This window comes from Rhinolophus hipposideros (genome assembly GCF_964194185.1).
Source record: "Rhinolophus hipposideros genome assembly, chromosome: 21".
Classification (NCBI taxonomy): domain Eukaryota; kingdom Metazoa; phylum Chordata; class Mammalia; order Chiroptera; family Rhinolophidae; genus Rhinolophus; species Rhinolophus hipposideros.
Genome location: NC_138067.1, coordinates 50,131,025 through 50,186,475, shown reverse-complemented (window position 1 = coordinate 50,186,475; position 55,451 = coordinate 50,131,025). Strand labels below are relative to the sequence as shown.

The window sequence follows — 55,451 nt, the reverse complement described above, 5'->3', positions numbered from 1 at the left end:
GTTCGGAGCTCCAGTCCTCTGAGACTGAGAGACCCCTGGCCTCCTGAGAGATTTAACAGCATCAAGTCTCTGTTTGTTTTTTTCTTAAAAACTTAACCCAAACTGCCCCTTCTCGCACCCTCACTGCCCTTGTTATGCAGGACGCGACATGGACAGAAAAAGGACCACATGCTAAACCTGACAAGCTCAGGAGACTGAAAATAACCAGGTTATTTTCAGGATGGTGTGAACATAAAAATTCATAACTAAGGTGGACCATGGTGGGAAGTCACATCCTTGGTCTGTAGCTTCCTTAACAAAGGTCAGTCTTTACCTTAAGTGAGCCTGTCTGTTGTCTTTTTGCATCTAAGATAACATACCCTTTGGAATGTCAGAGTAATCCCTTTTTCCAGACCCCTCAGGGGGCACAACCCACCACACCAGAGCAGTAAACTACAAAACCCATCATTGTTATCTTGTTCCCCAAATATTATCCCTATGTACTGTAAAATGTTATTAACTATCCTGTACCCACCAATGGAAAAAAAGTGTGTTCTTCATTTTACTTTTTAGCCAATCCCAGAGATTTCCCTGCTTTGCTTTCTCCCATCCCCTTAATCTACAACCAATGGATTTCATGTAACCCTCCTCCCTTGATTCTAATGTATAAAATAAGTTGCAAAACGGCCATTTTCTGGAGCATTTTCTCAATCAATTGAGACTTTGCTTCCCAGCAATTGTCGTCAGTTTGTCTCAAATAAACTCTTACACACTTTCGTAGGCTGGATTTTGTTTTGTTGACAGCCTTTTCCAGTTTCTGGTGGTTCCAGGGGTCCCTTGGCTGTGGCTGCACCATGTCAGTCTTTGAGACCAACACCTTCCTATTGCCTTTTCTTCTGTGTGCCCTTGCTGTGGACTGAATTGTGTCTGCTCCAAAATACACATATTGAAGCTCTGACAATGTGACAATATTTGGAGATGAGGACTTGGTGATGTAATTAGTGTTAGGTGGGGGTCAAGAGGGTGGGGCCCTCATGATGGGATTGGTGTCCTATTAAGAAGAGACACCAGAGAGCAAGTTTGCTGTGGTCACCATAAGAGGTCATGTGAGCACACAGCAATATGGCAGCCTCCTACAAGCCCAGAGAAGAGGCCTCAGAATGAAACCTCTCATGGTAGCACCTTGATTGTGGACTTCCCGGCTTCCAGAGCCATGAGAAGTAAATTTTCAGTGGTTTATGTCACCCAGTCTATGGTATTCGGTTATGGCAGCCTGGCAGACTAAGACAGTTGTCAAGTTTCCCTCTGCCTTTCTCCTCCAATAAGGATGTATGTGAATTCAAATAATTCATGGGTAATTTCCCCATTTCCAGACCTTTAAGTACAATTGCTAAGATCCTTTATTCTTATAAGGTAATGCTACCAGGTTTCAGGGATTAGAATGGGTATATCCCTGGGGGCCATTTTCCCCTCCTACTGCAACCACATTTCAGATAGGCAAGCCCATCCCCAAGACCAAAAGGAGTTGTCCAGAGCTCCACAGCCTGTATGAGTCCAACCCACTTATTGGGCTCAGTGGGTGCCCTCACCCTCCCATCGGCTGCCTTCTGGAGGAATCTGTGTCCCCCAGGGAGGGTGGGGAGGGAAAGGACAGGAGCCTTCCAAAACCTGAAGTGTCATTCCTTTCTCTGCAGAGAGGAACCAGAGGAGATGACTGATTCGAGGACTGTACAGAGAAATTCCCGGGTGAGCCTGGAACACCTTGTTGTGTCACAAAGTAACAAGTACCCAAAGAATGACAGGAACACATTAAAAGGGCACAGAAGCCAAACACAATTGTCAACGTAAGAAACATCCAAACCTGTAGAGAATTTTTATGAGTTTATTTGAGTCAAACTGATGATATATGCCAGGGAGCAAAATCTCAAATGCTCTGGAGAAGGACACTTTTGCAGCTTATTTTATGCATTTGACATTAAGGAGAGGACATAAGGAAGATTGGAGAAAGTAAGGCAGGGATGGATTACAGGACAGCTAACCAGATTGTGTTCTCTTGAGGGTTAATGCCCCCTTTGAGGGGTATTATTTCTGGCGTTGTAAAGGTATGATAACCTAAATGCGCAGGAACAATAGACAGGGCTGGCTTACAACCTTTCACTAAAGAAGTTATAGGCCTGGGGCGTGACTACCCACCATGACCTGCCCAGCTAGGAATTTGTGATCTTATCACCCTGTGAGGTTACTTTCCTTAGAACCCCCTTTTTTCATGAGAAAAAGAAAAAGACTGTCATTGACTGACTCACAATGAATCCACCTATCTGTGAGTCCTTAAAGGTTCTCAAAAAAGAGAAAAACAAGCCCATCACTACATGATGCCACTTTCAAGCCAGCCCCTCACTCTGAGAATTCAGCACTGATCCTGCCTTCCCAAGGGAAACTGTATTTCAGAGGAACACATGGTCCCGTTCTTGCTTAGATAATTACATGCTGAAATTCGGGAAACATCATTCCCCAACTCATAATGAGATTCCTGAGCAGGCCAGAATTATCTACTGTACACACTATGAGGTGAATGGAGGGTGTGGTGTCAATGTGGCCATCCGGGGTGGACACATGAGTGGGCAGTAGATAGTCAGGCTGTCACTGCCCCCACATTAGGGTCAGCAGCACTGAGATCCTACATGGAATGCAATGGGACCCACCCAACACGCCCTGTGAGGTGTTCTAGCCAACAATGTTTGGCCTGAAAACCAAGTCTTTAGATCTAACTTCCGGTCTATGGGAACTAAAAGGGATGTCAGAGGGAAAGAGAGCAGGCGCCAGTGTGTCCATCCAGAAGCGGGGTTATGTCCTGCCAGCAGCCAGGGTCCACTGTCCTCCACCAGTCCTCAAAGAGGGGGCTGTAAATCTCTAGCCTGACACCAGATTAGTAGTGGTCCAAAGAATATGTACAAATGGCCTGGACAATAAGCTCATGAAAAGAGTGCACATCATTAGTCAGCAGGGAAATGCAAATCAAACCACCAAGAAAATACCGATTGACAGACACTTAGGATGGCTTTAAAAAAATGGACAATAACAAGAGTTGGCAATGACGTGAAGAAATTGGAATCCTCCTACATGCTGTTGGGAATGTAAAATGGTACAGCCATTGTGGGAAAACATTTGGCACTTTCTCCAACAATTAAACCTAGATTTACTATATGATCCAGAAATTAATTCCCAGGTCCATACCCAGGGAAATAGAAAATAGGTGTTCTAACAAATCCTTGTACAGGAATGTTCATAGTAGCACTAATCACGGTGGTCAGAGGTGGAAAACAACCCAAATGTTTATTAATTGATGAATGAACAAAACAATAAGCTTTTCCATACAACGGAGTCTTATTCAGCCATAAAAAGGAAGGAAGCACAGATATATGCTACAGCATGGATGAACCTTTAGAAACATTACACAGTGAAGGAAATCTGACACAAAAGACCACATATTATATGATTCCATTTATATGAACTATCCAGAATATGCAAATTCATAGACAGAAAGTGGATTAGTGGTTGAGGGGAGCTGGGAGTAAGGGCTGGGAGCGACTGCCAACCGGTACAGGTTTTTATTTTGGAGTAAACTTTTTTGGAGTTAGATGGAGGTGGTGGCTACACAACGTTGTAAGTATACTAAAATCCACTGAATGTTTTACTTTTAAATGGTTAATTGTGTTATGTGAATTTCACTTTAATTTTAAATGGGGGAGTGGGACTTCTGGGTCAACAGGGCCCAGCCCTGAATGGGTCCCAGGCAGAGAGAACCCAGCCATCAGGGAGCATTTGTGGACAGCTTGAGACTTGGCGATGTAGATTAGGCGTGCTAAGGGGTAAGCGCTCTCCAGAAGACAGGCAAGCGGGAAACCATACTTGGTTTTGTTTTTCATACTTGCTTTTAAAAGGAGCACCAGGAGGTTAAAAGAGGAGTTAATCAATGTAAGGCAGAGTGGAGAACAGCCCTTATCCTGGGGGACAGGACCAGGTCAGGGTGTTGTCAGCCACCATGGAGGACAGCCACAAAGGTCAGGGCTGGGTGGCGTTCTGCTTCATCTCAGATGGCAGGAAGTGCTTTTCAGACCGGAAGCCAAGGACACAGCTCCTGAATGGAAAACTCTCTAACTAGACAAAATTCACGACCTACGGATGGCACAGGAGCCGGAGGCACAATCTCCTACACCTCATTGTGTGATGACAAAGATGTGAAATGTCCAGCACAGGCCAATAATTTTTATTGGGGAAGGGGAACAGGACTTTATTGGGGAACAGTGTGTACTTCCAGGACTTTTTTCCAAGTCAAGTTGTTGTCCTTTCAATCTTAGTTGTGGAGGGCGCAGCGCAGCGCCCGCTCCAGTTGCCGTTGCTAGATGCAGGGGGCGCAGCCCACCATCCCTTGTGGGACTCGAGGAATTGAACCAGCAGCCTTGTGGTTGAGAGCCCACTGGCCCATGTGGGATCGAACCAACAGCCTTCGAAGTTAGGAGCATGGAGCTCCAACCGCTTGAGCCACCGGGCCGGCCCCACATTTTGTTTTTAATATACTAAAAACAGCATCAAAAATATTTTTTTTTAGAAAACAAATTTGCTAATTTGGGGATGTGAGTGCTCCAGTGTGTATTATAGTGTTTATCAGGTTTTTTACTTCAAAACTAATGGCCCAGCTGTAGAGGCCCTGCAAAAATGACAGAGGTAGCTGTGTCATTAAAGATTATTTCAGTTTAAGTCTCCTCCTTCCCACTTGGCTTCCCTAGGCCTCTGTCTAGAAAGTTAATAGGATTTTCTTTTACATATGAAAGCAAATTAAACCTTTCTCTGTGTTGCAAACATTCCTCACCGCACCCTCACTCACCTCATCCACAGTCCCTGATCAGCCTGGATGTTTCTTTCTTGGTAAGCTCTTTCTAGGTCCCACCCATTGCTCCTAGCCTCAGTAAATTCCACTGGGCCAGGTCAGCCTTTCTGGTGTCAGAATGGGATCTTGCCACTGCCCCTCCCCCACCCAAAAGGGCTCCTTATTTCCTCTCAGTCCAGTCAGGAGAGTTAAACTGCTGGTTGCTGCCTTGCCAGGGACCTCCCTCAGTCTCCACCTTATCCACCTTGTACCAGGAAGCATTTTTCTAGGGACATGCTGAGCATCTAACCCCTGGGCCATGGGGAAACACCTGGCTAGCAGAGTCTTGGAACCTGCATCACGTACCTGGCACAGCCCAGACCCATTAGGAGAAGGTTGGGCTTATAGACACTAGGGCCTGATTGCTGGGCTTTACTCTGTCAGAGTGGGGGATCCTGCCTGAGGAGCTGGCCTAGTAACCATGGAGGGTGGAAGGAGGTTGGGGACCCTGACTGAGCTTGGGTCAGGCTGAGCCTTCTGACTTCTAATCTGAGCCTTGGTGGTGGAGGTGGGGGGGTTCTGCTTCTGCCAGCTGAGGAGGACTAGCCACTCAGGAGCTCAATTTCTTGTGCTCCCTGTGATCCTTGTGACCTTACATGTTCTTCCCTGGATGGAGAGCCAGTGTGGCCTGTCCCTTGTTGTCCCCCACTACTCTCAAGACTCTCAGACCAAGGAATTTTCAATATTTGCAGGCCACATTGGCCCTCCCTGTCTTATTAAACCTGTGCTGTAAGCTACACTATTCCCCAAAATGCCCTCACAACCACAGCGACAAAGGTCTTTGGACAGGAAAGCAAAACATGTTTCTAGAGGCTTGTGATGCTGGAGGCCGCAGCTTTCACCTCTTTTGCTGCCTGAGAAGAGTCAGTGTTTGAATTTCTCCCTCCTGCTTCCCACACCCTCCCTCCTCAGAGCCCTCACACATGCCTTTCCACCTGCCCTGATGCTGTTCTTAGTCCTGTGTCTGGACAGTTGGTTCCCCCTCTCATGCCCAAGTCCTTCTGCTTATAGGATGAGAGAAAGACCACCAAGGTAAATGGTGGTAAGGCAGACATGAAGCCTTTGTCAAGAGAGAGGCAATGGGAAGGCACTCATCAGATGGGGAAACAGTGGCATTTATCAGACGCTTTCTGTGTGGATGCCCTGGGTCTCTGGCAGCTGTATTGGTTTTCTATTGCTACTTAACAAATTACCATAAACTCAGTAGCATAAAACAACACCTATTTATTAGGTCACCATTCTGTAGGTCAGAAGCCCAGGCAGCATCCTTTGCTCCAGTTTCCACAAAGGCTGCAGTCAGGAAGGGCCGGGCTCTTATCTGGGAGCTCTGGGGAAAAATCAGCTTCCCAGTTCATTCAGGTTGTTGGCAGAATCCACTCCATGTAGTTGTAAGACTGAGAACCCTGTTTTGTTGCTGGCTGTCATCCAGGGCTCTTCTCAGATTCTGGAGCCCACCATCACCCTTATATTCCTTGTCACATGGACCCTCCACCTCCAAAGTCCCTGGTGTCCTACTTTCAAGTCTGTCTGCTTTCCTCTGCTGCCTTTAAGGACCCTTGTGACTACCCTGGGCCTACCCAAACAATTCAGGATTGTCTCCATATTTTGAGGTCAGCTGATCAGGAACCTTAATTAGAGCTACCATGTTCTGGAGATTTGGGCATGGGATCTTGGGCGGGGGCATTTTTAAAAATTTACCCCCCTACATCAGATGATTTATGTCGATGAAAAACATCCAGCCTAAGAGAAAGCTTATAAGAGTTTATTTGAGCCAAACTGATGACAATTGCCGGGAAGCAAAGTCTCAACAGACGGAGAAAATGCTCCACGAAATGGCAGTTTGCAGCTCATTTTATACACAGAATCAAAGGAGGAGGGTTACATGAAATCCATTGGCGGTAGATTAAAGGAGTGGGAAAAAGTAAAGGATGGAGGGAATCTCTGGGATGGGATAAAAGTAAATTGGAGAGACAGGTACTTCTTTCACATAGGTGGGGTGCAGGATAGTTAATAGCTCATTTTTACAGCACATAGAGATGGTAATCAGGAGACAAGCATAATAATGAGGGATTTTGCAGTTTCCAGCTCTGGTCCGGAAAAAGGATTACTGACATTCCAAGGATGTCATCTTAGGTGCAAAAAGACAATAAACAGGCCCACTTAAAGGCACAGATTAACTTTATGAAGGAAGCTCTTGGCCATAGCTGTGACTTCCTGCCATGGCCCACTTAGTTATTAATTTTTTTTTTTTTAATGCTCATGCCATCTTATGTGATTATTTTCAGTCTCCTGAGCTTATCAGGTTTAATATGTGGCCCCTTTTCCGTCCACACTTACAATGCCCCAGAATGCAATGGAATCAGATCCAGGGTAGGATGAAGCAGCTGTTGGCACCTGTGTAAGTTGTAGGGGCAGCAACTGTCTGTCAAGGTGGACACAGATGAAACCCTGTTCTCATAGGCGCTGTGATAGAAGATGGGGGGCTTGAAGTCAAGGAGATTCCCTGGGGAAGGTGGTGGCAGCTGAGCTGTGTGAAAGGGTGCTACAGACATAGGGAACTACAAGGGCAGGCCTTGAAGTGGGAATAGCAAAGTGGCCTGTGAAGCCAGAGAGGAATGATTAGTAATAGGAATTGGGGAGGAGAGGAATCAAGAGGCGTCTTTGAGGTTGGATGGAGCAGACCCAGTGGATGAGGCAGGCCATTGTGAGTGGCCCACATTCTGAACAAGGACAATGAGGCCATTACACTTGGGTTTTCATAAGGTTTCTCAGGTCGTGGCCCACAGGATGGGCTGCCACTGGGGATGGTGATTCCCTGCCTGGTATATCCCCTGGCCTCCTTGACCTTCAACACACTTACAACACATGCCCAGCAGCTGCCAGAGGTGGAGACAGGCACTCTGACCTTGTCCCAGTACTAAAGGCTGAGAAGTCAGCCCCCCTCCCTCCCACTGGAGCCCACACCTGCTGCATAAGGCATGGGGTCCACTAAGGTCCCGGGTGCATCTTCCGACCTTGACGTCCAGGCCCTGCTGCCTCCCCTTAGCCCCCATGAGTAGAGGAAACCAGGCCAGCCCACCACTCCAGCCTCACCATCTAGTGGGCGTGGTTCATGCATGTCCTGGACAGCCAGCCGTATCTCAAGGTCCCTGCAGACTACGGCTGTTCCGACAGATTCTGTCCCTTGCGACTTCCAGTCTTTGGAGTCTGGCTGCTCACCACCTTCCTGGCAGAGGTACCAGCCATTTCACCCCCACACCACCACCACCACTCCCTTTTTCTGAGTTCCGGCCCACAGTGGTGTGCAGAAGGCTTTCAGTTCGATATCACTTCATTTATTTGTCGTTATTCGCCCTGGGGAGAGTGGGCCTGGTTGGGGAGGAGTGGTATGGGGGCATCCAGTCAGACAGCCTCCACCTTCTACCTGGGATCCCAGCTCAGGCGCGGGGCAGAAGGTGGGCACCAAGGCCAGGGTTCCGTCTGCTCCCGCATCCCACTCGCGAACCCTCCTCCTTCTAACCGTTTTATGGGGAGAAAGCCGCCTTCCGAGGTCGCAGTGGTGTTTAAGCCGATCGCGAACTTAGACCGCAGACTGCTTTCCCAGCGTTCATTACTGGGCATCAGCTTCAGCCCGGCGGCGCGCGCACGGGGGCGTGGCCCGCGGATTGACAGCTCAGGCCCCGCCTCCGCCCCGTCTCTAGGGCGACGCCAGAAGCACGCTGTGGCCCAGAGATTCCTCTTCGCCCCGCGGTCCCCGTCTCTGCGACTTTGGTTCCAACTCTGACGAGAGCCGGAAGTGCTGCCTGACGGCGTTGGCTGATCTCCATAGAAACACCGGGAACGTGCTTCCACCTAGTGCTTCCCAGTGCCGCAGCAGCTGCGGACTTCAGTTCCGCTATTGTGGAGGCCCGGAAGTGCGGCCTTGGCGGTGGTAAGCTGGAGGCGGCCACCGCAGCCTGGTGCCTGAGGAGGAGCCGGAGGTGGGATCGAACGGGCATCCCCCCTGCCGCGAGACCGGCAGGGAGGCTGGGGCGTGCCTGGGAGGGGTGCCGGCGCTAGGGGTGGAGCGCACGCTGCGGACGTGAGGGGGCGCTGCAGTATGGGGGCACGGCGCCGGCAAGGTCGCGGACGCTGGAAATCTAGGTTGGTCGGGGCTGCAGCGGGTGCAGCCAGCACGGATCAGAGAGGGGCTCTGGGCTCAGGGTAGGACGCGCGCAGTGGCGCAGAGTGAGGGAGAGGGTGCTGTGAGCGAAGTGTATGGCGTGGGCAAAGGCGTGGCGGCGAGAATGCGTCGCGTGCCCGGGAAGGTGGGCCTTTGTTCTGAGGCGCCAGGAAGGCCCTGCTGCATCTGCACCGAGGAGTCGGAGAGTAGGGCAGTAGTGGATCGGAAAAGGAAGCGCACAGGCCCTGCGGGCTGATGCACTGGTTTCTGCCTCTTCGCCCGGGCACTGATTTGAAGTCCTTTAGATGCTGGGTGAATAAAGACTCTAAGGGTGTTGTGGCAGAGGCAGCGGCACGTGCAAAGACTCGGCTCGTTTGAGGTATCGCCAATTCTTCCCACGGAGGGCTGTGAGCAGAGGGTCTAGATGTGTTAGGTGTTAACAGGCTCCCTCTGGCTGTCGCGTGGGTTAGAGACCCGGAGGTAAGAGAAGGCGAGGCGGTTGCTGCCGTCAGTCTAGCCCCGCGTTCCCCGGGCAGTGGAGGTGTGCGAAGTCGTCGGAGCCGTCAGATGTGGGGCATACCAGAAACGTAGGGGTCTGCTCACAGCAAAGGCGGTTTGGGCATAAAGAGCCGGAGGCGGTGATTCTGAGACCCCATGAGACGCTGAGGGTTAAGAGAGGTCTCCCCCTGGGACTCTATGACCCTGCCTGGGAGGCCTGGTGACGTGTGGGCGGGTCCCAGGGTTTGTCTTATCTCCTGACTCTCCTCCCTCTACACTGGAGGTGTGTATGGCCAGGATGTGGGATAAAGCAGGTATCCCACCCCTGTTGGATAGAGGGGAAATGGGCTGCGGGAGCGCGGTACGTGCTTGACGCAAAGTAGCAGAACTTCTCAGACTCAGAGTCCCCAGGGCGGGGGGTAACCCCTCCTCTTTCTTGTCACAGTCGGACAAGTCTCCGGATTGCTCAGACGTGCTGATCTGAGGCTGTGGCTGCTCCACGGCACCAACCCAATCATACACCCCTGCCCAGTCCGTAGAAGCCCCTTCTCTGTGACCCCCCTCCATACGCCCTAGGCCCCCGCTGGCCCATCCGTATTCCAAGAAGCAGCAGGCTGTGGGAGCCACCTCCCTGGCCACTGCGGAGCACCTGCCAGGCTAGCCTCGCAACCCTTTGTGACTACGCAGACTTCTGATCGCTTAGTCCAAGAGGCAGGTATGTCACCCCACCCTGCGAAGATCTCCGGGCACGCTGGTTAACATGACCGGTTTCAGGCAGCAGACCCGCGTCCGCATAGGGCCTTGGACGTTCTACTGTTGGAGGGTGTGACAGGCAGAACAAAAGACCAGGAGTAGAGGCAATCGCAGCCATGTGTTGGGGAGTCAGCCAGTTCTGGGTGCTGGTCTCTTTTCTACAGGGCTGCCCCCTGAGAGGGGCCTGTGGGGATGGCCTTTGTGGATTTTGGAGTTGGTAGAAGGGTGGGTGACGGCCTAAGTAGGTGAAGTGATCCCTGGACCCTCCCCTGGGTAGTAAGTAAGACTGGGAGCAAGTAGCCCTTTGATATTCCTAACCCTCGGTCGCTGGGCGCTGCGTAGGTGGAGGGAATGCATACGTCCTGGGGTAGAGAAAGTCCTGCTCTGACCCGTGTGCTGGGCAGAGGACTGCGAGAGTCCCTTGCGGAGGGCTGAGGTTTGCTCCGGGGCCCTGTCCTGCAACAAAGGCTTAAGGGACTGGGAAGGCTCGCTCAGGGGCGGGGGTCCCTGGCTTACCCCCCCCTCGTCTGCTGTAGATGGCAGCGGCAGAGGCGGTGCACCACATCCACCTGCAGAACTTCTCCCGGTCTCTGCTTGAGACCCTCAACGGGCAGCGGCTGGGGGGGCACTTCTGTGACGTGACCGTGCGCATCCGCGAGGCTTCGCTGCGCGCACACCGCTGCGTGTTGGCCGCCGGCTCGCCCTTCTTCCAGGATAAATTGCTGCTTGGCCACTCCGAGATCCGCGTGCCGCCGGTGGTGCCTGCGCAAACCGTCCGCCAGCTCGTCGAGTTCCTTTACAGCGGCTCGCTCGTGGTGGCACAAGGAGAAGCGCTGCAGGTGCTCACGGCAGCGTCGGTGCTGCGCATCCAGACCGTCATAGACGAGTGCACGCAGATCATCGCCCGCGCCCGCACCCCCGCCCTGGCCACCCCCGTGCCCCCGCCCCTGCCCACTCCTGTTCCGGCATCACTTGCACCCGCGCAACTGCGCCACCGCTTGCGCCACTTGTTGGCCGCGCGTCCCCTGAGCCATCCTGGTGCCGCACATAGCCGCAAGCAGCGCCAGCCCGCGCGCCTGCAGCTGCCTGCGCCCTCGGCGCCCGCCAAGGCGGAGGGGTCTGACGCCGACCTCACCCTACCCATGGCCCCAGAAGACGGCGGTGGTGACGACGACGACGACGAGACTGATGATGAGACCGACGGTGAGGAAGGCGAAGGCGGCGTCAGGGGTGAGGGCCAGGCACCCCCATCCTTCCCCGACTGCGCCGCCAGCTTCCTCACCACCGCCGCTGACGGCGCGCGAGAGGAGCCGCCTGCGTCTGCTGTCCTTTCTGACTATGGCGGCGCCGGGAGGGACTTCCTTCGGGGGCCTTCTGGTGCAGAGGACGTGTTCCCGGATAGCTACGTATCTCCGTGGCAAGAGGAAGACGGTACAGTAATCGAAAGCTGTCCCGCAGAGGTTCCAGGCCCGCCCGACTGCATTCTGTCCGCATCCCGCCCGCCTGGTGTGAAGACCCCGGGGTCGCCTGTCACGCTTTTCCCCTTTCATCTGGGCGCTCCAGGGCCATCGGCTCAACCTCCTTCAGCACCCTCCGGGCTAGCCGCTGCACCCCCACCTCCCTTCTACACTGCGCTCCAGCCTGATGGGCCCTCCAGTGCGCCTCTGGGAGAGGCTCCCGACCCACCCTCTGCTCCTGCTGCCACCCCTGCACGTGCCTCGGGTGTCGAGCCACCCGCCTATGAATGCAGTCACTGCCGCAAGACGTTCAGCTCGCGGAAAAACTACACAAAGCACATGTTCATCCACTCCGGTGAGCCGTGCTGGGGTCTCGGAGCCCCTGGGTCATTGGAGATTCACACCTGAGGCAGGATTGGGCACTGGGTGGGGCCAGTGATGCAGTTCTGTTGCTCTTTCATGACGCCAGGGGAACCTGGAATTTGAGCCCCAAGTACAATGCCTGTGGGCAGCAGGCACTCCTGCCTGTCCCCTATCTCAATTTACTGGGGTGAGCATGCCAGAGGGGCTGGTGCAGGGATCCTAAAGCTGGGTTGTGGAGCAAGTAACCTGCCCAGGGCCTTTGGAAAGCTGGCAGTGGAGTCTTTAGTCACCATGACAGAGCTTGAGATGGATTGGAGGGAGGGAACATCGCCAGTTTGGGGAGCAGTGATGAAAGGACCCTCCTGGGTCTAGTCGGATGTCAGCAGGTCCAGTGATTGAGACTGGATGCGTGGGAGGGTAGGTTTGCCGGCCTTGGGAGAGCGTGGGAAGCCAGCAGAGAGGCGGCCTGATCAGGGCTGGAAAAGAGAGGTGGGGCTCCCCATGGCCGCAGAGAGGGCTCCTTGGACCTCTGTGTGTCCAGGAAGCAGCTCCTCAGTCGCTGGGGGAGAAGTAGAGCACTGGGGGTTGTGGAGTGAGGGGCCAAGGTGGTAGCTGGCAGGTCATGGGGGTGTTGAAGGAAGGGTGCCAGGGTGCTCCCTGGGGACTGAGGTGTGGAATGCCAAAGGCCTAGCTGGCTGTTAAGAAAAGCAAAGACGTGGCTGGAAGGCCAGTGGGAATAGAGTGAGGAGTACTGCTGGGCCAGTACTAAAATTTGGGATTTTTGGTGCCAGGTCCAGGCCGTCTGGGAGAACCCCTTCCCAGACACTGCCCTGCAGCCACTTGCTGCTCTGAAAGGCTTTTTGTTAATACCTGCTGACTCTAGGAGCCAACACAGCTGGCCTCCCCTGCTCTGCTCCAGAGTGAGCTGGGGTGGCCTGCTCTATAACCTGAGGGACATTACAGCCGCCAGCAGGCAGGGGTTCTGGGCAACGGACTCCCAGAAGAAAGGGGACAGGTGTACCCGGCTCTCTCCCAGTGTAAGGGTGCTGGGCCTTTCCAGACTGTGCGTAGAATGGCCAGAGATCAGAGTTCCAAATGCTTTATGGGCATGGCAGGAATGGGTGAGGGGAGATCCCTCGCCGTTGGGGGAGACCTGAGTGGTCAGTTCCAATGCGCAATGATCTCCCACACTGGTGAGGTTCCCTGCAGGGAGGTTACCTGTTGCAGGTGGGGGACACTGACAGTGGTGTACTGGTATAATGATAAGGGTCTGAAGGGGGATGTCACAGCTGGGCGGAGGTGAGGGGACACACCCGGCCATGTGTGAGGGCCCTTGTTGGGCAGTAAGGTGCGGGAGTGATGGGGTGGTCCCAGAGTGGAGGAGGTGTCCCTGCTGGGCGGGGGATTCCGGGTTGATGGTTGGTCGGGGAGGGGATCCCGGGCAAAGGCATTTGGGGTTCCTTCCCAGCTGACCCTGCATGCGCGGCCCCCCATGTCGCCCGCAGGGGAGAAGCCCCACCAGTGCGCCGTGTGCTGGCGATCTTTCTCGCTGCGTGACTACCTGCTCAAGCATATGGTCACACACACGGGAGTGCGTGCCTTCCAGTGCGCTGTCTGTGCCAAGCGTTTCACGCAGAAGAGCTCGCTCAACGTGCACATGCGCACGCACCGGCCAGAGCGCGCGCCCTGCCCTGCCTGCGGCAAGGTCTTCTCACACCGCGCACTACTGGAGCGCCACCTCGCCACCCACCCTGCGCCCTGATCCAAACCCACACTCATCGTGGGTTTGACCACACTCCGCAGTTGGCCATATCCACCACGGGGTCTGTATATCCTGTGGAGCTAAGTCAGACCCACTGCAGGACTAGTAATATCCCTGCTGAGCCTGGTCACACCATGGGCACTGTGACCACATTCCCACCACCAGACCAGGCTTTCCCCTGAGTGCAGGCCCTCCCCCTGCTCCCACCCTCTTCACCATCAACCAGGGGCCCAACCCGCCTAACTCCTACACTCGGACCCTCCAGGTAGTGGCGGGCTGGGGCTCGGGCTGGTCAGAGAGACCCAACCACCTGAGAACTGGATCATCTCCAGTCTGAACTGGACCCTCAGACTTGGGGCAGGGCCCAGGATTTGTGGCTCCAACTGTCTCGCACCCTACCTCCCATGAGTGGAGTGGGGTGTAGGCCTGTTTCTCTAGCCCAGTGTCAGGCTGGGCACCTCACCCCAAGCTACCCCTCCCTCATCTGGCACTTAAGAGGGCTCAGATGGACCCATCATGGACTGGGGCCAGACCTTGGGATACCTGCTTTGTAATAAAGGACTGTGGCTCATGGGGCCAAAACCGTGCATTTCTCACAGACTGGCTGTGGGCATCAGGGTTCAGCGCCCTCTTTCCTGGGCCACGCCCCTGCTTCCCCCCTTGGGCTTGGTCATCTCATACCTCAGTGGGATGCACATGTGATCAGTGCTTGACTCCTAGAGCCCTTGGTCCTGTGGGGTGGGGTACAGGCTAACTCCATACGAGGTGGGTCTCAGGGAGGGAGGCCACATGTGGGACTCCACCCCCCCACCCCCCCAGTCACATTTACTGCAGTCCAAGTTGAAAATGTCGAGACCTTTGCCCCTAGGTCCTCCAAGTCCTTTGAACTTCCTTTTGAGGGACCCAGGGGCTCTTAGGGGCCAGAGCGCCATGAGAAGACCTCAGCCCCTGGATGCCTGCCCTGGGGGACAAGCTGGAGTGCTGGGTGGGTTGGGGTAGTGGGGAGTGGCAGCTGCACCCTTGGGCTGCTGTTGAAGAGGGTGATCCGTGGTGGTGAGCTGGTGTCATGCAACCCCGTGTCACTTAAACTGCCAGCCCAGAGCAAGGCTGTACCATCCGCTTCCAGTGCTGGTTTGATAGCTGACCTGGGTGCCCTGCCCTTAGGATTTGGGGCAGCTCGGGACGGGTGCAGCTTGGAGGGAGGTTCCCCAGCACGACCTGTTGGCTCCTGGTCCAATGGCAGCACATCTCTGAGCTCCACCCTGTGACTGCCTCTCAGAGGTGAGGGGGCAGCACCTCCCACGTTCCAGGCAGAGTTCAGCTTCCTGAACCCCAAGCACAGTCCCCTCGGATGCCAGGGGTGTGGCTGTCAGTGCAGCACATGGGTGGGAGGGCCAGATTTGAATTCAGGCACTGCATTTATCCCTTTCAGTATTTACTGAGCATCTGCTATACCTGGGTAGAGGCTCAGTCTGGCCAAGCGCCATCTTAAGTGCAGCTTAAGTGGGTGTCACAGGAGAACCTCCAGGTGAGCTGTGAAGAGCAGCAGGCAGTGCTTGAAACCCACTCGCTTTGCTCTCCTGCTGATTCTGTGGGCTTGGGCTTGTTTTCCAAGTGCCTGGTCCACAGCAGGTGGCCACATGGGCAGAGCTGAACAAACAGGTGTGGTTCAGAAGGGCTGGAGGCAGGGTTGGAGTGCTGGGTGAAAAGGAAAGGGATTAAGAAATAAGGATTGGTACAAAATAGTCACGGGGATGTAAATAATCATAGGGAATATAAATAATATTGTAATGTGGTGCCAGGTGGGCACTAGACTTATGGGGATGATGACTTAGTTATATAAATGCCTAACCACTGTGCTGTATACCTGAAAATAATATAATATTGAATGTGAACTGTATTTGAACAAATACAAATAGAGGGCTGGGGGCAGAGTCTGGGGCAAGGAGCACGCTGTCAACAGCGCCTGGGCCACAGCAGGGGGCGGGGCTGATGGGCTTCCCAAGCGGGCCGGAGGTTAAGGCCGGCAGCCCGCGGAGGACAGCATTCCGAGGAACTCCTCTGAAGACGGAGCATGGGCGTCCGGTCGAGACTGGCCATTTTGCTGCTGCTGCTGCTGTTGCTGCGCAGCTTGGGGCAGCACACGTGGCCTGCCGTTGTGGCCCTGGCACTGCGCTGGCTCCTGGGGGACCCCGCCTGCTGTGCGCTGCTGGGCCTGGCCGCGCTGGCGCGGCCCTGGCTCAGCCCTTGGCTGCCCCACTGGCTCAGCCTGGCGGCCGCGGCCCTCACGCTGGCTCTGCTGCCCGTGAGGCCGCCACCGGGGCTGCGCTGGCTGCCGGCAGATGTGGCTTTCATCGCTGGGGTCCTCCACGCGGGCCTGGATATCAGGGCGCGCTTGAGCCGCACGCCGCCCGACACCTTCGTGGATGCCTTTGAGCGGCGCGCGCGGGCGCAGCCGGGTCACACACCCTTGGTGTGGACAGGACCGGGGGGCCGCTCGGTCACCTACCGGGAGCTGGACGCCAGGGCCTGCAGGGCGGCGTGGGCCCTGAAGGCGGAGCTGGGCAGTCCAGCGGACCGGGGTGCCAGGGAGTCCGCTGCCCTCCTGGTGCTGGCCTCCCAGGTCGTCCCCGCCCTGGGCCTGTGGCTGGGGCTGGCCAAGTTGGGCTGCCCGGTGGCGTGGATCAATCCGCACAGCCGAGGGGCGCCCCTGGTGCACTCGGTACTGAGCTGTGGGGCTCGGGTGCTGGTGGTGGACCCAGGTGAGGACCCCAGAGGCCATGGAGGAAGAAAGGGGCGGGCACGGACGTGAGGGGTTGCTGCTCATAGGGTCCTGGGCAAGAAGCGCCTTCTTTCCCCCACCCCCACAGGCAGTCATACTTAGCCTCTGCAAAGTAATTCTGAGGGCACCACAGTTTCATTTTTTTATTCATCGTGGCTATTTCAATCCTTTCTGCCAAAAAATACTAACTATGGGGTTCTTTACAGAAGAACACAGAAGCTTTGCTCTGCTGGCTGCTTCCTTTGTGGCTGGCTGTGGGCTCCTCTTCTCCATCTCTGGGTCTTAGGTGGGCCTTGCCTCTGTTTTTCCTCTGATCCATCCCTGCAGACCTTCGGGAAAACCTGGAGGAGGTCCTTCCCAGGCTGCGGGAAGAGAACATCCGTTGCTTCTACCTCAGTCTGTCCTCCCCAACACCGGGCGTGGGGGCTCTGGGGGCCGCCCTGCAGAATGCACCCCCGGACCCTGTGCCGGCAGACCTGCGTGCCGGGATCACACCGCGAAGCCCTGCCCTGTTCATCTACACCTCAGGGACCACAGGTGAGGACACCCAGCAACCCTATTCCTGACCTCTGAACTCTCATGCTGACCTGAGCGCAAGCCGCACTGACCCGTGCCTCTAACTTGACCTCTGAAACCTACCATGTGCTTTGATTGAGACATGTGGCCTGAACTCTGACTCCCAGCGTGATCTGAGTGGTCAGCGCCAGGACCCTGCCTCTTCCCAGCAAACAGCTTTTAGAATTCAGCCTCTGAACCCCAAACCCAACTTGAGTTTCTTGAACCCACCCACAAATTCCCATACCTGTGGCTGGCTGTGGGGGCCCTGCAGACCTGACCATGGAGACCCACTCCTGGGTGCTGGTCCCTCTTGTGCTGTCCTACCACCCCACCCTTCCCATTCCTTCATCCCCTAGGGCTACCGAAGCCAGCCATTCTCACGCATGAGCGGGTTCTACAAATGTGCAGGATGCTGTCCCTGAGCGGGGTCACAGCTGATGACGTGGTCTACACGGTCTTGCCTCTGTACCACGTGATGGGGCTTGTCCTTGGGGTCCTCGGTTGCCTGGAGCTCGGTAAGCCCTTCCCTGAAGACCCTTCCAATCCATGGGACTGCCAGACTGGAAGTCGGGGTGGGGCTGTCAGGGTGACAAGAACCCACACCTCACCCAGCACCCTGGGTTCTTACCTTTAACAAGGACATGCAGCAGAGAGCCCCAGGAGATCCTGGGCAGAGCCTGGGACACCCAGACAGTCCATGCCATCATGCTGTCTCCCTGAACCCCTACTAGGAACCCACACTGGGATCTCTGTATAGTCTGTTTGTTTCCCTTCAAATTTTTATCACGAAAATTTTGATACATAAAAATTCTAAATGTTTCCACATGAATCCTCATGTACCCACCACCCAGCTTCAGCCCCCATCAGCATTTTGCTGTACTTATTTCTTTTATCACCTCCTCACTCCTGCTTGTCTTTTTTACTCTCATATTTTATTAAAATATTTTTTGTTTTATCGCGGACAATTTCAAATACACACAAAGGTAGAGCAAATAGTTGGATGAAGTCTCACATGTCCTCACCCAGCCTTAACAATTAACCTATTGCCTGATGCCCACTTCATGCTCAAATGTCCCCAGTTACCTAGTTGTCTTTACAGTTAGTCTCCTCATGATTTGGCCTTTGCTCTTTCCTGTGTTTCCTGTTAGACTGGAAATTCCCTCTAGAGATGTTGTTAGACTCATTCGGTCATTCTGGGCAAGAACCTTGCTGGGGTGCATTGTGCTTCCTATCTTGTCACACTGGAGGCAGCTCATAACTGTTATCTTTCCTTCAAGAGACTAAGATGTATTGGGAAGCTGTAATTGGAAAACTCCCCGTCAACCTTCCTTCTGGTTTTACTACCTCTTAAAGACCTTTCCTGAATCGGGTGTTTCATCAGGGGTTGCAAACCAAGCTGTCCAAGGACCCGGCACCCATTTTCACAGAAAGGGCACTGTATTTACCTCCCTGTCAAAAATCCAGCCTCAAAGAAGACACACACTTGCTACTCATCAAGCATATGAGCAACTGTCCCTTTGGGTGCAGAGATGATGATATTTTGCTTGTAGGGTTTTGTTGAGGATAAAAGTTGAGTTAGGGAGAGTGCCTTCCACAGAGCCAGTTGTAGAGAAGAGGATCAGAAAAGGAGGGGTTGCTTTCCTGGAGTGAATGTTGTGGCATCTAAAATTAATCGATGTGTCCATCTATCCATCCACCAAAACACCCATTCATCTACCACCTACCTCTTCATCCATCCATCCACTCACCTTTCCATCCACCCACCCACCCATCCATCTGCTCAGCTAAACATTCATAAAACATTTGTAATCAAGAATGATTAATATTTACAGCCCTATTTAGCAGCACTCACTTTGTACCAGGCACCGAGCTTTCCACACATCCAGGATGTGAACCCAGGCCCGCCTATGCTTTTCTCATAGAAGCTGTCCTGGCTGGGCCAGGGATGTAGAGATGAGTCCAGCAATAGTCTGATACCATCCTGTGCTTCAGGGGGCCACAGTGAAGGGATCAATGCAGTTTCTCACAGTGGCTTGGAAGCATGACCTGAAACCTTTTCCTCTCTTCCCTCCCAGGAGCAACCTGTGTCCTGGCCCCTAAGTTCTCTGCCTCCTGCTTCTGGAATGACTGTCGGCAGCATAGTGTGACTGTGATCCAGTATGTGGGCGAGGTCCTGCGGTACCTGTGTAACACTCCCCAGGTGAGGGACTAATATTAGGGCTCCATACTTTAGGTATGAAACCCCAGCTGTTATCCCAGGTAAAGGTCTCAGGTAGATTTAGGTACAGGATTCAAGCAATGTCATTCAGATAAAACTCCCCAGGCAAGAGCCACTATAATGAGTTCCACACAAGGTTTCTAATGTTGGATCCCTTGGTGATCAGCTTCACTTCCTTGCACTGCCTCAGAGTCCTCATTTGGAAAACAGGATAATACCTCAAGGGGTATTGTGAGAATTAAACATATCTAAATTGCTTAGAACAGGGTGTGACTCAGGGCAAACTCATTAGATGTGAAGCAGCCTTATCCTTACAGAGCAATGAGGTATGGAGCTCAGGTAACTTGTTTCCAAGCAATGTGCCGAGATATCCCTCCAGATAAAGCCTCAAGGTAAGCCCTCAGGGAGTCTCCAGGTAACTACCCACAAGTAAGGCCCCTAAGTAACTCCCCAAGATGAAGCTTCAAGTTACTCCCCCGGTTACCTCCAGGTAAAGCCCCCAGGTAACTCCTCCACCCCCAAGCAACCTCTGCAGATAATCTCCAGGTACAGGTTCCAGGTAACTACTCTCAAGTAAGAACCCCAGGTATTTCCCCTAGGTTTATGTCCCTCCATCACCTCCCAGGTAACTCCTCAAGTGAGGACCCAAGATAGCCTTCCGAGGAAATGGTACCTGGGCACACCCAAGGTCACCTCCTTGTCACCCTCGTTGGCATGTCCCTGCAGCGGCAAGAGGACCAGACACATACAGTCCGCCTGGCAATGGGCAACGGACTCCGGGCAGATGTGTGGGAAACCTTCCAGCAGCGCTTTGGCCCCATTCGGATCTTGGAGGTCTACGGCTCCACAGAAGGCAACATTGGCTTTGTCAACTATCCAGGGCGCTGTGGGGCAGTGGGCAAGACAAGCTGCTTTCTTCGAGTGAGTAGGTTGGGTGTGACAGTGGTCCTGATTGAGGCTGAGCCCGCAGGACCTCTGCTGACACGTTCCCACCCTCCACTCAGATGCTGTCCCCCTTTGAGCTTGTACAGTTTGACACAGAGGCCGTGGAGCCTGTGAGGGACAAACAAGGCTTCTGTGTGCCTGTGGGGCCAGGTATGGGGGTTGGGGAGCCTTCCCTGGGTGTGGGAAAGGTGGGGACCCTGTCTCCTCCTTGGCTGGAACAAGCTACCCAAAGCCTTGAGGTCAGTGCCCAGTGGTGGTGTCGGCAGTTCTCTCCTGGGCCCTTAGTCCCCAGCCTGTCTGACCTCTGTCTGGTACCCTCTACCTCTCAGCTTCTGAACTCTGCCCAGCTCCGCGCCTCAATCTCTTGCTCGCCTGGGTTTTGGGTGTACATTTGAGTTCTCTGGCGCCTTCTGTGGAAGCCCCACCCTCCCAGACATCAATCTCTTGCCTTCTACCTAGGGTCTTCTCTCCTGGGGCCTCGCACGGTCCTGGACACATCTCTTTCTTCCCACCATTTGTCTCTGTCCCCTTCCATCCCTTTTGGAGAGCTTAGTTCTCAGGGACATTCACTGAATTACTAAAGACTGTAAGAAAAATTTGGAATGTAGATGGAGGGAACAGAATGGAAGAAGCATTGGTGAGGAAAGTAATTGGTCGATACATTTAGTTCTCAGTTTTCTGTTTTTTAAGTGGGCTTCCCATGCCACCTTCTCTGTCCGGTCTCTCATTTTCTATTTCCCTGTATCTCTGGGTCTCTGTCTCTTCTCTGGCAGGGTCCTGGGTGATGGAGTCCATCGCTGTCGGAAATCTCTGGCCGGGGGCTGGTGGGCTCCTGAGGTTCTGGTCCATAGTGAATGTCCCAAATCCTACTCTGGTCCACAGGGGAGCCCGGGCTCCTATTGGCTCAGGTGCTAGGCCGCCACCCTTTTGTGGGCTACCACGGGCCCCGAGAACTGTCGGAACGGAAATTGGTGCGGGACGTACGGCGCCACGGCGACGTTTACTACAACTCCGGGGACCTGCTTTCCATGGACCGGGAAGGTTTCCTCTACTTCTGCGACCGCCTCGGGGACACTTTCCGGTCCGGGGCGGGGTTTCCCGGGGCAGGACTGGGAGGCGGGGCTCCTGGGGCTTCCAGATCCTGGAGGGAGGCTGGGTGACGAGGCGGGACTTCCGGATGCCAGAGGGGGCGGGGTTCTCAATCGTGCAGGGGGTGGAGTTGGGCAGCGAGGGCTATCAGATTCCCTAGGAGGCGGGGCTTGGTGGGCAAGAGGCGGGGCCTCCACTTTACCAAGGGCGTACTCACACGCACGAGCTCCACCCCGCAGATGGAAGGGTGAGAACGTGTCCACGCGGGAGGTGGAGGGCGTGTTGTCACTGGTGGACTTCCTGCAGGAGGTGAATGTGTATGGTGTGTCTGTGCCAGGTGCGAAGGGGTCACCTCATTTTAACCTTCAACAGCTTTGTGGGTGGAGGTTTGTTACAACGATTTTACAGGTTAGGGAGCTACTGGGGCACAATCAGTGAGCAGAACTGGTCGGGGGAGAGGATCAGCAGTGGGCTCTGTGAGGTGGGTCAGCCAAGAGTGACTGGCGTGCTTCCCAGGGTGTGAGGGAAAGGTGGGCATGGCTGCTGTGCACGTGGCACCCGGCCAGACCTTCGATGGACAGAGACTGTACCAGCACGTCTGCACTTGGCTCCCTGCCTATGCTGTCCCCCATTTCATCCGTATCCAGGTGAGCTCAGGGTGGCAGTAGTCGGTTGGTGGGAAGTCTTGGCGGTGGGAGTCACAGTGAGGTTACAGCCACTGCCCCTGCAGGACACCATGGAGATCACGAGCACGTTCAAACTGGTGAAGTCCCAGTTGGTGCGTGAGGGCTTCAACGTGGGCCTCATTGCCGACTCCCTGTTTGTGCTGGACAACCAAGCCCAGGCCTTCCGGCCCCTGACGCCTGACACGTACAAGGCTGTGTGTGAGGGTACCTGGAAACTCTGACCATTCGGCCAGTCAACAGGACATCTGAAGGGGCAGGATCCAATGCTGGCCTCTGTCAAAAAATAAATAATAAATGGAGCCACTTTAAAATGGAACAGGAGCTGCCATCCCAGAGGAATTGCCTTGCACATCTTATGCCTCATACCTGTGAATGTTAAAACAGGGCAAAAGAACCTTTGGACTGAGACTAAAGGAAGCTTTTTTTGTCCCAAAACTGTTTTCAAAGCTAAAAAGAAAGCAGATATTATGATTACTAGACTGATGACTACCAGACTGAAAATTAAAAACATTCTTTAGAATTAACATCACTATGTTATCTGCACCAACAACAATGACTCCTTCCTTCTGTTAATCTAATTGTTCCCCTCCCCTTCCCATAAATACCTCTTGTCTCTGTGTCCTACTTGGAATGCGAATTGGACTTCTTCCTGAATGGCTATTCTTTTTTTAAAAAATTTCAAATGAATGCTTGTTTCCTCTCACTTTGTAAGGCCTTTTTGTTTTTAACACCACCACCCTTGCTTGCAGTGTCATCTCCACCATGGACCTTCATGGGTCATCCTGAATCCTAGCTGCACAGAGAGGGTTGACACTAGACCCGGCATCAGCGAGAATAAACTCACGTGTACACAGATGTCTGTATGTGTATGTGTAGTCACACAGCAACCTAGCAGACTGTCCCCCACCGTGTCTTTCCTTAAGGAAAGACAAGTCTATGAGACTGTGCATCTCTGGGACTGTATATTTCTCTCTATTTAGTCTCCAAAGGAGGGTCTGTGACCAAAGACGAATAAATCCCCCACGGGGGGGGGGAGGGGGGGGACAACTCAAGCCAGGCGGAACCCCATGGAGATGCCTGTTGAGCTGCCTTAGAAAGATTTGGGAGGGGTCTTGTCTTCCCTTCCCGCTGCCTAGGAAAAGCAGCTGCTGGCTCTGGCTTTCCCTTCTCACCTGGTTGGGAGAAAGGTCTTGAGAGTGATAAGATTAAGCTCTCTCTGCTCAGCTCTGTGAAATAATTTCAACATGTTATATATGTCCCTTAAAAGAGTTGCTTACCTCACCTCAAGGACTTTTTCTGCTTCGGCTGTTTAAAGATCAGCATAATTGGTTTGGGTTGTTTCTATAACATGACAATTGAGTCTCAGAGACCGTGCCAAAAACACTGCTACTCCCTTGTATACTTATCAATAAAAACCTCCAGTCGGCTTTGTTTGGGGCTCCAGTCTTTCAGAACTGTGAGACCCCTGGCCTTCTGAGATTTAACTGCATTAAGTCTCTGTATGTTTCTTTCTTAAACACTTAACCCAAAGCCGTCCCTTCTCGCACCCTCACTGCCCATGTTGCGCTGGACGCGACATGTATGGATAAACAAGTGAGGCATGCAGGGCCCAGTGTTCTCCAAAAACCATACTTCAGGGCCCCCGTTGGTCTCCCAACCAAGACCTCAGCTAGCCTCAAGGAGTGGTCCTGTGAGCAAGGCAAGGGGTGTGGTAGGAGCCAGCAACCTTACAACCACTCCAGGGTGGAGAGAGGAGAGCACTGACTTCATCTGTTGGTCTATTTGGGCCTCTGACGGGCCTAGGCCAACGGACATGCATGTGCTCTGGAGGATGTGGGGAAAAGTCCTATGATGGGTGACGTAACAGGAGCCTGCAGGCATTGGACTGAGGCGTGAAGGGTGAACAGGAAGTAACTGGGAGAGGAGCAGTCCTAGTAGAGTGCACTTGCAAAACCCGAGGCAAGTCCTGGGGAGCAGGGGACCAGGTGCAGAGCCTTCTGAAAAATAGGTCCATAGTGTCTTCGGGGCCAGAAGTGCTCCCCAGGGCATTGTGGGATCTATAGAAGGGTAAAAGAAAGAAGAAGAGGCAGCCCCAATAGCCCAACCCTCCATGGAGTATCTCAAAGGCTGGAAGTGCCGCCTGAGGCACTGTGGGAACTGTAGGCAGAGGCCAGTGGATGTTGTGGCCTTTATGACGTCAGTTTCTAGCTCTGGAAGGGCAGTCGCCATATTTCAGTCTCTTCCTGCAAGTCAGGGGACATTAAACCCTCGGCAGGGCCCTACGTCCCTGCGTGGTACTCATGAGGGGAGCGGGGGACAAAGTCCCAGCACACAGGTTCAGATGGAGTGAATAACACAGCTTTATTTGGGAACCAATGTCCCTCCAGAGGCCAATGATCTGGCAAGCACAGGTTATACCAGATAAAATAGAATTTAATAACGAACCCAAGTCCAGAGTCAATCGAGGTGGAGAAGGTCCCTGGTCTGGGAGGGAGGACTGGGCCCAGGACGGGTCTGAGGCGAGCTGGTCTTGCAAGGAGGAACTTTGGAGAGTCCCAGAGTATTGCAGCTTGCACCTCGCAGAGGACTCTGTGGGATCGCCCAGACGAATGTCCTGCAGGGTCATTTGGAATGTCTTCCTCAGAGCCTCACAGAGGGTCTTAGCTGGAGCGCCCAGTCATACCGCTCATAGCATTGCTCTTGAGCTCTGTTTTTATCCTCTTTTCCTGGACTTGTTTACCTCTTAGGTGAGAACCAGAAGTTGTTTTGGTGAACGTGTTTACCACTCAATTTTGTTATGCTCAGTTTCACACAAAAACATGTTTTTTACTTCACTCTTATCAGTTTCACACATATGTGGCATAGTCCTGTCCCTACTAGTAAACAACTTGTTTTGCAAACCTTAATCTACATATATATTTTATATGCTCTATACACTGGCCCTCCATCATGGGCCAGAAGTACAACCTGCAACACTGTGGGAACTGTAGGTAGTGGCCAGTGGACGGCAAAGCCTCTGAGAACACGTAGACTCCACCACCAGTGACGTGTAGAGCTATGCCGTCAGTCTGTAGGTACCGCATGCAGCATTGTGGGAGCTGTAGGAAAAGGACAGTGGACGGCGAGTACTCTGTAACGTTGACTGTGCCTCCAGTGACATTGCAGGAGGGCCATCAGGGTCTGCAAGTGCTGCTCAGGGCACTGTGGGAGCTGTAGGTAGAGGCCAGCAGATGGTGAGGCTGCTGTGGTTTAGGCTGGGCCTCCCCAGGGTCTGGAGGCGCCCCCCAGAGCACTGTGGAAGATGTAGGCCGAGGCCAGTGGATGTCTAGTCCTCTGGGATGTGTAGTGAGCGGCCTCACAGGCCCAAAGTGCTGCCAGAATCTACCAGGGACAAGGGTCCACCAGGGACTAGTGGTCACCCAGGACCACCAGATTCAAGGGAAACCGGGATCCTTTAAGGTCCACTGGGGATGATTTGATCCACCAGAGACACTGGAGCTCTCCAGGGACACCTGGGACCATCAGGGACGAGGGGATCCACCATCCTCTTCCTCCATGTCCCCAGTGTGATCTTGCCGCCTGCTTGCCCATCAGATCACGCGCACAGCTCCATCTCCAGCCTGTCAGTGCTTCCCCAGGCCCCAGTGTGAGAGCAACAGGTCAACAAGTCCTCAGAAGACTGTGGATGAAACAGGTAACACTCCACCCCAAACAGAGACTTCCCCCTCCTAGCTTCAGCCTGCAGCTCACCCCCAACCCAAGTGATTCCCCCAGGTAGCCCCCCCCTTACCTGGGTAGCCATGGGAGCAGCCATCCTCACCACCCACCTGCCACTCCAGCATGTGTCCCAGGCTGCAGAGGACTTCTTGAGTGCACCTGTTTCCTAAAACCATCCCCCACAAAAATGCCCCTTATTTTCAGGGAAGGGTGCTGAATAACGGCCCCCAAAGACATCCAGGTCCTGATCACTGGAACCTGTGAATACGTTCTCTCTCTCGGAAAAGCGATTTTGCAGATCAATCAGGTGTGCAGGTCAGGAGCAGACAAAATGTGATTAAGGATCCTGAGATAGGGAGATTATCATGAATTACTAGGTGAGCCCTAAATGCCACTCCAAGGGTCCTTATAAGGGGGGAGCAGGAATGTGAGAGCGAGAGATGGCAGCATAACAAAGACTTCACCACCACTGCTGGCTTTGCAGATGGTGGGAGGGGCAGGAAACCAAAGAATGCAGCATTCTCCTAGAAGCTGGGAAAGGCAATGGAACAGATCCTCCGCTAGAACCTCCAGGAACCTGACCCGTGACACCTTGATTTTAGCCCAGTGAGACTCATTTCAGAGCCATAAGAGAATACATTTGTGCTGTCTCAAGCCACCAAATTGTTAGAACAACACCAGGAAAATAATATAGTACATTGACTGAAATCCCAAATGACCGCGCAGGAATCCAGACGGGCCTCTGTGGACAGCAGGCAGCTGAGCCTTTGTTCTGCTGTTTTGTGACCAACTCGCCAAAAGTGGGGCCTGTGGGGATGCAGCCGGACCTGCATGTGTACGCGGACTAAGTGACGTCTGTGTGTGGCCCTTTTGCTCGGAGAACACCCCTGTCCACCCGTATTTGGAAAGGAACTTCCCTTAGTGTCCACTCAATTTGGGATGCGAATGCTCAAAGGACAAGGAGGCCGGGGCAGCTGGGAAACAAGGTAGGCCAGGGGCCAGGGCCGCTGGGCCTTCTCACGGGGAGGTGCTCTGTGGCTCAGGCTGCCAGGCAGGAGGAGCAGCACTGCTGACCTTCTAACCAGCAAAAACCAGGAATCGGGATTCTTATGCAGAGACTTCGCTATTATAAAAGTGGAATTTGTTAAAAATCTACAACACACATGGAAGGGCATTAGTTTTCCATCTGCCTGCAAATAGAAGCAGGCCATGCATGCTCTTGTGCTCCTTCCAAACGGAGACTGAGGACCCCACTGCTTCAGGAGGGGTGGGAAGGGGCAGGTTTTGAGAATCTACGTGCAGCCAGTGAGGTCCCAGGGGTAGGGAGAGTCGTCAGCCTGCATCATGTCACCGGCTCAGTGGTGAATTTGAACCCAGGCCTCACTCCAAAAGGCAGGCAAGAGGGTAGGGCGCAGCTTCTTTCCCTGTACCCAGGTGGCTCTTGGGGGTAAACAGCCAGCGGCAAGGGACCCTCCTGATTTACTCTGGTGACCTCTGCTGCCTCTCCCAGACCGAGGCCCAGGCCCAGGGGCTGCATCCAAGGACTCCAAGGACCCCAAGGCAAGGCTGCCTTCTCTAGCCGTTCATGGGGCCTCCGGCCTGTGGCTCTTCCTGTGAATGACTAGTTGGGACTTCCAGTCGAAGCCGTGGCCACAGTCACTGCAGAAGTGGCGCCGCTGGCCAGTATGGCTCTTGCGGTGGATGACGAGCTGTGACTTCCAGCTGAAGCTGCACCCACACTCCTCGCACACGTAGCCTTGGGGCCCCGGGGTCGTGCGCCGATGGTGGCGAGGCAAACTTGGCTCCCGGGGGCCCTGCGGAGGTTTCTCAGTGTCCCCAATGGCCAGCGCCAGGGCCTGTGCACCCTGTCCACCCGCGTGTGTCCGGTGGTGCATGACGAACACCGACTTCCAGTCGAAGCCGCGGCCACACTGGTCGCACGTGTAGGGCTTGCTCAGCACAGGGCTCAGCACCCGTGGAGGTGTGGTGGACGCTGCGGTCTCAGACGGGCCCTCCCAGGGCAGCGGTGCCTCTGGGCAGTTGGGGGATCCCTCGTGGTGGCTCTCGCTATCGCCTGCTGGGGGAAGGAGAGGCAGGCGACCCAGTGGCCCCAGAATGTCGGCGCGCCTCTCCCCGGTTTATGCATAGCACAAGCTCCCACCCGCCCGAGAACCGGGTGACCCGCGTCACACGGAGCAGCACTCACCCAGGCAGAGGCTTCCTTTGCTGTCCATCCCTGTCCTCGGCGCCCCGGTCTCCAACTCCGCCAGCGCATCCGGCCTGGGGGGCGGTAAACCTGTTGGGGTGCAGGGCAGTCAGGCGTCAGTCCCGGCTCACGGGCAGGTGAAGGGCTAGCGCAAAAGAGGGGCAGGGTGGGGGCTCCCCTCGGGAAGGAGAGAGAAGGCGGGCTCGCACAGAGGAAAGCAGGAAGTAGGCAGCGGAGCAGGGGGTCGAGGCCGGTCCTCACCCAGGGAGACCACCGTGCCGTACTTCTCCAGCATCACGTCCCAGTACAACTCCTTCTGTGAGGGATCCAGTAGCCCCCACTCCTCCTGCGGGGACGCAGCCCATCACTGCCGGCCTCCACTCCGCATTGTGGGGTGTTGGGAAAGCGGGGTGAGGAGCCAACGGCGTGAACCTAACCTGGTCCTCCTCAGCTGTCCCCCGCCCCCCGCCCCTTTCTGGGTGGACAGGCTGAGCTGAGGCCTCCGGGGTTTTGGGAGTGGCAGGGACAAATGTGGCTGTTCCCACTCCCCTGCCTTGGGCGGTGTGCTGCGCGGAAAGCAAAGGGCCAGGGGCCTCGGGGCCCCAGCCCACTCTCCTAACAGACACTTCTTGGGGAGGGCCGCCAGCATTCGCTGATGTGGGCACCTGTGTTAGGAGATGCAGGCCCCCCCCTCCACGCCCACCGGTCGCAGATGATGTGTGTGGACAGGGTGAGGGTGGGGGTGGTGGGTTGGGTCCTGCCTGTTGCCAGTGGGTGAGCTTTGCAGGCTTTCCAGGGAAAGGTCTTCCCTCCTCTCCTCCCAGAATTCCCATCATCTAGGTGGGGCTTTGCTGGGTTGGAAAAAATAGTCCTGACAGACAAGCCACAACAAGTTAGGGGCAGGGAGGCGGCAATCACACTGACCCACAGCCAAGGTGATGCTGGCTGGAAGTGAAGAGACTGTGGAGGGTGTCTCTGCCACCTGCCTGTTTCCTGCTGTGCCACTTCTCAGGCACCAAACACATCTCAACCTGCTCTTTGGCTGGGATGAGCAGAGGGAGTGGCTTAGGAGCAAGGTTGCTGGGAGAGGACAGGATCCGTGCCACCCACACTCAGGTAGCAGGGCCCTCAGCTGAGCTTCCACCCAGCTGGAGAGGTGGCTGTTGGCATTTCCAAGGAAGAGCCTCTCCATTCCAATGTCAGGTGTACTGGGGAGGCCGGACAGCTGCATGGTGCTTGGGCTTTCCTGCCAAGGTTGGGCATCTTGTCCCCTCCCCAACTACACACGAGGGTGCCAGCTCAAGACTGCTGAGAGCTGCAACCCCCTGACCGACATCTCTCCAAGTGAGGAAGCCATCCCTCACTTTAGTTCCAGTCACTCTAAACCAGATTTCTAAAAGCCTTCCCAACTGGAGACCACCAGACTGTCCCTCTGTCCCCTAGGCCCTGCAGGGCACCCTGATACCAACTCCACTCTGGGCAGCAAACAGCACAAGAGCTGCTGACCAAGGAGCCTGGAAAACTGGCAGAGTGGAGTGGTCACCAAGGACATTGTCCTCCCACTGTTGCCTGTACCTTCACCTGGGGCTGCTCACCTGAATCCTGGGTGGGTGGAAGGAGTCGGAGTCTGGTGCCCGGTGTCCAAGGGGCCCCTCGCGGGACTGGGCTTGATTTGGGGGACTGGAGGGTGCTAGGAAGTGAGGCAGATGGGGGTCAGGGGCTGCCCAGGTGAGCCAGGGCAGATGAGGAGCTGGTACTACAGCCCCAGCCTTCCTTTGCTAGCAGGCAGGAAGTCGCTGTGTGTGCCAGTCACATGGTATGCAGCCAGCTAGTCCTTTCCTCCTGCCTCCCAGGGACCCAGTTCTGCAGTCTGTGGTCCCTCCTGGGTCCCCAACCCAGCTGAGGATGCCCACACTCCCACCAGCTCAGCCTAATGTGGGCCCCTCTCACCCATCTCCTGCCCGTCAGCATCAGGCTCCTCTTTGACGCTGCAACTGAGCTGGGCAGACCCCTCGATCTGGGCATCCTGTGGTCCCTCCCCAGAGGCTGCCCTGAGGGGCTCCACTATCCTTGAAGGGTGGAGGCTCCCCAAGGACTCCTCTGTCTTCTGTGCTACCGCGAGCACATGGGCTGTGATCTGAAGGGGAGAGGCAAGTCACAGGGGCTCTAGTGTTGCTCTGTCCCTCCAACAAAACTGGCCATACTCACCCAGCTCAGCAGCTGCCCAGGGTCATGCTGTAGCCCCTCGACCAGGGCTGCAGCCTCCTCAGGGCTGCCTGGCCACTGCCCCCGCACCCAGGCTTGGATCTCTGGCGGCAGCGTGCCCAGGAACTGCTCCAGCACCAGCAGCTCCAGCATCTGCTCCTTGGTGTGCACCTCGGGCTGCAGCCACTGGCGACACAGCTCACGCAGCTGGGCCAGGGCCTCGCGGGGACCTGCGGCCTCCTGGTAGCAGAACCCCCGGAAGCGCAGGCGAGCTGCATCGATCTCCTCCAGGGTGGCTGTAGGGTCCACGGAGGGCAGGCATGGGGGGCCCAGTGAGGATAGCATTGTTGTGCTGGAAGTCTTCTTGGTGCCTCTGCACCTGCAGAAAAGCAGGGGTCAGGATGCCAGCCAAGAGGCCACCACCTAGGCAAGGAAGACACCTGCAGACAGGCCCAGCCTGGGGGCTGAGGTCAGAACAGAAAGGACCCTGGTGGGGATGCTTTATGGAGAGAGGGGACACAGGAGCTGGCTGTTGTCGGGAACTGAGAACAGAAGGAAGCCTTATGGACAAGTGCTTGGAAGCAGGTTGTCCAATGGAGATTCCAGGAAAATGCCAACATTTTGGTAGAACAGAGGACTGCTGGGAGACGATGGTTTACATGTAGTCACAGGGAGTCATCACAGGTTTCCAAGGTCAGGCTGAGAAGCCAGGGGAAGTGCCCAGCAGAGGAGGAAGGGAAGTAGTCCCAGGAGGCTGGGGGACTTGAAGCCATGGAGGCGGGGATCCAGGGTGGGAAGGGGCAACGGTTGTTGTGGGACCAGGCTGGGCTACAGGGAGACATGTTGACTGAAGTGGGCACCCTGAGGGGCTGGCTACACAGACGGGGCACATCTGCACCCTAGCTTGAGGCAGGGGCTGCTGTGGACTCCGAGCCTGCTGACCACAGCGAGCTGTGATCACCCAATACATCTGCGCAGTGCATATAAAAAGCAAAAGCAAAGCAAAACCATGAGCTGCATGGAGTCGTGAGCCGGCACCTGTGACCTGGCCCTGAAGAGGGTCTGGACTGAAACGCCCAGCTGGGGGGGTCTATCAGACCGGCACCACTAGGCCTGACCCCGGGAGTCGGTCTCCAAAAAATGGAAGACAGAGAGGAAGTCTTATCGGAGGCGGAGGAACGGTGCTCTGGGTGGGAGGAAAGTCCTTGGCAAAGGTGTGGAGTGGGACGCGCAGGGTACGTCGGAAGGTAGGTGAGCGCTCCCGAGCGCAAGGAGTTGGAGCCAGCAGGTTCTTGTGATGGAAATGGCTCCCAGCCCAGCGGGGACCACGCTCACCTCAGCCTCAGCGCCGGGACCGGGAGGTCACTTCCGATAAATGGCAGCGCGCCCCGCCCCGCCCCTCAGCTCGTTGCCCTGGCCAATCACGCTCATGCTCCGAAGACACCGCCCCCACCCCCGCTCCGGACTACGTTTCCCATGAGCCTCAGCAAATAAGGACAGGCGCAGCCTGTCGGCGGTTGCTCACTTTCAGAGACCTCTCATAACTGAGGTGCTCTCTTCCTTGTAATCTGCAGAGAAACAGAATTTGGGGGAATCCCTCCCCTCACTGAAGGCCGCTCTTCTTTTACATCCGAGCCCTAGGACTCACCAACTGCCGAGCTAGACGGTTCGTTAGAATCCTGCGCATGTGCACAACGCACCTGGTTCCTATTGGCGAGCGAGGTGACGAGCATGACGTGTTGACCAATCAGAACTTGCACTCCGTCCAGGCTCCTCCCCCCGCGCTCTTCCTGAGGCTTCATTTTAGTCACTCATCGGTCCCCTTGGTAACCGCTAAAGTATGTCCCCGCCTGCATACGTTTCAAAGGCAACGGCTGGAGCGTCGCCCTGCCCTCCCGGGAGGCCAGAAGTGACGCCCTGGGTAATATACTATTTATAGTTCGGCAGAAACTCACCTCTGGGTGGTCCCAGGAGGAAGCGAGGTGAGAAAACTGATGAGAAAACTGGGAAGACCGGCCTGATCCATGGGCCTTCTCCACTTCTCCAGGGAGGATGGTGGAGTCCTTCATTCGATCTCCGCTGAGGGCCCTGCCCCTAGTGGGCACCCATTTACTGAGAAAACTGTCCCATGATTTATACCTAGTCTGACATATCTTCACACATCAGTATTGTGCTGCAAAGTGAAGGATGGAAGTTTTTGTCCAGGCTTATGGGACATGCTCAACTTTTTACTTAATTGGGTAGCCAGAACCAGTAAGGTGACCTTTTAGTTTATCTCAACAGGCAATGTTATTAACATCTGACTGGGACTGGGCCAGTTTTGCTTCCATATATCAGGTGGCTGAACTGTGACTTGTATATTCAATCATAAATTGCAACTGTTTGTCATGGTTCTTTCTGATACCTAGGAATCCCTGACTGCCAGCTTGCCATGAAGAGCAAGCCAGCTTGCCATGATTGGAAGCTCTCAGCCTAGGGCCTGTCAAGTCTTCCCAGGAGTGTGTCATAGGATTGCGCTATTTTGTGGGGGCTTAGGTCTTTTCTCTGGACTGTGTGGGTTCCCCAGAAATGACTCTCCCACCATCCACCATGTAGACAGAGACCTGAAGCTCTTACAGCTTTCTCCAGTATTCTCCCACCCATCATATTTTAGGTCTCCCCTCCCAGGAGGTGGCTGGTTTTCAAGCCTTCTGAAGTTCTGCAGCGTAAGGCTGGCGGGACGTCCATCTACTTCGCCCAGTAGCAAGTCATTATCTGAAGCGTCAGTGACAGCTCCTGCATCCCCACCTGGGTTCAAAATACCATTGTAATTGCCTCCTCTTTCACCATTCTCATCCTCATAAACCCACAGGATTTGTGTTTTAAACTCTGGTTTCAGTGGGCTTCTGAACCAAGTGAGAAGCATGTATTCAGTTCACCATCTTGACCCAGAAAGACCAGGGACACTTAGACTCACAGCTTGTTCAGGGTTAAGAGCAGCCAGTCTGGCAGTACAGGGCCCAACATGCCACAGAGGTTGTGTGGAAAGTAACTTAGGGGGAAGTTGGGTGCTCAAGACATGGGTGAAGGAAGGTGCTCATGGTTGCTGTTCCCACAGGAACAGGGTGGAGGCCACTGACCAGCCCTGGGTATTGGGAGGGGTGGATTGGTGGAGGGTGGAAGAACAGACCCAGGGCCTTATCCAGGAGGAGCTCAAGGTAAACAGGAGGCGGCTGGTCAAGAGACAGGAAAGGGCATCAGGCCCAGCATGAGTGGTCTGGAGTGCTCAGGGTGGAAACTGGGCTCCCATGCGTGTCCCAAGTGCAGAAAAGGTTGCATGTGATTCTGGGTACCCACTTGCAGTTCGATAGATGTTTTTGTTCCTGAATGAATCCTACAGGTCCGCAGAAAAGTCCTCATCAGGGTGAGGGTGTCTGCATTTCACAGCTGTGCAGACTGAGGTGGATGTGACATGTTCAAGGCTGCCTCATGGAAGACAGCCTGGGGAAAGGTGAGGGTGTCGAGAGCAGAGCAGAGGAGGAGTCCAGGAAGGGCGGACTATGGCTCAGGGGCCCACACGGTATCAGGAGGCCTGGCTTGGAGGACCTGCCCTTGAAGGGTCTTGGAGAGCTGGGTCCTGCTGGGTCCATACCTCCAAGTCTCCTCTCCTTGTAAGAACTTGTGAGATTCCTGGGGAAGATAGGTCCTGCTGGAAGGTGGGGAGTAGGGAGATCATGTCTGTGCTCACTGTATATGGCAGATGGCTGTGAGGTCTTGGTTGTGATGGCCCCTGACTCAGATTCCACAGCTTGGATCCACAAAGGCCCAACTCCTAGTAGACCCTACCCAGGTCTCCTGCGGCCCCCCACCCACCTCTGGCTGCCAAGTGGACACAGGTATCCCAACCCCTCAGGGCCACAGAAAGACTGCATCTCTTCCCTGTGGCTTCTCAAAGGGACCCAGGTTGAAGCCAAGTCCCCACAGCTCTGTGACAATGATACGCCCTGAGGGTACGTCTGCACTGTGCTAGGGTGAAATCAGGCTGTTACCATTCACATGTTTTTAAAAAGAAGCCTTTATCAGGGAGCCTCTCTGGACTTGGTGGGAAGGGAGGCTGAAGCTGTGGAATTCCACAGCGCTGTGCAAGAATTTACAATATATGCCTGTTCCAAGTTGTAACTTCTAGTCTTTTATTCCCAGTAAAAAGACCATTAACTTCCCTAGGCATGAGGCCGGAAGTCAAGATGGGCCTCAGTCTGCTAAGGACCACAGGAAGTAAACTGGGCACCCACGCACCTGTCTACTTCAGCGTTCCCGCTGTGTGGAGGTGTCACACTGAGGGGAGATCTGGGGAGGGCACCTCATATGGGCAGAGAACAGGTAGGCATGTGGCCCCTGGGCCCTGCAGAAATGAGCAGCCTCATCTTGTGTCCTCTGAACCTGTCACTTCAGTCACCTCCTGTCAGGACAGGGGGGTGTAAAGGCTCCTATCACGTTGACTTTGGTAATAGGACACGGAAATGCTGAGGCTTAGATGAGAATTGGAACAACTGTGGTTAGGGAGCCATCATTTTCCATCTGTCTTTCCCCTGCGGACCTCCACCTCCTATGGGTCGGCGATGCTCAGGGAGCCAGGCCAGGCCTCACTCTGCCCTCACAGCGAGCAGATTAGAGTGTAGGTGTGAGGGTAAGCTGTCTGGATGCCGGGCCTGGCTCTACTGTGTCCAATTCACACCCCTTCTCTGTGCCTCAGTTTCCCCCTATGAGAAGTAGGGATACCAGCCACAGCAGCCACCTCACAGGGCTGTTTGGAGCAATTTCACAGGGACTGGCACTTGGCACATGTTGGCCTTATCAAGAGCCTGCCTGTCAGGGTACGGCAACACCCTCTGTAGGATGAAATCCCTTTTTTCCCTTTCTTTTCCCCCAGAGGAGGAAGCTGAGGCTCAGAGCCCAGCCGTTCACCCAAGGCCAGCACCCAACCCCCACGTGACCTCTGGTCCACTGGGCCAGCTCCCAGGAAGCCTTGGATGAATCCAGGTCTGGGGGGAATATCCTGAATGTGTGGATGTACAAAATTTCTCGGCCTGCCTTCACCCCATTCTGGTACTGCCCTCCTCTTAGCGTTCAGTCACAACATGCGAGCAGTGCCGCCACCCTGCTGTCCTGCCACTGGCTCTGCAATGTCTCAGCCCCACCGAAGTCCCAGCCTCCATAGTCCTCCTCCTGACCTTTCCGCAGCCTGACCTCTTGGGGATGGAGTCAGCTGTGGCTGGCGTGGCAAATCCTGTCACCACATACAGATGGAATTGCAGAGTATGCAAGAGCTTCTCCAGAGTGTGGATTTGCAAAGGACGCGGCCCTTTAGCTGTGGAAAGGACTCAGGAGAGGTGGGAAACAGGGGAGCTGGGACCTCAGGCCTCAGCTGGCTTCGGCACCGTGGCTGGGCCTGAGCTGGAAGTGGGCCTGGCTTCCCTCCCAGACGTGCCAGCTGAGGGTGCCTCCGGAGGCTTGGCCTGGGAGTTCAGGCCCGCCCCGGCCCTGAGCCTCCGCATGGGTTTCTCGCCCGTGTGGATCCTCTGGTGGTGGAAAAGAGCTGGGCGCTCGCGGAAGGCGCGGCCGCACTGCGCGCACACGAATGGCTTCTCACCCGTGTGGATGCGCCGGTGGCTGAGCAGCACGGCACCCTTGGCGAAGGCCTTGCCGCAGTCCCCACAGCGGAAGGGCCGCTCTCCCGTGTGCAACAGCTGGTGCTGTGTGAGGTTGGAGCTGTGGCTGAAGGCGCGGCCGCACTGCGCGCAAGTGAAGGGCTTCTCGCCGGTGTGCACGCGCTGGTGCTTAAAGAGTGAGGAGCCCTGGCTGAAGGCGGCCCCACAGAGCGCGCAGGCATACGGTTTCTCGCCTGTGTGCGTGCGCTCGTGCTGAATCAGGTGCGAGTTGCGGCAGAAGCGGCGGCCGCACCGCGCGCAGGCATAGGGCCGCCCGCCCGCATGGATCTTGCGGTGCTGGCTGAGGTTGGAGCCGTGGCTGAAGGCCTTGCCGCACTCGCCGCAACGGAAGGCCTTCTCAGCCGTGTGGATACGCTGGTGTCTCACAAGCGAAGAGCTGTGCCGGAAGGCCTTGCCGCAGGCCGTGCATGCATAGGGCGTCTCACCGCTGTGGATGCGCTGGTGCTGCGTCAGGTGCGATGTCTGGCTGAAGGCCTTGCCGCACTGCCCGCACTCGTAGGGCCGCTCCCCGGTGTGCGTGCGCAAGTGCTTGAGCAGGTCGGAGCTCTTCACGAAGACTTTGTTGCACGCCCTGCACTCGAAGGTCTTCTCTCCTGGGAGGAGGCCGGGGCTGGTGTAGAGGGCCTCGCCCAGCTCATCCCAGGTTGCGGGCTCCTGGCCGGCGGGGAGTCTCTGAGACTCGTGCCACACCACCCGCACTCCTCGACGCCCCCCAGAGTGACCAGCCTCGAGAACAGGGTGGCTCGGGAAGGTTCTCCCCAGGGCCTCCCGTGGGGACGGCTTCTGCCGCTCGGGTGCCCTTGGCTGCTTGCCTGGCTCCAGGTGGTCTGTGAGGGCTTTCTCTGTGATTGGGCTGCCTGTGGTGACCCTCAGCGGGGAAGTCAGCCGCAGACTGACACTGGCCTCACCACTGCCAGGGCCTAGCAGGAGCCTTTCCCAATAGATCACGGAGACCCCCGTGGGTTTTCTCTCCCGTGATGAAGAGGTAGCCCGCCGACTCCCCAGGCATTTCCCATGCACACTGACAGCAGTGGTGGGAGGGACCCTGGTGTTCTGGAAGGTTCTTGGCCACACTGCTTCTCCAGAAACATCACTGTCCTCTGCCGGATGCTGGGAACCTGAAGGCACAGAAACAGTGGATGCCTGGGGGTCATCCTCACCAGGACGGGGTGACCAGGGCACATCGAGTGGGTGGGCAAGGGGGACGCTAAGGTCTGGGTGTGGAAGCTGGGGTGAAGAGGAGCCAGAGACCCATCCTGTATGTAGCTCACTTGTCTGAGGGATACCCCAGCCTCCTTTTGTTCCTTACACTGATGGCTCCCCAATGCTATAGTTTTACTCACAGACTGTTCACTGACTGCCTCTCCCCTAGCACGGTCAACCCCTTGAGGCAGAATCAGGCAGCGTCCTGATCAAGGCTGTGCCCCCAGTGCTGGAAACAGGACTGGTCACTGCAAGTGCTCAAGAAACAATGAGGGCCGGCCCGGTGGCTCAGGTGGTTGGAGCTCCGTGCTCCTAACTCCGGAGGCTGCCGGTTCGATTCCCACATGGGCCAGTGGGCTCTCAACCACAAGGTTGCCAGTTTGATTAAAAACAAACAAACAAACAAACAAACAAAAAAACTCCCGTTCTAACTAACCAAGCCATCAGCCGCCCCTCCAGATTCTAAAAAAAAAAGAAAAAAAAAAAAGTCTAGCTAAAGAAACAATGAACACATGAATGAATGAAGGAATGCTCTTGGAGCTTCCCCTGAGGGAAGCCAAGGCTGGAGCCTTCAGGAGAGGCTAATGGTGGAAGGAGAACAAAAGGAAATCAGGTGAAAGGCAGGAGAGGAGCATGTCCCGGAGGGTGGGGAGAGGGGACAGAAGCTTGGCCATAGGTTGACCCCACTCACCAAGGCTTGGCCTCCTCTGGTTGTTCCTGGCCAGGGTCACATCTGTCCCACTGAGGACCCAGGGTTCCTCACCACGCTCAAGCTGGATGACTACACGGGGTCGGGAGGCAGAGAGTCCTATGAGAGACAACCAAGTGAGGGGCCAGCCCCAGCTCAGGACAACCAAGTGCCCAACAGATGGTAGGAGTCAGGGCTTCATGGGGCACAGACAGTGTCATCTGTGCAACCAAGAAAACCCACAGGTTGCACCACAAGTCAGGACTCATAGGAACAGCTCAGTGGTGCCTGTGAGGAGAAATGTGTTGGCAGTGCCCAAGGGTACTGAGCCCAGGCACAGAGGTGCCACAGCCAGACAGGGACACTCAGCCACTGGGTATGGAGCTGTTCACAGGCCGCCAGGAGGTAAGGGGTTAGTGCTGCTGGACCAACCTGGCAACAACTGAGCTTTCCCACGGAGGACCCAGGGCCTTACCCAGAGAGGCCACGAGTGCAAAGTTCTCCAGCATCACGTGGTGGTACAAGGCCCTCTGGGCAGCATCCAAGAGCCCATACTCTTCCCGGGAGAAGTACACGGCCACATCTTCAAAGACCATCAGACCCTATAACAGTGGGCAGGGGAAGATGGACATAATCTAAGCTATGGCCATGTGACCCAGGACCCAACTCCCTGTCCCAATGATACCTCCCTGATGTCCCTCAGACGTCCCCCTTCCATCCCCAGGGCTCTGCAGATGCAACTTTCCTCACCTATCTGAGCGTTAGATACCCCTGCTGAATTTGCCTGACCTTTTAAGGCTGCTGCCCCAGCCTGAAGGACTGGCTGATTCCCACCAGTCTCCACAGTGGTGGCCCCAACGATCGTGTGGCACTCAGGAGCCAGTTCCCTCTATTTCCTCCTCCCTGGGCTGCCTTTCCTCACACCTGCCAGACTTCCCGAGTGCCCCAGGGACTGCCAGCATCTCTTGATCTCCCTAGAGCACTAACTGCTCATCCGTTGCTGAGTCCGTGAAATCCCCTCCTACGTTTGATTCCCAGGTCCTGCCTCGGCTCAGGATACTAGGACTCTGTCTTTGGATATCTACAATTCCAGGTCCACGTGATGCCTCCACTCTGGGACACGGCAGACTCTTATTTTCCCCTGAAACCTGCTTTCCCTTTAAATTTCTTATTTTGTCTACAGCAGCTGCATTCTTCTGGTGTTCAGACTAAAAAACTTGACGGTCTGCCACTCATACCCCGCACCTGATGATCAGCAGATCTATCCAGAATTCAGCCACTTTCCTGTCTCCACTGAACTAATATGGTCCACATGCTTCCTCCCTGCACACCTCCCGCCTGCCCTGCGCCTGTTCTCCACTCGGCAAACGGTGGGATACTTTAAAAATCCTAATTTAAAGCATGTCCAGCTTCAGGTCAAAATCTTACATGGCTTCCTGAGCTCTCGGGATAGTCTTAACTCCTCCGCTTGACTTTCAGACATACCTATCTTCTCGGCCGAGCTCCACGTTAAGAAGCTCAGTTGCGGAAGCACCTAGGCTGTCACCCCTCCCGTACGTTTTGTACGTGCGGGATCCTTCCTTTGCAACTTCCACACCTCACCCCCTTCGCTGCCAGTAGTGGGGAATCCCACACGTGAATGCCCCAATGGCATGGACACCGGGGCCTAAGGCGAATCAAGAGACAAGGCGTCCAGGTGACGTCCCTCCCTCAGTCGGGTCTTAGGTCCATGGAGGTGTGGTCCCGGGGGTGGGGGGTCTGCGGTTCTACTAACCTGTGCCGCTGCAGACATCGAAACCTGCACTTGAGTCGGCCGACCCAGACGCCCCGGCTCCTGGCCTCAGTCTCCTGGTCCGTCAAGGCAGCAGACGCCCAAGGCGCCGCCTCCAGAGCCGCTCAGGGGCCGAAGACCACGTGGCTCCGGGAACAGCCCGAAGGCCCCACGGGGCCGCCCACACTACCCCCGGAGAAACCCAGGCTGGGGGCGGAGCCGTCGGCGCGCGAAGCGGGTCCTGCGCCCACGCCTTCCTCGTGCCCGTGACTCGGGTTTCTAGACCTCTTGGAAACCTAGCCCGACCCGCGGCGCTCGGCCCGCAACACCGGTGTGGTCCGACGCCCGACAGAAAAGTGACAGTGCCGGACGCCGGAAGTCCGGCCCCGTCACCCTCATTGGCCCAACGTGCGCGAGACGTACGCGCAGCGCCTTCTGGGAAGCGTAGTTTCCTGCAGCTTTCCGCGCTGGAAGGTGATGCTTTTCCGGATCTCCAGGGCAACTGCCAAACATCACCGCGTGGGATGCTGGGAGGTGGAGTCCCAGGTCGAGCACCATCCTCTGTGGGTTCGTTCTGCTGGGATCCTAGGATACTCACGCCCATACAAGCGGACCCCAAGACTAAACGCTAGAATCTACTGAGGTTCCAGAGGCGACCCCAGTGCGGAGCACTAAGTACAAAGTTAACAAGAGAGGTGGATTAAAAGGCGGAGGAGTTCCAACCCCAGCTTTGCCTCTTGGGTGCTGTGTGCCCGCCCCCCTCCCTTCCCCAGGAGTTTGACCTCTCTTTGGCTCAGTGTCAAAGAGAAAACTGTAGACCCAAGATGGTGTCACTCCTGCTAAAATCCTAGGATATCAAACTTAGATTTACTACCTGATATCATCGCAGTTTCAACCTTTCCCAGAAACATAATGTTAATCAATCAGTCCAGAATTTTCCTGTCAACACCAGTAAGGTAATCTGTCACGTGGACCCTCTCCTTCCCGGTTCCCCTCAATAGAAAAAGAGGCAATCTTGTATGATAAAAACCCTTCCTGTTCTCTTCCCCTAAAGAAAAGACATCCTTGCTCAGAAAACATCCTTTTCTTTGTCAATAACTCTCTTGCCCCACCCTGCTTCCTATAGAAACCTTCTATTTGGTACAACCCCTGAGAGTGCCCCTCTAGTTGCTAGATGGTATGCTGCCCATTCATGAATTAACAAATCAATTAGGTCTTCAAATTTACTTGGTTGAATTTTGTTTTTCAACAAGTCCCTTTGCTACCTGAAAAATTAAATGTCAATGAAAAAAGAAAAGAGGAAGTAGGAGATGCAAAAACTGAAGCAAGAGGTGGGCTATTATGAGGGTGGGGGAGCCAGGGCGTGCATAACGCCTTTACATGTGGGAAAGGCAGGGAAACAGATTCTCCCCAGAACCTCAGGAGGAAACTGTAACACCTTGATTTTAGCCCAGTGAAGTTGACTTCACACTTCTGGCCGCCAGAGTTGTAAATTTGTGTCGTTTTAAACCACCCAATATGTGGTAATTTGTTACAGCAGCATAGGAAACCAATACATTCTTTGCTGTCCTCCAAACCTCTAGAGAATTTAAATAAGTTTATTTGAGCACAACTGATGACAATTGCAGGGAAGCAAAATTTCAATGGATTGAGAAAATGCTTTATAGCATGGCAGTTTTGGAACTTATTTTATACATTAGAATCAAAGAAGCCGTAAGGAGGGTTACATGGAATCCATTGGTAGGAAGTTAAGGGGGTGGGAGAAAGCAAACCGGGGAAATACCTGGGGTTGTATATAACAGAGAGATATACTTCTTTTATATGGGCGAGTCCATGATGGTTGTGGACGGAAAAGGGGCCACATGTTAAATCTGACAAGTTCAAGAGACTGAGGATAACCACATAGGATGGTGTGAACTTAAAAATTCCTAACTAAGGTGGGCCATGGCAGAAAGTCACATCTTTGGCCTGTAGCTTTCTTGACAAAGGTCAATCTTTACCTTAAGTGAGACTGTTGTCATTTTGCATCTAAGATAACATACCCTTGCAACATCAGAGGAATCCCTTTTTTCTGGAACCCCCAGGGGGCACAACCCACCACACCAGAGTAATAAACTACAAAATCCCTCATTTTATCTTGTTCCCCAAATACTATCTCTATGTGCTGTAAAATACTATTATTCTGTACCCACCAATGTAAAAAAAAGTATGTGTCTCTCCATTTTACTTTTTATCCAATCCCAGAGATTTCCCTGCTTTGCTTTATTTCATGTAAACTTCCTCCTTTGATGTGTAAAATAATTTGGAAAACAGCCATTTTCCACAGCATTTTCTCAATCCATTAAGACTTTGCTTCCTGGCAATTATTTCAGTTTGGCTCAAACAAACTCTTAATAAGTTTTCTCTTAGGCTGGATGTTTTTTCGTTGACATGGTTAATAATTAACATTTACAGCACATAGAGATGGTGTTTGGGGAACAAGCTATCAATGAGTCAGTCTCTGAGTTTGTAGGGCCTGCTCTGCTGGCCTCCCCTGAGCATGTCAGGTTCAGTACATGGCCCCTTTTTTATCAACACTGAGCAGCTCACTTCCTCAATCATAGAAAGTCATTATTTAGAGGCAGACAGGAACTTGTTCCCTCTGAGGATTTGGGGCCCTGGTGTCACTGACTTTTCCATAGTTTGGCACTCCTGTCACCATCACTAAGGATGGCATGAATCCCATTTGCAGACAGGCTAACTGGAGAAGCAGGCCCTCCTTGCATGTGTGGATGGAAAAGGGGCCACATATTAAACCTGACAAGTTCAGGAGACTGAAAAATTTCATAACTAAGTGGGACATGGCGGGAAGTCACATCTTTAGCTTCCTTCATAAAGTTAATCTGTGCCTGTAAGTGGGCCTGTCTATTGTCTTTTTGCACCTAAAATGACATCCTTGGAATGTCAGTAATCGCTTTTTCCAGACCAGAGCAGGAAAGTATAGAACTCCCATTATTATTCTTATGCATTGATTAACATCTCTGTGAGAACTATTAACTATCCTGCACCACTTATGTGAAAGAAGTACTTGTCTCTCCAATTTACTTTTATCTAATCCCAGAGATTTCCCGGTTTTGCTTTCTTCCACCCCGTTAATCTATCACCAATGGATTTCATGCAACCCTCCTCCTTTGATTCTCTGTATAAAATAAGCTGCAAACCGCCATTTCACGGAGCATTTTCTCAATCCGTTGAGATTTTGCTTCCCAGCAATTATCGTCAGTTTGGCTCAAACTCATAAGCATTATCTTAGGCTGGATGTTTTTTGTCGACACATATAAAGGAGGAATATGTCTCTGTGAGTCCCCAAATGATGTAGGGGACTTTGGAGTGAATGAGTGAGAGTCAGGATCGTGTCTCGTGAGACCAAAGAATGGAAACACGGACCCAGCAGTGGCAAGAGTTTTAAAAAGAGGAGAGTTTATTGAAAGCAAACGGTCAGAGCTCCTAAGCCGGAGGGGGTCCCGAATGGGGGTGCCCAGTGACTGAGGCAAAAGCTCTTACTTTTATACCTTCCCTTGCCTGTTTGGGGAAGGGGAGCTGTTTGAAGAAGGGAACTGGCACCTTCTAATGAAATTCATTCGTCTACCAGGTTTGTTTACTTGCCCATCCTGAAGGAATTAGCAAAATAACCCACTCTTATCTATCAGATGTGCTTCGTTTGTCAGGCCAAAAGGAATTTTATGATTAACCTCAAGGCCTTGTTACATTATGTCCTAGAGCGAAGGAGTGATTTCAAAACCTGGAGTTTCAGGATATGGCTATCTTTGTTTATTCCTCCCTGTCTACCTAAGGACATTCTAACTAACCTGTCTTACATGCACCAATCCTGTGGGTTAGTCCCTAGTCTGGCTCTCCTGTGCTGTGGCTTGGCTGGGCCCCTACCTCACTCAAATCTCAGTGTCTTTGTCCTGCCCTGGAGCCCATGGAATCCTTTCTGGGTGTGTCACACACTTGTGAAGAAGTCCCCAGGTCACCCCAAGGTCATCACAGAGTGTGGGGATGGGGGGGATGGGAGGTGGGGCGGTGGGGGAGGGGATGCGATCTGAGCAGAGTGCACCTGTACCGATGTGGTCAGTGCCACAGGCCAGGACCACCAGGCAGCCCTAGAAAGCCCACCCAGTGACATGTGTGCACACATCTTCAAAGCCACCTGGCCACACACCAGTGATGCACTCCTGGCTGAAGCTGTTCACGTGGGGAACACAAAGGAGAGGCTCCTGGTTTAGCCCCAACCTCCACCAGGACCAGAAGCAGCCAGTGGAGAGAAACGCTACAGAAGGACAGAAGGCACAGGCGAGCCTCTTCTGATCCACACCTGCAACGCTCATGACAGATCTGAGCCTTCAGCAGGAATCTCCCCGAGAAGGGAGAAGCCATAGGGCCGTAAGTGTGTGGTGGTTGGGAACTGACTTACTCTGGCTGAGGGGAACCATGGAGTGTCTGCTGGCAGTGTACCGTAGTATGCTGTGCTGCTTCATGGACATACGTAGTTAGGTCTACACATGCACCTGTAATATCTTGGGGACCACTCCCATCCTTACCTGTGTCGATGAAAAACATCCAACCTGAGAGAAAGCTTATAAGAGTTTATTTGAGCCAAACTGACAATTGCTGGGAAGCAAAACCTCAATGGACTGAGAAAATGTTCTGCGAAATGGTGGTTTGTAAGGGAGGTTACATGAAATCTATTGGTGATAGGTTAAGGGGGTGGGAGAAAGCAAAGTGGGGAAATATCTGCGGTTGGATTGGAGTAAATCCAAAAGTAAATTGGAGAGACAGGTACTTCTTTTATACAGGTGGGTGCAGAATAGTTAACAGTGCTCTCTTTTTACAGCATATAGAGACGGTAATCAGGAGACAAGCATAATAATGAGGGATTTTGTACTTTCCAGCTCTGGTCCTGAAAAGGATTACTGACACTGCAAAGATGTTATCTTAGGTGCAAAAACACAACAGACAGGCACACTTTAAGACACAGATTAACTTTATGAAGGAAGCTAAAGATGTGACTTTCCACCATGGCCCACTTAGTTATGAAATTTTTTATGCTCACACCATGTTATGTGGTTATTTTCAGTCTCCTGAGCTTGGCAGGTTTAATATGTGGCCCTTTTTCTGTCCACACTTCCCCCCTTTTGGTCATAAATCAACCCAAAGGATGCACTGATGACCAGCCTTTTGGTTGGATAATATGGTCCTACTGTGTTAGGAAGGCTCATTCCTAGAAGACTTAGTGTCAGCATTTGTCTTGCTGAGTGTTGGACCATTGTGGGTGGGGAAGACCATAATCTTAGATGGCAGTCAACGCTGAATTATTTATTTATATTTAAAAGAAAATGTGAGCAAATGGGAGGCAGTCAGATCCTATATGTCCTCATGAAATGTATTCTGGATCATTTTTAATCTTTGAGCTATCAAGAGTTTTTTTTCCTCTGTTTTGTTGTTGTTGTTGTTTTAAGATTTTTTTTTTTATTGGGGAAGAGGAACAGGACTTTATTGGGGAACAGTGTGTACTTCCAGGACTTTTCTCCAGTCAAGTTGTTGTCCTTTCAGTCTTAGTTGTGGAGGGCGCAGCTCAGCTCCAGGTCCAGTTGCTGTTGTTAGTTGCAGGGGGCACAGCCCACCATCCCGTGTGGGAGTCGAACCAGCAACCTTGTGGTTGAGAGGACGCACTCCAACCACTGAGCCATCCGGGAGCTCAGCTCAAGGTGCCGTGTTCAATCTTAGTTGCAGGGGGCAAAGCCTACCATCCCTTGCGGGACTCGCGGAGTTGAACCGGCAGCCTTGTGGTTGAGAGCCCACTGGCCCATGTGGGAATCGAACCGGCAGCCTTTGGGGTTAAGAGCATGGAGCTCCAATGGCTTGAGCCACCAGGTTGGCCCTTATGTTGTTTTCTGCATCTAGTATAACATGTACAAACTAGGACCAAGAGCGATAGTATTATACCAGTGTGGTGACAGAACCCCAGAAAGCAGTTTCCAGGCCCTCGGCCTCACATAGAAAAGTGCTGGCTCAGGTAGTAAATGGCCATCAACTGTGATTGGTTGGCCATCAGCTGTGGCTAGTTGGCCGTCAGCTGTAACCAGTGAGCCATTTGCCACTAATATAACTGCCGTGGCTACGCTAGCAGAAAAAATGGGGGCTAGCAAGAAGATGGTGGCTGAGCTAGCAAGAGCAGATTGCAGAGAGGCAGATGCCACCAGTGAGAATATAGTGGTGTGACTCCCCAACCTATGTCTCCGTGGGTGTTCCTTTTTGGCCTCACCATATACTGCGTTCTTATGTGGGGAGCGGGACCAGAGATCCCACAGGAGACCCTGCACGACAACCAGTAACACCGATTAGGAGCAGAAAATGTCCTATATTAGACAAGTATGAGTCTGAGAGGAGCAAACATCCTAGCCCGCTGTTTAAAGTAAACTGATATATTGAGCTGCTTAACCATAGAGCTGGGAGGACTATGGGGAGGAGCTGGGCCCCTTGTTAACGCTCTAGTCTTGACTTCCTGTTGAACTCTATGGTAACCATGGGTGAGAGGGTGGGGGTGGGAGAGGGATGCAAATAAAGGGAGAAGCCATGTTTGAGCTTGCCCCTTTTTCCATGTGGGCTGCTGGAAGGTAGTCTGGTTGCGAATGTGGTTCTGTTTCTTTTTTTTTCTTGAACAAACTGTTTTCTTTTGGTATATTATCTGGAGAATTATTTGGTCAGACGACATTATTGGCGCCCAACGTGGGGCCCAGAGCATAGCGGCACTCCAACGGCTTCTGACCGGTGGGCAAAGCTATGGTGCCTAACGGAGTTGCTTCCTGCTCAATTTTCGCTCCCTGGCTTAGAATCGTCGGGTGAGTTCCTCTCCTGGGTCCGAGCCAATAGTTTTGCATCTGGCATTCTACAGATTTTATTTGGGAATTGTTTTAAGATTTTTTTTGTCACTTGTTTGTTGCTGTGCATATGTGTGACGACTTTACGGCTTATTTTGTTGTGTACTCGTAGCATGTTGGCTTGATTTCGGAAAGCAGGCTGTCCTTTGAGACGAAAACTGGCCTTCGTGTAACATCCCCCAGGAATGAGGTATTTCTACTGAAATTGGTCAGTTTTAGCCGGTATTAGTTTGTGTTAACAGAGTGCTGCCCAGCTCAGCCAGTAACTGAATTCCTTGATAGTTGGTTATTTGCCTGGAATTGTCTCTAGCCTTGGGTCTGATTCTCAGTGATCAGACTGTTCCAGAGAGAGAGGGGTGAGCTGGAGATTCCGTTTGCTTGAGTTGTGAACTGATAACTTAACTTCTTAAGAGTTGTTTATTTTCCTGGAACTGGATCTAACCTTCAGCCTTATTCACAGTGATCAGGCTGTTTCAGAGTGAGGCGGGCTGAACACCTATGGGTTACTTCAATTGTGAATTGGTTTGGGCCCAGTGCCAGCTCTGCTTGTAATTTGACTTCCCAGGATTTGGTTATCTGCTTGGAACTGGCTCTAGCCTTCAGCCTGGTTCACAGTGATCAGGCTGTTCCAATATGAGATGAACTAAAGGACCTGCAAGTTATTTGAGTAGTAAATTGTTTGGGCCCAGTTTTTTTTTTTTAAAGGGATCTCTGATATCCAAGCTTTCTCAAACTGTCCCTCCTCCTGGGACACCGGCCGAGTATATGCTTGGAACCCTCAGAGAACTTTCATACACGTATTTAACAAATGGGAAGATCTGACTATGGATAAATATCAGTGGCCGCTTTGAGGAACTTTCAGTATTCCCAAACTTGAATTTCTGAAAATTGGATTGTGTAATTACAATGCTAAAACTAAGAAGAGCAATAGAATGCCTATTTCGAGTGGTAAATGGAGGCTTTTGATTGAGATCGTGAATCTAAAGTTACATTTTTACAAAATAAAGTCTCAAAGCTAACAGAGACTGTTAGAAATTTAAAAAGAATGGCACCTGAAACCTTGTGTCCTCCCTCCTGTGCATTGCCTTGCCCTTCCCCCACTGCTTCTTTGTCTCAAACTCCACATCCAACGCCATCTTGTTCCTCTTTGCCATCTCCACCACCTTCAAATCAGCCCCTGGCTGCAAACTTCTAAATCTTCTCTCTCATCTACCTCAGAACCTATCAGTACTTTCCCATTTAAGATGAACCCTTCTGGGGATCCTAGTAAACCCACATCTCCTTCGTTCCCTGGACTAAAGCTGAGTTATGAGCTATAGTGGAGGAATTTCCTATAGTAACTAAGGATTCTAGTAATTTTGCTAAGGAATTTGATATTACTATTCAAGCTTATCAGCCTGGATTTTCTGACTTATATCAGCTAATTAATATGTTGGTTGGTGAAGTGCAAGCCAGACATTGAATGAGAATTGTCAGATGGGAACATCCTGAAAGGGATTTAGAAAAGCAAACTCCTGATTATTGGGAGGAAGCCAGGCAACTTGCTAGGGAACTACATCGAGCAATTCCTAAGGCTTTTCCAAAGGTTGATTGGAGCAAAATTCAGGATTGCTCACAAAAGCCTGACGAATATGTTAATGACTATTATAAAAGATTCCAGGCCGTTTTTAAGGAACATTCAGGTTTTCCTTCAGATTCTGGCCAAACAGGGACAGTTTTAAATTCTTTGTAAAAGGGCTAAATAAAAACCTTTCCCTTCTGGTTATGAGATTCAGGATTGGATGGGGAACTATGCCTAACCTAGACTTAGTAAATTTCGCTACGGAGCTTGCTAGTACCCTAGATGAGCTGCCTAAATACAAGATTGCCAAGACTTTTGACTTTCAGCCATGGCAAATGGGAGACCCTGTGGGAAATCAAAGAACTACAACTTTTTGCCACCACTGCAAGAAACAAGGACATTGGAAAAGGGATTGTCACAAGTTAAAGCATACAAGACGCTCTCTGCCAACTAACCAGTCTTTTTCAGGCCTTCCTAATTCAGAGTGACAGGGCTCTGAGGAATTATAGAAGTTATTTTTCCAGTCCTTTCCCTAAATCATCTTAGAAAAACAGGTTTACATATCTAAACCTATTCCCTTTTGTGTAGGTCCCTTAAGAGATAAACATTAACATTGTTTTATCCTTAGTTCTTCTGCCCCTAGCCATTTATTAGATAGAGACTTCTTAGAGAAATATCATGCTGGATTTCTTATGAGACTGAGGAAGCCCCTCATGACTTCCTGACTCCTCAAGTTTTCTGCAAAAACTCCTCTTGGAAAAGCTAATTTCTCATGGTTTACTAATCGTTCTTAAGGAATGACAATGGTGAGTACTGTGTTGGTTATGCTGTTGTAACTCCTGAAGTTATTGAAGCAGCACCTTTGCCCCTGGTTACTTCGGCATAGCAGAGCTTGCATTTTATCAAAGGGTAAAGCTGTCGACATTTATACCGACAGCAGATATGCCTTTGGGGTGGCTCAGGACTTTGGAATGCTATGGAAACAGTGTGATTTCCTTACCTCCAATGGAGATAAAATTAAAAATGGTCCATATGTACAGAAATTATTAGATGCTATACTTTTACCTGATGCTTTAGCCATTATTAAGATTCTGGGGCACTCTAAACTTGATTCCCTGGAAGCCAAAGGAAGTCACCTGGTTGACATTCCTGCTAAAAATGCTGCCCTTAAAGACATCAACAGTAGTCGGGTCTCCGTCATGGTCCAGAGAGAAGCTTCTCCAGCTGATGACAGAAAAATTGGCCAGAGAAGTAAGAAGAAAAACAACTGGAAATCCAACAATTGTTGGTTTAATAAGGAAGAAAGACTCTGGTTTGGATCAAATAACAACGCAGCCCTATTAGAAAGTTTGAAATTCCCACTTTTAACCATTGTACATGCATTGAACCATTGGTTTACTGACAAAAGGGTAGCTTTCATGCACCAATATTGGTGGGAAAATATTAATAAGGCCACAAAAAGTGCCTACCTCAGGTGTCCCACCTATCCAAAGTATAACTCAGGGAAGCCTATTTGTACTGCCCCTGGACATTTTGAATTGCCAAATGGACCCTTTCAGGTCAGGCAAATAGACTTCATACAGCTTCCGCATCTCATGGATATTAGTATGTTCTAGTCATAATATGTGTGTTTTCTCACTGGACTGAAGCTTTCCCTTGCAGACAAGCTACAGTATCCAAAGTCCTGTTAGAAAAGATTATTACTACTTGGGGAACTTGAACTCCACAGTGATCGAGGAACCCATTTCACTGGTCAGGTGCTAAAACAAATCTGTGCTGTTTGGTCAGTCCTACAACATTTTCACTGTGCTTACCATCCTGTCTTCAGAATTAGTTGAACGCACTAATGGCATTATTAATACTCAATTGACAAAATTTATGGAAACTTCAAATACCTTGGCCAAAAGCATTGCTATTAGTCCTTTTAAATCTCAGATCTAAGCATGAGATCTCACCTTTTGAGATAATTACAGGACACTATGCATCTGGCCCCTGCCTGTCTTGATCCACAGCTGGTGAAAGGAGACATACTTGAATATTGTAAGGGCTTAATTGATCTATCGACAATAATCATGCTTTAATCAAACAATCATTTCACCATACACTCTGGGAAGTGAAAAACTGAAAATTCATGCTTTACAACCTGGAGATTTTTATTGGAAAAGAAACCTCAAAAAGGATTCCCTCCAGCCACGCTGGAAGGTCCCTTACCCGGTACTATTGACTAACCCCTGTACTTTTAAACTGCAGGGAGCAGACTCTTGGATACATGTGTCACACCTAAAAAAGACACCAAACCCTGACTGAAAAAAAGTCTGGTGACCTGAAACTAAAACTGTCAAGATTTAAAACAGATGACCTCTAAGGAACTTGAGTTCCTGGTCTGTGCCTGCCACATAAGTTAGGTTGCTATGTTCTTTTCTCCCCCACTTTCTTCCACCTGCCCCTCTCCACTCCAGTTCAAGCTGTTGTTCCTCAATCTAGTTGTGTAGGACACAGCTCCCTAGCCCATGCTGGTACTATGAGCCTTGCACTCCCCCCAGCTGAGGCAGTTGGTCGCCATCATTGGTCAGCCACTCACAGCAGCTCACTGGAGCTCTTGTCAGCTGACAGCAGCCCACAGCAGCTCATGATGGCTGCCAGCACTCATGCTAGCCACTGGCCACTCATGGCAGCACACACAGCAGCCCGCGGCAGCACACAACAGCCCTCAGCTGCTTATACCAACTTCTTGCTGCTCATAGGAGCCTAGCCCCAGGGAGAGCTATTGTTCACAATCTTAGCTGTAGAAGGCGCAGCTCACTGGCCTATGCAGGAATCAAACTGGCAACCTTGGAGTTAGGAGCACGGCACTCCAACCACCTGAGCCACGGAGTCTGCCCCTCTATGTTCTAATTCTCTTTTACTTTGATCTATTTAAGCTCTGCTTCTGATGCCGGTGGACACTGGACACCTGTTGTTTCCTGATCCATATACTCTTCCCCATGATTTAAGAGATGATACCCAAAAGAGGCCCTTCTGACGACGAGAGACAAAGCTAGACACTGGAAAACCTGAGACTAGAAGACCTGCCTGTTGTTCAGTGGTGCTTTTAGAGAAAAGATCTTGAGCAAGAGAAGGGGAATGTTGAAACTAAACTGACATCTTAAGATGCTTAACCTAGACGTCATCAAAATGGAGGCGTGAGGTGAGCCTCTGTACAGCTCCCCTGGAATTTACAACTAATTGAACAACAATAACTCCACAAAGGACTCCCTGCACAGCAGACAGGCAAGACGAAGAGGCCCACTACTGAATTCACCTAAAGGTGGGCGAATCGCAGGAGGGAAGGGAGAAGTGCGGAGATGGAGCTGTGCGGGCACAGGACGCAGAACTAGCTCAGTGCTCTGAGCTCGCTACATCCCGGAACTACCACAGCTGCGAGAGAGGGAAGAACTCGGACTGCTAGGGCTCCGCTTATGGCCCACAGGACTGAGGGGGCAGCATATAACACGTCTGAACCCAATGCTCACGGCAGACCTCAAAGAAAAGACTGAAGGAAGAAGGCTGAAAATGGTGGTTTAAGCCCTTACTGCCGAGCAGAGAACGGAAGCATTAGGCACTAAGACTAACTGCCCCCTCCATACCCTCCCAGAACTCACCCTGCCCCCACCTGCCTGGTGCTAGAAGTAGAACACTAGCAGTGTCAGATCAAAAGACCAGAATATTTGCTGTTCTGAGAATTGTGGACCACAGACACATATTCGCAGCCCAACTAGTTCTGGCAAAGGGGAGGGAGCTGTGGAAGCAGGACTGGCTGTGGTGGGGGGTGCTGCTATTGCTCTGGGCCACCTCTCACAACTCACCCTGCCCATGGCCCCACCTATCTGGCCAGATCCCTGCAGGAGTAAACAGAACTGCTGAAACATATGGGCTCTGAATCCGGTGCAGGAGGAGCTTTGGAACTTCAAAAGCTCTCCACATACACACATGGACACTGTGCCCTGAGACCCAGGCAAACTATTAACAGAGGAGAAGCCCATCTCCCAGGGAATCCCTCCATTGTGTGAGAAGCTGGAATGTGAGAGTGCAGAGAAAACATAGCACTACCAGTGAGAGAGAAAAAACAGGCTGCAGTCGGAGAGAAAATAAAACATTCTACTAACAAGTACTGGAAAACAAAAGAAAAACCTCTTCCTATCAACGTGTTGCAGAAGCCACTCCTGTAGATGTCTAGGGAAAAAAATAATAAATCAGTAATTGCCATGAATAACCAAGGCAATAAGACAGCTCAGAAAGAAAGTGGAAAATCTCCAGAAAAGGAACTTAAAGATATGGAAATATGTGACTTAAATGACAGAGAATTCAAGATTGCAGTTCTGAAAAAACTCAACGAGATGCAAGAAAACACAGAAAGGCAGTTTAATGAACTCAAAAACACAATCAAAGAACATAATGAGCATTGTACGAAAGAGATTGAAATTTTAAAAAAGAACCAAATAGAATTTCTAGAGATTAAGAACTCAATAGAAGAAATTAAGAATGAAGTAACCAGCTTAGGTAGTAGATTTGACGAGATGGAGGAAAGAATCAGTGACATGGAATAGAAACCTGGAAATTACACAGATGGAAGAAGAAAGAGACTTGAGACTTAAAAGAAATGAAAGAACTCTACAAGAACTTTCTGACGGCATCATAAGAGCAATATAAGAATAATGGGCAAACCAGAAGGAAAAGAAAGAAAGAAAGAAAGAAGGGAACAGAGAATATATTCAAACAAATTGTTGATGAGAACTTCCCAAACTTGTGGACAGAACTGGATCCTCGAATCCAAGAAGAAAATAGAACACCTAATTACCTCAACCCCAACAGACCTTCTCCAAGGCACATTGTATTAAAACTGTCTAAAATCAACGACAAAGAAAGAATCCTCAAGGCAGCCAGGGAAAAGAAGACGGTAACCTACAAAGGAAAGCCCATTAGGTAATCATCAGATTTTTCAGCAGAAACTCGACAAGCCAGGAGGTAGTGGAACCAAATATTCAAGCTATTGAAAGAGAAATTGTGAGCCAAGAATAATATATCCAGCAAAGATATCCTTTAGATATGAAGGAGGAATAAAGACCTTCCCAGACATACAGAAGCTGAGGGAATTTTCTAATACACAACCTGCACTACAAGAAATACTAAAGGAGGCTATTCGACCACCATCAACAGAAACAATTTGTGGCAACCAAAACATGAAAACGGGGAGAGTAAAGGCCTGAACCGGAATATGGGAATGGAGAAAGTAAGCGTGCTGAAGAGAATGGAATACTCTAAAGATCAAACTTTCTTTTACATAAACTTAAGTGTAACCACTCAAAAAAAAAATCCAGAACTGAAATATGTACTGTAATAAAAGAAGAAACAGAGGGAAACATCATAGAATACCACCACACAGAAATAATAGACAACAACAAAAAGGCAAAGAAACAACGGAGACACAGCCTTACCAGAAAAAGATACCATTCTAAAGATGGAATGACAGGAAATCCTTATATATCAATAATCACCCTAAATTTAAATGGACTGAACTCACCAATAAAAAGGCACAGAGTAGCAGATTGGATCAAAAAACTAACCCCAACCATATGCTGTCTCCAAGAGACACATCTCAGCTATAAGGACAAGCATAGACTCAAAGTGAAAGGGTGGAAATTCACACTCCAAGCAAATGGTACCCACAGAAAATCAGGTGTAGCCATAATGCTATCAGATGAACAGACTTCAGGGTGAAAAAGGTAACAAGAGACAAAGATGGACATTTCATAATGGTAAAGTGGTCTATACAACAAGAAGACATAACAGTCATCAATATTTATGCCCCCAATCAGGGAGCACCAAAATATACCAAGCAACTATTAACAGAACTAAAGGGAGAAATTGACCGAAACACAATTATACTAGGGGACTTAAATACATCATTGACAGCTATGGATAGATCATCCAAACAGAAAAATAACGAAATAGCAACCCTAAATGACACATCCGATGAAATGGACATAATTGACATATATAGAACACTTCATCCTAATACATCAGACTATACATTCTTTACTAGTGCATGGAACATTCTCAAGAGTAGACCATATATTGGGACATATAATCAGCCTCAGCAAATTTAAGAAGATTGAAATCATACCAAGCGTATTCTCTGATCACAAGTCTTTGAAATTGGATATCAACTGCAAAAAGAAAGCAGAAAAAAACACAAATACATGGCGATTAAACAACATACTTTTAAAGAAAGACTGGGTCAAAGAAGAAATTAGAGGATAGATCAAAAGATACATAGAAACAAATGACAATGAAAATACATCCTACCAAAATTTTTGGGATGCCGCGAAAGCAGTTTTAAGAGGGAAATTTATATCTTTACAGGCCCATCTCAAGAAACAAGAAAAATCCCAAATAAATAACCTCATGTTACACCTTAAAGAACTAGAAAAAGAAGAACAAGCGAAACCCAAGGTCAGCAGAAGAAAGGAGATAACAAAAATCAGAGCAGAACTAAATGAAATAGAGAACAAAAAGATTTTAGAAAAAATTAATGTGACAAAGAGCTGGCTCTTTGAAAAGATTAACAAAATTGACAAACCCTTGGCTAGACTCACTAAGGTAAAAAGAGAGAAGACACTAATTAAGAAAATCAGAAAAGGAAAAGTGGAAGTTATTACGGACACCACAGAAATACAAAGGATCATCCAAGAATACTATGAGGGACTATATGCCACCAAATTCAATAACCTAGAAGAAATGGACAAGTTCTTAGAAACATAGCCTTCCAAGTCTGAACCATAAAGAACTGGAAAATCTAAACAGACCGATCACCAGTAACGAAATTGAATCAGTCATCCTAAACCTTCCCAAAAGCAAATGTGCGGGGCCAGATGGCTTCACTAGTGAATTTTACCAAACCTTCAAAGAGGATCTCATACCACTCATGCTCAAACTCTTCCAAAAAATTGAAGACGAGACAGTACTCCCTAACTCATTTTATGAAGCCAACATTACCCTGATACCAAAACCTGGTAAGGACAACACAAGAAAAGAAAACTGCACACCAATATCTCTGAGGAATACAGATGCAAAAATCCTAAACAAAATTCTAGCAAATCGAATAACAATGCATTCAAAAGATTATTCATCACGACCAAGTGGGGTTCATCCCCGGGGCACAAGGCTGGTTTAACATCCGCAAATCCATCAATGTGATACATCACATAAACAAAATAAAGGACAAAAATCATATGATTATATCAATTGATG

At 51.9% G+C, this 55,451-nt stretch overlaps 4 protein-coding genes across 12 annotated transcripts; 2 read left to right on the top strand and 2 right to left on the bottom strand.

Moving 5' to 3' along the window:
• The first annotated feature begins 8,808 nt into the window (after window positions 1–8,808).
• On the top strand, window positions 8,809–14,488 carry ZBTB45 (zinc finger and BTB domain containing 45). Of its 6 annotated transcripts, none has more exons than XM_081032264.1 (4): window positions 8,809–8,886; window positions 10,012–10,281; window positions 10,856–12,131; window positions 13,645–14,488. In XM_081032264.1, exons 3-4 carry the CDS (start codon window positions 10,856–10,858, stop codon window positions 13,899–13,901), a joined length of 1,533 nt encoding a protein of 510 aa, XP_080888390.1. In that variant the 5' UTR covers window positions 8,809–8,886; window positions 10,012–10,281; the 3' UTR covers window positions 13,902–14,488. The 6 variants fall into 6 exon arrangements, with proteins under 6 accessions (XP_080888390.1, XP_080888393.1, XP_080888392.1 ...); XM_081032263.1 differs by having other exon boundaries at window positions 8,831–9,049; XM_081032265.1 differs by lacking the exon at window positions 8,809–8,886 and adding an exon at window positions 9,033–9,447.
• Window positions 14,489–15,705: 1,217 nt separating this feature from the next.
• On the top strand, window positions 15,706–23,667 carry SLC27A5 (solute carrier family 27 member 5). The gene is made up of 10 exons (XM_081032254.1): window positions 15,706–16,663; window positions 17,011–17,220; window positions 17,598–17,756; window positions 19,317–19,441; window positions 20,186–20,380; window positions 20,464–20,554; window positions 21,287–21,485; window positions 21,733–21,830; window positions 22,010–22,140; window positions 22,224–23,667. Exons 1-10 carry the CDS (start codon window positions 15,976–15,978, stop codon window positions 22,398–22,400), a joined length of 2,073 nt encoding a protein of 690 aa, XP_080888380.1. The 5' UTR covers window positions 15,706–15,975; the 3' UTR covers window positions 22,401–23,667.
• Window positions 23,668–24,521: 854 nt separating this feature from the next.
• On the bottom strand, window positions 24,522–32,144 carry ZNF446 (zinc finger protein 446). 4 transcript variants are annotated; one of them, XM_081032270.1, is made up of 7 exons: window positions 32,008–32,144; window positions 30,311–30,686; window positions 30,053–30,239; window positions 29,698–29,792; window positions 28,364–28,448; window positions 28,103–28,192; window positions 24,522–27,973 (listed from the first exon to the last, which is right to left on the bottom strand). In XM_081032270.1, the coding sequence occupies exons 2-7, from the start codon at window positions 30,650–30,652 to the stop codon at window positions 27,480–27,482; spliced, it is 1,293 nt and encodes a 430-aa protein (XP_080888396.1). In that variant the 5' UTR covers window positions 30,653–30,686; window positions 32,008–32,144; the 3' UTR covers window positions 24,522–27,479. The 4 variants fall into 4 exon arrangements, with proteins under 4 accessions (XP_080888396.1, XP_080888395.1, XP_080888398.1 ...); XM_081032269.1 differs by lacking the exon at window positions 32,008–32,144 and adding an exon at window positions 31,956–31,998; XM_081032272.1 differs by lacking the exon at window positions 32,008–32,144 and adding an exon at window positions 31,643–31,685.
• Window positions 32,145–34,350: 2,206 nt separating this feature from the next.
• LOC308490275 (uncharacterized protein) lies at window positions 34,351–40,059 on the bottom strand. The gene is made up of 4 exons (XM_081032261.1): window positions 39,681–40,059; window positions 38,382–38,508; window positions 37,910–38,026; window positions 34,351–37,133 (listed from the first exon to the last, which is right to left on the bottom strand). The coding sequence occupies exons 1-4, from the start codon at window positions 39,696–39,698 to the stop codon at window positions 35,701–35,703; spliced, it is 1,695 nt and encodes a 564-aa protein (XP_080888387.1). The 5' UTR covers window positions 39,699–40,059; the 3' UTR covers window positions 34,351–35,700.
• Between the last annotated feature and the right edge of the window lie 15,392 nt (window positions 40,060–55,451).

Excerpts from the sequence above, each read along its gene's own strand:
- SLC27A5 (XM_081032254.1), top strand. The coding sequence starts at position 15,976 with ATGGGCGTCCGGTCGAGACTGGCCATTTTGCTGCTGCTGCTGCTGTTG. Across the intron at positions 16,664-17,010 it reads GGTGCTGGTGGTGGACCCAG|ACCTTCGGGAAAACCTGGAG; the intron begins GTGAGGACCCCA and ends CCATCCCTGCAG. Across the intron at positions 22,141-22,223 it reads CCCATTTCATCCGTATCCAG|GACACCATGGAGATCACGAG; the intron begins GTGAGCTCAGGG and ends CTGCCCCTGCAG.
- LOC308490275 (XM_081032261.1), bottom strand. Across the intron at positions 38,027-38,381 it reads TGCACTCGTGGCCTCTCTGG|GACTCTCTGCCTCCCGACCC; the intron begins GTAAGGCCCTGG and ends TGTCTCTCATAG. Across the intron at positions 37,134-37,909 it reads CCAGAGGAGGCCAAGCCTTG|GTTCCCAGCATCCGGCAGAG; the intron begins GTGAGTGGGGTC and ends CTGTGCCTTCAG.
- ZNF446 (XM_081032270.1), bottom strand. The coding sequence starts at position 30,652 with ATGCTATCCTCACTGGGCCCCCCATGCCTGCCCTCCGTGGACCCTACA. Across the intron at positions 30,240-30,310 it reads CTGGGCAGCTGCTGAGCTGG|ATCACAGCCCATGTGCTCGC; the intron begins GTGAGTATGGCC and ends TCTCCCCTTCAG. Across the intron at positions 28,449-29,697 it reads TCCACCCACCCAGGATTCAG|GAGGAGTGGGGGCTACTGGA; the intron begins GTGAGCAGCCCC and ends GCGTCCCCGCAG.
- ZBTB45 (XM_081032267.1), top strand. The coding sequence starts at position 10,856 with ATGGCAGCGGCAGAGGCGGTGCACCACATCCACCTGCAGAACTTCTCC. Across the intron at positions 12,132-13,644 it reads GCACATGTTCATCCACTCCG|GGGAGAAGCCCCACCAGTGC; the intron begins GTGAGCCGTGCT and ends TGTCGCCCGCAG.